The 57,440-nt window shown below is 44.8% G+C and overlaps 1 long non-coding RNA gene across 2 annotated transcripts; it reads right to left on the minus strand.

Annotated features, from left to right (window-relative positions):
* Nucleotides 1–13,554: 13,554 nt before the first annotated feature.
* On the minus strand, nt 13,555–23,042 carry LOC146079764 (uncharacterized). Of its 2 annotated transcripts, none has more exons than XR_014474737.1 (4): nt 22,922–23,042; nt 22,517–22,696; nt 17,760–17,814; nt 13,555–13,754 (listed from the first exon to the last, which is right to left on the minus strand). It is a non-coding gene; the product is annotated as an uncharacterized LOC146079764 (long non-coding RNA). The 2 variants fall into 2 exon arrangements; XR_014474738.1 differs by lacking the exon at nt 22,922–23,042 and adding an exon at nt 22,777–22,914.
* Between the last annotated feature and the right edge of the window lie 34,398 nt (nt 23,043–57,440).

A 57,440-nucleotide genomic window follows, 5' to 3' on the forward strand; every position in this document is an offset into this window, starting at 1 on the left:
CCTGACCCATGAATGCATTGTGACTACTTGCAATTTACCCATGGTAACGTCGTTCTCAGACACTGTGCCCAAGTATGTCTATTAATGCATTGTCCAAGACCTAAGTGGGAAGCTCAATTGTAACAACAGTGTTACCCTGAGAGAGTCTGATTAATCATCATACCCAATCTAGACATAAATGGAAATCAATATAATAAAGGAAACAAATCCAGTCACAGACAGAGATTCTTTTATCCCAACCTACATATCAAATAAATGAAATCCCCTACATTCCTAGTTACTAATAGCTACTCTCGTAGGATTTCCAGGAGACTCCAGAATGGGGAGTGAGACCCTTTCAGGATTAAGCAGGCCATTGTCCCCTAATACATAAAGTAGGGCTATTTTCAACACTACGGGGGCAAGTCCAGCACCCCCAGAGATGGGACTGCCTGCAGAGCTGGCTATATATCTGTGGTAGCCGAGTGCTGCAAAGACTATCACACCAGCTTCTGTCACTGCAGCCAGCACTTTGATGTCACCTTGGTGCAAGCTGCACCCCCTGTACCCGGATAGTAATGCCACAGCCAATTTTTGTAGGTGTGATTGACATCCTCACACTGCTGCCACTCTATCGGTAACTAGATGGTCTAGACTGAAAGTGAATATGTCGACAATCTATGGTCAACATACATATGTTCGGCATGGTCAGTTGGTTGACATCAACAAATGGTCGGCATGGCAATGGTCAATACGTGAAAAGGTTGACACCAGTTTTTCATGACTTAGATTTTTTTTTTTACTTTTTCATACATTACCCTCCACATGGGTGTGTCCATGCTCAGGTGTCGGCATTGACCCAAAAAAATGGTGAAAAACTCATGTTGACCTTTTCATGTGTCGACTTTTTCTGTGGCAATCTTTTTCCAGTGTCGACCTTGATTATGTCGAACATTTGGTGTTGACCTATATATAGTCGACAGACATTGTCAACATAATGAAGTGCTCCCCACTCTGTCAATTCTTCCAGGTGTAGCTCATTCAAATAATTAGCAAGATCGCTGTGTAATACACTGTAATGATTACTAGATGTCACTATGATTATTAAACAAATTATGGCTAAAATGAGACTAACAAGTGAATTAGTTTGAACTACTTTTGAAAATGAATATCTTCATTTCCCACATTTGTTTCTATTCACAATGTTGCAATATTCACTTGTGAAGGCGGAGAACTTCCCTGAGCAGAAGACCCTAATCTACAGATGGGACCAGAATCAATGTTTCTGCCAGACCGCCACACGCAGATTTCTGGCAGATGGCGATCTGGGGGATGGGACATGCATCTCGACGTGCACGCGCCCCAATCTGGTGAAGCATGGCGGATGGCGGGCGTTGCGATGGGAGCCGCTCAGATGAGAGCGGCCCCCATCTGTAGGTCATTACGTGTGATGGAAATTCATTATTCTAACTTGGGTGACTGGTCAGAAATAAGTAAGAGCCTTATTTCTGACCAATTACACAAGTTAGAATAATGATTTTCCATCACACGTGGAGGACACAGCTCTCCATCATTCTCACCCACCTCCGACTCTTTTTTTCTCCGATCTCTCCCCCCTACTTCCATATTTTTCTGTTCCCGTTTCTCCTATCTTTCTCCTTATCTGTCATCTTTTTGTATCTCCCTCTTACACCTATCACTCCCTCCTCTTCCTTTCTTTTTCTCTCCCCCTATTTTATCTCTCCTAATCTTACTATTATAATGTTCTATCTCCTTCTTATTCACATCTCTCTATTCCCCTCTTCTTGTCTCTTCATGTCCCCCATCTTCATATCACATCTTTCTATCCCCCTTCTCACATCTCTCACACTCTTTTTCCTAGATCTCCCTCTCAAAAACCTGTCATCTATCTATCTATCTATCTATCTATCTATCTATCTATCTATCTATCTATCTATCTATCTAATCTATCATATCTATCTCTCTTCATATTATGACTGCTTTCCTAATACTTCCAACCCTCTCTTCGTACATCTCTCTCTCTCCTTCTCACCCCTTCCCCTGCCTCCCTTATTTATTTATTAACAGTTTCTTATATAGCGCACACATATTCCGCAGCGCTTTACAGAGAATATTTGAACATTCACATCAGTCCCTGCCCCAGTGGAGCTTACAATCTATATTCCCTACCACATGTACTGGTTGGCTCCTACCACAGACATTCTAGGGTTGTCTGTGGTAGGGTCAACGAAAACGAGCCCGAAGCGTGGCGAGCGGACGCGAACTACATGTTAAGTAATCCGTGTGCGCTCGCCACGCTTCAGGCTCGGTGGCTCGCTGCGCTCGCCACACTTTATAACATCAGCTCCACGCCGACGTGGATAGTGGGGGTATGAAAAGGTCGGAGGACATGTACCACCGCCCCTCGCGGGCTCACTGCGCTCGCCACACTTCAGGTTGGCGTTGATGGTGGGGTGTCATTAACAATGAGGGGGCATACACCAAAATGGGGGGACCTGGGGAGCATTTAACATTGACCCTAATGGGAAATCAGGTCTCAGGGACCATTTGGGAACATTTAACATTGATTCCTATGGAAAAATCGCGTTAATCGCATCGCATGCTATTTGGTTGCATGCGATCGACGCGTTTTTTCCGCCCCGATGAAAAAATCCGGCGCCCAGATAATACACAAGTACCGAAATGTCTAAGTGCTAAAATAGGATCTAACAGAGCTTTTCAAGTAAATAAATGGTATGGTGCTTTACTGTGCTCACTCTTGCCATAAGACCTATTAAATTAAACTGTCTTCCATAACCTTTGTAGCAGCAGATTATGGCTGTTTCTCACCCAGTTTTAAGCCTGCCACACAGTTGTTTCTGTTTCAGTTAATTACTTATTTTACCTAATATGAAAATTATGATTATTATCACCTGTTTGGTGTGATTGGCTAATCAGAAACCTGGCTATAATGTTACAAAATAGTTGACTTTGTGCAAGTCTACCTAGAATCATTTATGCTGTTTTATAAGCAAAGGGTGGATTTAATTTTGATTAACCCACTGTTCATTCACCTTGCATTTTGTTAACTGCCAAAAATAAACTTTTACACTATGTGGGAAATGTAGTAAATAATTAAGAAATATGAATCAATTAACTATATATATATAATATATATAAATATATATATATATATATATATATATATATATATCCAGAGGTAGGGATCACACTCTCCTCCAACCACAGTCGACTGCCGGGGTGTCACCTCAGGAAATCCTGGACAGGTCCAGTTCACCAATATAGCCACATAGCCCTTGGCCCACTGTCATGCACTTTGCACTTTATCTTGGTGAGATGGACTAAATAAAGAAGGAACTGTCTATCTTTAAGAAGACCGGTGAGTGTCCTAATTTTTTGTGGCTATATATATATATATATATATATATATATATATATATATATCTGACTTAAAAACTATGTGTTTTTAACTGCACGACAGGTATCGGATGACCCGCATGCCGGTTCTCCGCTCACTAGTTGTGACGTCAGCTGTCAGCGTCAGTTGCCATGGTGTGGGAATCGCGTGTACATACGTGACCATGGCAACGGACGTGGCGTGTGCGCGCACTGGTGACGCGGGAGTCTGACAGCGGGAAATGTGCCGTGGCGTGCTGGATGTAGTGGGGGATATAAGGTGAGCACTTGTATTGTTGTATTATGCCTGATGACGATTTTGTAAATAAAATCGAAACGTTGCTTGAAGTTACCTGCTCATCCTTTTTCATTCCTGACCGTGTGCTGCCTTCACTGCTTGAACAGCGTGACGATACTATATTTGCCTGGAACCAGGCTATTGGTTTGCACCGGGATTCTTATACTTCCAGTGGATGTGCTTGGCCGTAGGACATTGTATGTGTATGTATATATATAAAAAAAGAGAGCGCCACACATCCGAGAAGTTGTTTCAAAAAATTCATACAAAGATTTATTATATTTAAAAAAAGAAAAACCATAAAAATGCATATAAAATGACAATACACAATATCCCAGTAAAGATTATCCCAAAAAAGGACACAATAAGGGCTTTAGCAAATGATTTCTCTTTAAAAATTAATGATAAACATCAAAAATGTAACCCAGCTCTGAATCAATGTTCCTGCACGATATTGATAGGAAACTCTTAATTGGCATGTAAAAGTCAGTCAGTATTGGCCCTGTATAATTCAGGGTAGATGAATTGGACTTGTTAAGCCGAATAGGAGGGAGATCCTTATGGCTCTTTAATTGAAAGATGTGGAAATATAAACATCCAATGCGTTAGAGTGTTCCTTATTTTTTAAAGGACTCCCTGGAGGTAATTGCACTAGTATGTTACGTGAGACCAGTACCTCTTTGGTGATGTAGTTAGCTTATGTGATCCCTGCGGTAGCCTTCAGTGTGGGTTTGCTTCAACCCGCTTGGCTCCAGCTGATGAAAGTGAGCCTTAGATGTTGCAGCGTGGCGGGGAGCAAGCCTCACTGACCTGTGTTAATGGACAGGTCCTCCGTGTCCGGCTTCACAATTTGGCAGGCACTTGATCGGCAGTTCGTCGCTTGTAGAGAGGAGGTGTCTCGTTCACTCGCGTACAGTCTCCGGGAGTAGCAAAGAGTCACAGCAGGTGGGAGCTGGGTTTAGAGTGTCCCAATAGGGAATCCTTGACGCGTTTCTCCGCTGGATATGAACGGCGGTTTCTTCAGAAGGAGTATGATAACGGAGAAAGGTCTCCAATATTTAAAAGGCTAAGTAGCCAATCAGGTCTCTTCATTTCAAAAGCTAATTAGTGCATTCAGATGTGTATTTAACTCGTCAAGAGCTATGGGTGATGAAAGTGGAGCATAAGTTTATGCAATATATTAGCAAAACAATTAACAACCTAGAGTAGGTACAGTGTACTTCAAACATATAATGTACAAAGATGAATACATAATAATAATAAAAACAAAGCATAAGAAAAACTCACTAACAAGGAATGGCATCGCTACATATATTTATAAAGAAACTCTTTTTGGAGGAATAAGTGTCGCAAATTTGACTGCCTTTGAGATTACATAGAGCTGTGGCTCAGATGGTAAGGCATCAGTCTATAGGAACGCTGGCTCAAGTCGAGAGAAAGTACGTAACTTAATTTAAGTTTTTATAGTTTCTAAATTCATTTTCTCTTAAGATAAGTCAGATATACTCATTTAGAATGTAAGTCTATACAGAGACCTTTTTAGTTTCGACTTATTCCTCCTCAGAGATTAGGAAATAAGGATAAAGAATGCAAATATAATATAGAAAGTATATATCCATGTGATACAGATTTTTTATAAAAATAAACATATATAATGCATAATAAAAAATTGTATATAATATAGAGGATATAAAGATAAAAAAAAATAAGAATAAAAAATAGAAGAATGAATTTAAAGATACATATACATAGATATCACAGCAAATGGAGGTCTTAGCTATTCAAAATCAATCTTCCACCCTCCTCTTCTATTTTTAGAAATAACAGCATGAGCCTATTAGCCCTCCCCACATACAACTACTACCCTCCCCTTTATATATCTTTTTATCTCTATACTTCCCCCCCCCCCCCCCCAGAAAAAGACAGAGTGGATCCCCAGAACAAGGAGAGATTCAAGAAAATGGAAATCAATAGACATTATTTAATCAATACATTCATTAAGACCGGCAGGGTGCAATGTGTTTAAGGCAAAGATCCAATATGCTTCCTTTTTACAAAGGTGGTTGAATCTATCTCCTCCTCTTGGGGTAATTTGTATTATCTCTATGCCTTGTACTTTTAAACACTTCATGTCTCCCTGGTGTTTAGATTTGACATGTCGAGACAAACTGTGTGTCAAAACTCCTTTCAACACGTTCCTCATGTGTTCCAGGAATCTCGTGTTCAGTGAGCAAATTGTCGGACCGACATACTGTGCTTCACTTATGCAGGTAACTAAATATATGACATAGGTTGATGAACAATCTATGTCAGGGGTTCCCAATCTTTTTCAAATCACGGCACCCTAGAGTATAAGAATTTTTCCATGGCACCCCTAGGCCCCCCAAAAATATATTTATATGTGGTTCTTAGGTACATTTATATGTTAAAGGGCATGATTTGCTTCAGATTATACACACATTTTATGACTGGCAGCCACCAGCACTGGTTTTGTCCATAAATAATTGATCATAAATAATTTGAATTGGTCCTGGACCACCAACCCGTGGCACCCCTGCAAGTGTCCTGAGGCACCCCAGGGAGCCACGGCACACAGTTTGGGAACCACTGATCTATGTGGTTATTAATGGTATAAGATGTTTCTGTGACTGTGGACACAAACTGAGTGCCAATTTTCAAAAATTTACAAGTGAGGCATTTAGGTCTCGAACAATGAAAATAACCTTTGTTTTTATTTGAAAGCATTGTAATGTCATTTTCAGTGTTTGTATTAGAAAAATGGCTCGGGGCAGGGGAGTTTTTTAGAGTAATGTTCTTCTTAAAGACTATTTTGGGATGTTTTTGTAATGTGTCTTTTAAGAATTTATCCTTTTTAAAAATTTCGTGATTTGTTGTGAAAATATTTCTAAGTTGTCTGGAATGAGTAATAAACTTTGAAACAAAAATGGGCGTAGAATTATCTGCAAAGACTAAATTCTTAGATTCACATTTGTCCCTCGTTTTGTTAAGAATGGAAGCTTGTGTATGGGCCATAGCTTCTTCTCTGGCTTCCCATAGAAGTTGGCTTGGATAACCTGACTCTAGAAATGCTGTAGTCAGGTCATCCGCTTGTCTAATAAAATCGAGTTCTTCAGAACAATTACGTCTAATCCTGATGTACTGGCTCTTAGGGATATTGGTAATCCAAGGACGATGATGGCCACTAGTAAAACTAAGAAAATTCTGACAATCAACCTCCTTTTTAAATGATGTTGTACGTATGGAGCTACCTTCAGCCGAGAGTGCAACATCCAAGAAGGTAATCTCCTTAGGATGTATGGTGCTCGTGAACGTTAGACCATAGTGATTGGTGTTGAGAAATGAGACAAAATTTTGTGCTGAAAATAGACCCCCTTTCCAAACAAAAAATAAATCGTCTATGTACCGCCCATAGTACACTAAGTTTGCCCCATAGGGACCACCCCAGATCATTTCATCCTCTAGGCGGCCCGTATATAGATTGGCAAAACTGGGGGCGAACTTCGTGCCCATGGCGGTACCCAGAATCTGTAAAGAATAACTACTATTAAATGTGAAATAATTATGTGAAAGAATAAAGTGCACTGAATTAATTAAAAAATCGCATGTGGTGTCACTGAGGCCACCATCCAGAGAAAGATGGTATCGCAGAGATTCGATACCACCCTCATAAGGAATGTTACTGTAAAGCGATTCAACATCGCAAGTCAAGAATAGATATTTTTTAATTTAGATCTTTGATTCGGTACTTGTTTCCTAGCACGGCGCCAGCGATTTTGGTCGGGTTGATCGGGTCTCTAAAAATCGCGTCGGTCGCGTCGTGTGCATACCAAATCGCACGCGATGCGACCGACGCGATTTTTACATAGGATCCTATGTGAAATGGTCCCTGGGACCCGATTTTACATAGGATTCAATGTAAAAATGTCCCCAGACCCCAATTTCAGCCCCCCTGATGGGTCAAATGCCCCCCCTATTGTTAACGCCACCCTGCTATTGACGTGAACCCGAAGCGTGGCGAGTGGCGGCGGTACGCGTCCTCCGACCTTTTCATACCCCTACTATCCACGTCGGTGTGGAGTTGAGAATAGATTAGTGTGGCGAGCGCAGCGAGCCACCGAGCCTGAAGCGTGGCGAGCGCAGCGAGCCCCGCGAGGGGACGCGCATACCTTTCACAGGTATACGCGTCCCCTCGCGGGGCTCGCTGCGTTCGCCACGCTTTGGGCTCGGTGGCTCGCTGCGACCTACGCGATTTTTACATAGGATCCTATGTGAAATGGTCCCTGGGACCCGATTTTACATAGGATTCAATGTAAAAATGTCCCCAGACCCCAATTTCAGCCCCCCTGATGGGTCAAATGCCCCCCCTATTGTTAACGCCACCCTGCTATTGACGTGAACCCGAAGCGTGGCGAGTGGCGGCGGTACGCGTCCTCCGACCTTTTCATACCCCTACTATCCACGTCGGTGTGGAGTTGAGAATAGATTAGTGTGGCGAGCGCAGCGAGCCACCGAGCCTGAAGCGTGGCGAGCGCAGCGAGCCCCGCGAGGGGACGCGCATACCTTTCACAGGTATACGCGTCCCCTCGCGGGGCTCGCTGCGTTCGCCACGCTTTGGGCTCGGTGGCTCGCTGCGCTCGCCACACTAATCTATTCTCAACTCCACGCCGACGTGGATAGTAGGGGTATGAAAAGGTCGGAGGACGCGTACCGCCGCCCCTCGCGGGCTCGCTGCGCTCGCCACGCTTCGGGTTCACAATGGGAGGCATTAATTAATACCGATAACGGGGGCATACACAATGAGAAATGGGCCATTTTATATGTAAAATCTGCCTAATCGCGTCCATCGCGTCCTGTGCCATTATAATGGCACACGACGGACGTGATCAACCCGATTTTCACATTTAACATTGAACCCATGGGAAAATCGCGTTGATCGCGTTGGTCGCGTCGTGTGCCATTTTAACGGCACACGACGGACCCGATCAACGCGATTTAGCCTTTGCCGGCTAAATGGACCCGATTTCAAAGGAAATTGGGTCCATTGCGTTGATCGTGTACCTTAACATAAGGTACACGATCAGTAACGACGGGCGCCGTGCTAGGAAACAAGTACCTTTGATTCTACTCAGGAACTGATGTATGACCTCAGCGACACCACATACTTCTGTAAATGTGTGTCAACAAATGCTTATAAATTAGATGTGAGGGACCCGACACCTGAAATGATAGGACGTCCAGGAGGTGAAGTGATGTATATGTGGATTTTTGGTAAATGATGATATGTGGGAGTGACTGGAAATGGGTTGTGTAAAAAAAGAAACTCCTTCTTGAATATTGCACCTCCGGCCAATGCGTTGTCCGGCATATGTTTAAGTTTTTTGAATAGTGGGGGGGTGGGGTCCCGTTTAAGGATTTGATCGAATTTTTTGTTATTGGGCTGTCGTTGCGCTTCTTCAAGATAATCCATTTTATGCTGTATTACAGTACCCCCCCCCCCCCCTTTGTCTGCTGTTTTAATTATAATGGAATCATCTTCCATCAGACTTTTCAACGCAGCTCTCTCATTAGGGTGAAGATTGTTTAAAGATTGTTTTATAAAAAATCTGTATCACATGGATATATACTTTCTATATTATATATGCATTCTTTATCCTCATTTCCTAATCTCTGAGGAGGAATGAGTCGAAACTAAAAAGGTCTCTGTATAGACTTACATTCTAAATGAGTATATCTGAGTTAACTTAAGAGAAAATGAATTTAGAAACTATAAAAACTTAAATTAAGTTCCGTACTTTCTCTGGACTTAAACCAGCGATGCTATTGGCTCATAAGACCTATAGACACCTTACCATCTGAGCCACAGCTCTATGTAATCTCAAAGGCAGTAAAATTTGCGACACTTATTCCTTCAAAAAGAGTTTCTGGTACTTATGTAGTATCTGGGCGTCCGATTTTGTGATTGTATGCCTTACCTTAAGGCATACAATCAGATGCGATGCGATTCGATGCGATTTTGCATAGGATTCAATGTTAAGAAGGTCATGTTCATTTCCCCACTATCCAAGTGGGCATAGAGTTGATTTTATATAGCGTGGCGAGCGCAGCGAGCCACCGAGCCTGAAGCGTGGTGAGCGGACGCATATTTCTTAAAAAGTATTCTGTGTCCCCTCGCGGGGCTCGCTACGCTCGCCACGCTTCGGGCTCGGTGGCTCGCTACGCTCGCCACAGGTTTATATCCAACTCCATGCCCACTTGGATAGTGGGGAAAGGAAAAGGACTCCTTTTTCCCATTGAATTCTATGTTAAAATGGACTCAGACCCTTTTAACATTGAATCCTATGGAAAAGTCTTGACCATCGCATCGCATACGATTTGGTCGCATGCGATGCGATGCGATCCGATTTCTAAATCGGACGCCCAGATACTACATAAGTACCGAGTTTCTTTATGAATATATGTAGCGATGCCATTCCTTGTTAGTGAGTTTTTCCTTTGCTTTGTTTCTATTATTATTATGTATTCATCTTTGTACATTATATGTTTGAAGTACACTGCACCTACTCTGTTTAGGTTGTTAATTGTTTTGCTAATATATTGCATAAACTTATGCTCCACTTTCATCACCCATAGCTCTTGACGAGTTAAATACACATCTGAATGCACTAATTAGCTTTTGAAATGAAGAGACCTGATTGGCTACTTAGCCTTTTAAATATTGGAGACCTTTCTCCGTTATCATACTCCTTCTGAAGAAACCGCCGTTCATATCCAGCGGAGAAACGCGTCAAGGATTCCCTATTGGGACACTCTAAACCCAGCTCCCACCTGCTGTGACTCTTCGCTACTCCCGGAGACTGCACGCGAGTTAACGAGACACCTCCTCTCTACAAGCGACGAACTGCCGATCAAGTGCCTGCCAAATTTGGAAGCCGGACACGGAGGACCTGTCCATTAACACAGGTCAGTGAGGCTTTCTCCCCACCACGCTGCAACATCTAAGGCTCGCTGTCATCAGCTGGAGACAAGCGGGTTGAAGCGAGCCCACACTGAAGGCTACCGCAGGGATCACATAAGCTAACTACATCACCAAAGAGGTACTGGTCTCACGTAACATACTAGTGCAATTACCTCCAGGGAGTCCTTTAAAAAATAAGGAACACTCTAACGCATTGGATGTTTATATTTCCACATCTTTCAATCAAAGAGCCATAAGGATCTCCCTCCTATTCGGTTTAACAAGTCCAATTCATCTACCCTGAATTATACAGGGCCAATACTGCCTGACTTTTACATGCCAATTAAGTGTTTCCTATTAATATCGTGCAGGAACATTGATTCAGAGCTGGGTTACATTTTTGATGTTTATCATTAATTTTTAAAGAGAAATCATTGGCTAGAGCCCTTATTGTGTCCCTTTTTGGGATAATCTATACTGGGATATTGTGTATTGTCATTTTATATGCATTTTTTTTTTGTTTTCTTTTTTTAAATATAATAAATGTTTGTATGAATTTTTTAAAACAACTTCTCAGATGTGTGGCGCTCTCTTTTGAGTCAGATACTGTATATTTAAGTATATATATATATATATATATATATATATATATATACAAGGTTAATTGATTCATATTTCTTAATTATTTACTATCTTTAGTGGCAATCTCCAGAATTGCATTTGGGAGCAGCCATAACGCATTTTTTCTAACCAATACAAATTGGTATAATATACATATTGATTAGTGGAGCATATATAGTATTATTGCGCCCGATGGTTTTTCTTACAATTTTATGTGGGAAATGTACTTACTTGTATACGCCTAAAATAGGTGTATTTATAGGCAGTCATCTAAAAATCCAACTGCCTATATGAATTTTTGGCATTTACTATGGCCGAAATACGTCAATTCATATTCTTTTGACAGGCATATTCGTATTCCTAATCAGGAAAATGAATGCATACACCATCGAAAGAATATGAGCAGGAATAACCATTCAGTTAAATGGTGATACCTGATTTACTAACCAGCCATATGTAATATACGTCCGGTAATTGCCGCAAATATACGCCTGGAAAATACTCTTAAATAATTTAAAACCTTTTTTTTTTTTTTTGCCAAGTACGTGGATGCCTACATGGAATGAAGAAGACCAATCCATGCCATAGGAGCTCGTAAGTATAATTTCCTTCTACAGGTACCCAGACTAGGATTCTACTGGACAAGGGGACCGATGCGTCGGGTGAAGATACTGTAGGTAAGTATGAGTATGTATGGGTTGTGTATGTAATAAATTTTTACTTGTGTATGTATGTTTTTATTTGGATATTAGTTCTGCTGTGAAACTAAGAGTCCCAGCATGGCCATTTATGCCCCGCATGCTGGGACTTGTGGTTCTCAAAGTCGCAGTATGCGGGGGAGGCTTGCTGGGACTCATAGTTCCATAGCAGAACCCAATAGTTAAATCTATTTATTACACAATTGCTATAAGCCAGGTGCCCACGAACCTGGGGCACCAGGGACCAGCCCTGGGCTTCAGCCCGGGCAGGGTTAATCCTGGAGGGGGGACCCCTTAATTGCCTGGACTGACCGGTCAGGGGGTGAATGCTTCAGTCGGGGGAACTAATATAAATAGTTTCCCCTGGGTGTGGCATTATCCTGCTAGCTAGTTGTGCCCGGTGCTGGTTCTCAAAATATGGGGAACCTCTATTCATTATGTTTCCTTTATTATGGGAACCAGAACCATCCCCTGAGCCTGGTGCTGGTTTTAAAAATTCTGGGGATCCCCTACTCAATTAAACCCGGGAATTTCTAAAACCAGGACCAGCTCTAAGTGCCTGGGGCTGGTTACTGCAGTGGGTCGGACTCGTATTTGTATTTAGCAGCTGTATATGCAGTCCCCACATACAAATACGGTGGTATACGCCATTTGGCAATTACGAATCCGTAAATAAGGCAGATTAGTAAGTCCGCTCTATTTCTGAATTGTATTTTCCTGAAAATATGGCAGATGCCGGTCATATGGAGTCATACCCGGCATCATCCATATTCTCCAGTCTTAGTAAATTTCCCCCTATATATATATATATATATATATATATCTACATAGGTGCATAGAGGCCCATTTCCAGAAACCATCACTCCAGTATTCTAATGGTACATTGTGTTTGCTAACCATTTTACAAGACTAATGGATGATTAGAAAACCCTTGAAAACCCTTGTAAAATTATGTAAGCACAGCTGAAAATGGGTGTGCTGGTTGGTGAAATTATAAAACTGAGTGACAAGAAGTGGTGGGTGGTGCTCAGTTCAGTTTTTGAATTTTCTTGTTTATAAAAAAAATAAAAAAAAATAACTGTTTTTACTAAGTTTTCTTTCTTTTATGACCCTCACGTACATCTATTGTGAGAAAAAAAGGGAAAAACGACAGCAAGGATGAGCATGCCTTGATAAAGCTGTGATTAAACACAGCGAAACGCGTCAGTTTCCACAATTATTCTTGAGGACTTCATCTGAACCATCTTGGACGTAAGCCCCCGATCAGTGCAGGTTACATCAACTCACCAGTGGTTATTATAATACTCCAATAGGTCCATTATTCTTTTATAGTATTTTTATTTATTATACATGTGTATTCTTAATGTGTTATTAAAATTGTTATATTTTCATTGATGCATATACTTCATGGTATTTGTTAGCGCTGCTTTCACTTGTCTTGCTTCCTTATTCCTAATTTACCCATTAAAATCATCCAATAACTTAAACCAAAATTAACCATAACTTATCTAAATGAAATACTTTAATTGATACACAGACAGCTTTGCTTAAAGCTTTTTATTCAGTTATAATTGAACCAGATAGGTCATGGTGGCTAATACAATCAATTTAAAGAAATTAATTCAAACTATTAGTTGTATACTGGATATAATATATTATACTTCATCTTCTGTTGTAGTGAGTAAGGTTTGTCCAAGGTAACAGTCGGGGGTTCTCTTTGCATCTTCTTTACTCATCTATTCCGCCCCATCCTCTTCAGAAGATTCTATGAAGAAAAGAGAATAGATTTGTAGTCAGACACAAGCACTATAAGCAGATATCAACACTTCAGTCTTTTGATCAACCAAATGTGAAAAAGCCACAAACAGAGAGCATCAGAACCATGTACTACATTTTGGTAAGATGTATCAAAGCTCAGGGAGAGATAAAGTGGAGAGAAGTAAAGGTGGAGATTTACTAAGCCTTCGAGAGTAAGATAAAATACCAAAACAATCAGCCCCTGTTCGATTTCAAACACAGCCTGTAGTATGGCAGTTACAAGCTGATTGGCTGGTATTGTACCTCATTCCACTTTGTCTCTCTCCAAGGCTTAGTCGATCTTATACAAAGTACCAACCAGTCAGCTCCTAACTGTCATGTCACAGACTGGGTTTGAAAAACCACAGCTCGGTACTGATTGGCTGATTGGTTGGTACTTATGGACCAATGTACTAAGCCTTGGGGACATATTTATCACAATCTGCATTTCAGTATCGCAAGGAGGGTGGGATGTGTCACCGTCCCTGGAAATCTGGTACTGAGACCTGGGATTCCCTCTACACATGTGCCGAGTGATGGCACCAGCTGCAGGGCATGCTGGGAGGTATCCATGACAGATCCCTCACACAGCGCTGCGGGGAGAAGCCAATAGGCTTCTATAGCGTATCACCAGCAAAAGCTGGAGATTCCCTCTGCAGCCACGCCTTGACGGAGGGGCTTTACTGAGTATGAAAATGTGTAAAATCCCCGCCTGGACTGGCCAAGCTATGATTTGTAGAAGCAAAATGCTTAGCAACTGGTTGGGCATTAGGTTTATTATTAAGTGCAGCTCTGATGGCGGACCGATGAAGAGCGATCCGCTTCTTAAACGCTTCTTAAACGATCTGATTGTTTTCCCTACACAGAGAATTTAGCTAAGTGCTATATTATTATTATTTTATTATTAACAATGTCTTATATAGCGCACACATATTCCGCAGCGTTTTACAAAGAATATTTGAACAGTCACATCAGTCCCTGCCCCAGAGGACCTTACAATCTATACTCCCTACCACATATACACGCACACAGACATTCTAGGGTTAATTTTTTGGGCGCCAATTAGCCTACCAGTATATTTTTGGAATGTGGGAGGAAACCGGAGTACCCGGAGGAAACCCACGCAAGTACGGGGAGAATATACAAACGCCGCACAGTTAGAGCCATGGTGGGAATCAAACCCCAGTGCTGTGAGGCAGTAATGCTAACCATTACACCATCCGTACTGCCCCTATATTCATTGCTGTTGTTCTTGCCTTAAAAACAGATTGAAATCCAAAATGTCGGCTGTACCTACTGTGTCCTCAGTCGTCTTTTGCAAGTCCGAGTGAGTGCCACGGATCTCTGTCTGTCTATAAAATATATATATATATATATATATATATATATATATCTCCACTGGTGGTCTGGCACTCCTAATGATGTAACTATATGTCCCGGTGCCCTCACAGTCAATGATGCGGCACTCGGAATAAAGACCATAGAGGCGGGATATAGCATGCTATATCCCACCTCTATGCTCTTTATTCCGAGTGCCGCACCTCAGACGATCGATATATATATATATATATATATATACACAGAAGTGAGAACCGGCACTGCAGGGCTTGGGTAAAGCCAGAGGAAGTAGCATGCCCCGGTGCCAGCTATAGGGACCTTGCAGCCCCTTGTAGATAAAGGCGAAAGAATGGGCACTCAGGGACTCTCGTCAGGGTGAAAGGTGGACTGGTTTATTCAGTCAGGTCGTCGACATTTCGGGGTCTCCCCCGTCGTCAGGACAAATACAGTGGTAATACAAAAGGTGGTACGGTGAGGTGCATTATAAGGACTCAGGTACTGCATTCAACGTTAACACACAGGTCCAACAAGACACAGTAATTAATTTGTCTCAAACACAATTGACTCAAGCTGAAATAAGCCTCTTGAGCAAAGGTTTATCATCCATACCAACTGTACCTTTTGATAATTTTCAGTGGACTGTAGATAAATATAAGATGAATCGCAAACTTCAATTAGCAAAGGAATTCAATACAACTAATACTACATCCTCTGTTAAATTTAAACGTAAAAGTACATACGATCCTCAATTAACAAATGCCAGTATTAGAACGTTTAACAGACTGCTGGAACTCGATATCCCTGGCCTTACAGCTCGCCCCCCCACAGCTAGGCACAACCTAATCCAAGCAGAAAAAATTGCCTTAAAAGATCTTCAAAATAACAATCTATTAACCATTAGACCAGCTGATCAGGGGGGAGCTGAGGTGGTCATGGATACCGCGGCATATCATAAAGAAGCATTGCGTCAACTCAATGACGCCCATACTTACAGATTACTTGATGGTGACCCCACAGCTGTTTTTCAAAAGAAAACTAAATTACTGCTGTCTGAAGGTCTTCTGAACCAGTGGATTGATCAAGATACAAGCCAGTTCTTAATGATTGAGCATCCTATTTGCCCAATTCTATATTTAACACCTAAAATTCATAAACGATTAGTAGACCCCCCAGGCCGCCCTATCATTTTGGCTAGGGGGTCGCTGTTTTCTAATATAGCGATCTATCTAGATAGCTTTCTCCAGCCACTGGTTCAGAAGACTGCAAGTTACCTCAAGGACACAACAGATTTTATAGACAAATTATCGAAAGTCCAATATAGTGACCAGAACCTGATGGTCACGATGGACGCATATATATATATATATATATATATATATATATACTCACATACATGCATACCTCTAAACTACTTTAGTAATTTTCAAATGGGTACCTGACATGTGTGGGTGGCCTGAAAAGGGGGTGGAACTAAGGAGTGGATGGGAGTGGCATTGAGTAGATGGGGCATAGCCTAGAGCAGTGACCCCCATTTTCATCATTTTGGTTGACGTGTCCAGTACACCTCTAGCACTTGGCCAGCCCCTGGGGGACAAGGCTGATGTCACAAAGCCCCACCCCCAATCCACACAAACTCAGCAAATCGTGGGTCCGTGGGAAGGGGCTGGGGCTAAAATTATGCAGTGATGGGATTCGCATCATTTTAGTCCCTCTCCGCAGACTCGTGAATTATGGAATTTGTTTCAGCAGCTCCAGGTGGTTTGGCAGCTTTGGGGAACATGTAGGAGACGCCCACCTTCACAATGGCCGGGTGGGGGACCCAATTTTCATGAGTCTCCCGTCCATTCCGGGACAGTAGTCAAGTATGTCACTGCCACATGGAGCATGGCCTGGGAGGAGCTGCATGCCAGCTCCCCCTACCTGCAGCCACCCCAGCAGCAGCCTGTGTCTCTGACAGGAGGCAGCTGCCAGCAGCCACAAAGCCAGTCTGTTGGTGGCAGTTTAGTATGACAGCTGGGCCATTGAATAGGCAGGCAGGGGGGTTCTAGGTACTAGAAACCCCCCCATGCATGAGTGTATGTACATATTCACTAGAAACTAGTGACATCACTGATAATCCAGTCTATCCATTCACTGGAAATCAGTGCAAGTGATTTGATAGGCTGCATTCACACGATTAATTAACGATTTCATTAGGTTCAAAATCCTAATTAAATATTTAACATATAACAATTTCATTTATTAATTACGGTTTGGCTGTTTAATTTGACTTTAATTTATTTGTAAAAAAAACACTGAATTTATAGTTATTTTGTAACCGTAAATAATCCCATCTTGTGCCATTACCATACACATTCACTGCTGCCTGGTACAGGAGAGATAGTAAAGGGAACCTAGCTAAACAGGTAGAGATCAGCGACGGGCAAAGGTCAGTGGGTGAAAAAGCTGCACTGCAATGGGGACACGTAAGGTGGGGGGTTGTGCTGCGAAGCCGATGCCACCAATAATCTGGCTAACCAGACTAACCATCATAGTGTCGGAACCAAGGGTGCCGAATTTTCGTTGGTGTACCTGTACATTATTATTATGCTTGTTAAAAAATGAGACAATAAATCCCACCACTGCAAAGACTTACCAATGTTCCGCTTTTGGCAATTCCCTTGTAACAAACATGCGGTCATAAAAACTCTCTGTACAAAAGAGACAAATATGATTATTACATCAGACAGATACAGACAGATACAAGCATTTTGCTTGGTTGGAATGTCTTCTACTGAACAGATGAAACTAGCAGAATATATTGTTTTCTGAGATAGTGACATAATTGAAACTCAAACACATATGGAAGTAGTGGTGGCTTCTACTTAGGTAAAGGCAGCTGCTTGTCCCCACCACTGACCAGGTGCCGGCATCTACACAATGTAGCTGACAGGTGATAGGACTGGCTAATGTGCAGTATTAGCAGCAATGGTAATATGCGTGTGCACTGGCTACAGCCCATAGAAGCCAGCTAGGGCTACCTGAAGGGGAAGGGGGGGGGGGGGTGAATCGCAACTGGAAGGCACCAATTATAGTATCACTAGTAGCAGTAGCCACATAAATAGTTAATATACTAATTGATGAATAGTCTCTCGGTTTGCTCTGGCTAAATGGGCTTCTTAGTGTTTCCTACTGAGAGATATGATGTGTATAGTCAATATATATGTTAGAGTGTAACCCTGTATACAATTACAGATAATTGCCTTGAAATTTATATACAGTTACTGTCCCACATTACTTACATTAAATGCATCAAACAGATCACATCACTTACTACTACATATATGTGATAATACATACAGAGCGCACCTTGTCAGGGTAAACATTACAAATAGTAACAAGATAATTTGACTAAAGCAATAAATCTGGCATTTGGAACAAGTCCTAATATGCCACTGAGTACAGCTAAGTGACATTTTCCAAATTAAATGAAATCTTGCACCTTTTCCCATTCAGCTGCCAATGTCACGCATTTCACCAGCAGAATTTGTTCTCTGATCAGTGAGAAATGGTAAAAAGTGAAAGCAGAACTTGAATATTGTGTTACTGTTGTGAAGATGTCTTTGATATTTCCCTTTGCAGAGACAAGTAGGATCACTCTGGATGTAAAACAATATTGTATCATTGTTGTAATGTTGTTGTTGTATCGTTATTGTAATGTTGTTTTAGTAACTTTAAATTAAACACTATTAATATTAGGGATGAGCAGGTTTGGATCTTCAATCAGATCCTGGCTTGGATTGTGAAGTTCAAGAACCTCTACAAACTTCACGATTCAAGCCGGGATCCAAGTCCGGCTCAGGCTTTCCAACCAGATTCCGATCACGGAAGGAGGTAAAATTTCATCATCGCGCTGTCGGATTCTTGTGGGATCCGGACTTTATATGAGTCCCTGCTGCTCGGTGCCATCTTCATTCCAGCATTAGAAAGGGAGCAAGACAGATGTACCTGTCTGAATGGAGGGTGGCATGGGGTATAGTCTTGTGTGGTGTAGGGAGGTATGGGGTTAATTGGGTTAATTGGGCGCTGCTTCCCTGTGTGTTTTCTCCAAATGAAAGGGTTCTTCCCGTGTTAATTGGGGCTGCCCTGTGTGCTCTGTGTACAAATGATGGAGTTCTGCCCAAATTTATTGGGCACTGATGCCATGTGTGTTTTTTCTCTGAACAAAGGGGTTCCACCCGTCTTAATTCGGCTGTGCTCTGTATTCGCACTCCATACAAATTAAGGAGTTCTCCCGTGTGCTACTGTATAAAGGTATGCTGCCTTGTGTTCGTTCCAAATAAAGGAGATTCACCCATGTTAATTGAGCACTGCTGCCTTGTGTGTTTGCTCTAAATAAAGGTGTTCCACCTGCGTTAATTGGGTGCTACTTACATGCCGCAAGACTGAGCCAGCTGATAGCATGGCATTCCCAAGAAACACTAGGCATTGGTTAGACTTAGAAACTGACCTAGACGGTATACCCTCGATCTCACACCTACCCTGGCTCCCTCGTAGACATTACCCACACATTTCTTATCCTTCACCCACTTTGTATTAACTCTTTGATTCTTGGAGATCCTTAACAAAAAACTGAAACTGTCTACAATTCCGTCTCCACTCACTCCTTTATGGAGTAATACAGCTTTTCCTCCTGGTCTCTCCCCCTCGACGGCATCCCCCTGGATACCCTAGGGCATAACTGGCCTCCACCATATATCAGACAAATTGGCACCAAAATCATTCACTGAGTTACAGGAAAAATATGTTATACCCAACTCCCTACACTATCAATACCTTCTCCTCTTCTTTACTCCCATTCTACCCCAGACCCCCTTTGCAATGGAGAGTTCCTGCATGTACAGATCCACTGACACAGGCGCCATTTCTCTACTGTATACTGTAATTTGATTTTGACGCAGACATCTCCAGACCTTGAACCCCATGTACAAGCATGGGAACGTGACCTGGAACAACATTTTAATGATGAGGGATGGGATGTAATTCGATCGGCAATATTGAAATGTTCCATAAGCATAACCATATGAAAAAACTCCTATGATATGACATCAACAGATGGCATCTAGTCCCTGACCACCTACACCGTATGGATCACGGCTCCTCCAATCTGTGCTGGAGAAACTGTGGACAGAGAGGTACATTCTACCACATATGGTGGCTCATGGTGTGTTCGCTCACACAACAAATCATATCTCTCCCTACACCCCCTACACCAGATAACCTCCTCTTGTGTGCCCCCTTAGATCACTTGCTGAAGGAATCCAACAAACTCCTTCTTCACATTTCATGCTCAGCTTAATATCAAATTGCCCATAACAGGAAGATCCCCACAGCCCTAAGTTGCAGAGAATTTTACAGTACAGATGTAGCATCTCTCATTCAGCCGGGGCCAGCCCCGGCCATTCTGCGGAAGGGAGCGCAAACACGAGACACTTGCGTGCCCCATTCTGACAGAGCTCTCTGCCGCCTCACGGTTGCTCCCCGCCGCCTCCTGCAATCCCCCCCTAACTCTGCCGGTCTCCCTGAAGCGGAGACGGGCAGGGATTCCGCCACCCAATGCCAAGTGACGAGGACGCGCGTGCGTGTGAGATGCTCGTGTGTCAGATGGAGCGCCTCTCTACCAGCTCTAGCCAGCAGAGGGGATCTGGCAAGGACTGGTGATGAGTGAGAGGCGCTCCATCTGTATATGGTTTGTGGGAAAAAATGGAGTATATCACTAACCTCCAGAACATAGTAAAACAATTCCATTCTATCTGGCTTCCGTGGTATTCTCACCATAATACCCCACTTCCTAGTCTCATGTAATATATCTCCCAAAAATCAATGTGTCTCCAATTAGTCTCTGACCGCTCTGGTTCACTATACCAGAACCCTGCCTCCCCTCTTACCCCCCCTTCCCCGAGATAATCTTCATGCTTAAGATACTTTTTCACTGTCATTTCAGTAATTCGTGTTGACTTTTACTTACTCTTCTACAGTCACTGGTAATTCTGTATATATATAATTATTTTGAAATTTAGTGAAATCAATCTGTTCCTGAGACGTGTGTACTTTACCTCAGTTCAAAAATGTTTGTAGACTACTTCAATCTATTTGTGACTTTACTGTTTTTGTAAAGTTTTTTAATAACTGAATCTTAACTCAACATAAAAATGTTGGAATATAAAATAATTCAGTTAGACCCACTGTCCACTTTACCACGGACATGTGGACAAGTGGTAAAGGGCAATTTAAGGACTATATTACTGTATTACTATATTACTGTGGCAGCCCACTGGGTATCGCCTTAAGCAGCAACAATAGCAGTGGCACCAGTTTTGGAGTGAAAACATTTTCAATTTTAAACTTGATGATGATTATATGCAGTGGCGTAACTATAGAGGGTGCAGGGGATGCAACTGCTATGGGGCCCGGGGGCTTGGGGGGCCCATGGACCCAGCAGTCTATCTCCTGCACCCTTTTGAATGTTGTTGCCTTTTTTTTAAAAATATGTAGTGCGGACTGCGGATCGGCACGGTGCTACGCTGAATAGGAGTTCGGCAGTTTGAGTTCCACTTCCTCCCTTCCTGGAGGAGGTGGGAGGTGGGGTCCTGTTAGGGCAGGCTGCATACACTGTCAGACTAGAGGGCGCTGCAGGCAGGTGCCTTTGTCCATTTGCCGGGCGCTCGCTGAGATACCAGTGGGCGCCCGGCAGCTCCTTCACATGAGGAGCAATTTTACACGCTGCAGGGACATCAGCAGAAGGAAAGAAAACATCTCCCAGTACCGTACACTGGCAGTGCAGCAGGGGGGGATGGCCGCTGACAGTTACACCCGAAAAAGAGCCCACAGAATTCAGGTAACTGGTTAGGGGGCAGTCTGGACAGGGAATGCTACTTCTATAACTTACACACACACCCACACCCTTCCTGCACACCACTTGTTTTGCCCTCACCCCCCCCCTCCCGGCACTCGTGTGTACCCTTACTCCTCCAGCTTTCTTGTATGTGCCTGTAAGCCCCCCTGCAGGTGACTTCCCCCCGGCTGTCTTGCTGTGTGTGCCTGCAACCTCCCCTCCCCCAAGCAAATGACAGCTTCCCCCCCCCCCCTTCATCAAGCTTTCTTGTGTGTTCCTGCGACACCCCCCCCCCCCCCCCTTGCAGGTAGCAGCCCCCCGGCTTTCTTGTGTGTGTACCTAAGATCCCCCCCTGCAAGTGACAGCTCTCCTGGCTCTTGTGTGCCTCTGACACCAGCCCCCCCCACCCCACCCCCAATCTCTAACAGCACGGGGGCCCCTATCAAAATTTTGCTATGGGGCCCACAAACTTGTAGTTACGCCCCTGATTATATGTATTGTGAATCTGAGGTTCTTACCTTGACAAGGCTCCTAGAAGAAAGCTCATTGTCACTGCTATGTCCCATTTCTGCAGCAGACACCAGACACAGCTGAGCAGACACCAGCATTAGGACAGCGAGAACTACAATGATTTTCATGACTCCTTTTTTCTAAAAAGAACCTCAAAGGCTGCAGCACTAGATGGGCTTTTACTGTCTCTGAGAAGATAAGAAGTGTCAGTCAGCAGGATCAGTAACACATAAACAGAGCATCCACAATTATGCATACACATACGTACATGACCGCCAAGAGGGGGGGCACATTTTACCCAGCCCGGGTCCGGAAACATAATTTTTTTAATTTGGCCGTGTTGGAAGGAGGGGGGTTAGCGGGGTCAGCCGTGTGTAGCGGCTGCGTGCGCGACAGCCAGAGTGTGTACTCACAAAGTTGTCACAAGACGTGTAGCACAGCCAGCAGTCAGGCCACCGCTGCGGAGATAATCTCATCAATTTGTGAGTCTGTGTCTGCAGGCAGCTGCAGCAGCCAGCTCCTGCCACGGGATGGGGATTCACATAGGGAGTGAGGAGCTCAGGGAGGCTGAGCTAGTCAGGACACTGATGGAGGGAGGGGAGAGAGTGAGTGGCAAGGCTGATGCTGGCTGTGCGTTCTACGGGCATGTGGCAGCTCTAGCATCAGCAGAAAACACCAGCAGGATCTGCGATCTGGCTGCTTGGCTGTAAGTAAATTTTTGTGACTAGTAAATGTAACAGATGAAGATAATTTATATATATATATATATATATATATATATATATATATATATATATATATATATATATAGTAGAGTCTGGCATTCTCCCTTGCTGTCACTGTGCCCTGGTGCCCTCTTGGAACAAATTGGTAGGTGCAAAGTAAAAAGCGGCACTCTGAGGAAACTCTCAAAACATGTATTTTGTTGAAAAGACAACCAACGTTTCAGGGGAGGTTATTCTGGTTGGTGCGGCTAAACGTACGTACGTTCCGTATCAGCGTACGTTTCCGGTACGCGGCCGTTGAGCGAAAGTCCACACAGAAAACAGCCGCGTACGGGCGGGGAGTGGCGTACACTTAAGCGTACGCCAACGTACACGGACGGATCACCGCTTAGACTCCAACAACTGGCGTACAACAGAGCGTACGCCACCGTTTACGATGTCTCTCGTCCGTCTTCCCACCGACTTCTTGCGGCTATCTGAGCGTACGCCACCGTGCACGGACGGGTCTCTATTGTTTTCAATGGAAAACTCAGCGTATGTCACCGCTCGTGAGAGTGAGCGTACGTCCGTGCACGCTGGCATACCCTTCACATATATGGCCCTCATAATCTAGCCTTTCAACTATGATTAAGACAATTACAATAATTATTCTATTTGTTAATCAATTATTGTTTTCTGTTACCTCAATTGTCTACCTTCATGAACAGCCTAATAAAAATACATTTTAACACTCCTTACATGTATATTTATTATGTTCTAATGTTGCATTTTAATCACTATCTATGTGACCCCACATTGCTTTTACTTTTAAATAAAGTCATGGTGGTGTTTCTGTGTATGTACTAAATTATGTCAATATTTAGTTTGATACGATTTTTTAACATGTATACCTACCCTGATGTTATGTGTGATGTTTTAATCTAACAACATTAAACATTCATGCATTTTCACTATGTGTTCTTTAACTAAAAAACACACACATTCACACATCAATCGTTACCCCTCACCTCAAATTAAAAATATAACTGACATTACACATCTGTATGTACCTGCCCTTACAAACCCTCTCACATATGTATGATTAAAAACACAGGCAACTTCTAAATGTACAAAAACTTTTATTATCACAAAACATTTAATTTAGGGGGAAAAAAAATTAAAGGAGGGCCTCCAGGCGCACAAAAAGTAAATTTAAATAAAAAAGGGTGAGGAAGATTTCCCGCAGAATCTGCTAAGCCTCATCCTGGTGCTCTTCAGTGTCTGTAGTGAAGGGAAAAAAGACATTATATTTCATATATAATATACACAAATGTTTGTTGAATTTTAACATAATAAGACGTTGTGAGTTAAGTGTGAAGGCCACATACATTTTTCTACTACATTGAAGAAGGGTATGCTGTAAACACGGTACTAAATCCTAATATGTTTACACACACATACTGTACATATTACATAACATTAAATAAATTCCTCCTTCTTGGATGAATGTATGCTGTATCCCAATTGGGAGGTTTGTGCTGGGGGACTCACCTCTAAATTCACAATTAACCTGTGCTATTTAAGGGTAATGACATTGTTGTTGCTTAACCACTCCTTACTTAGTAAAATGTTGCCCATTGCTGTACAAATTATAGGCCTACACCTAAGTTAGAAAAGCATGCATCCACATGGCCTCACACACTATCAACAAACCAATCTATAAATTAATATTGCACATCATGCTGGGAAGTGTAGTTACACAACACCTGGTCCCACATAACTTCAACAACACTACTGTAGGATATGTCATTGTATGTACTGTTATGTCAATTATTCAAGGGGTGAGGCATGGCCACACTCAAAAAATCCACCAAGGGGGCCCTTGTTCCTGGAGAAGGACAGGCCACACCTCATGGTCGGCCTGCAGTGATATGTTGCAACTAATGTTGATGTTGGATACACATATGTGGTTGTTGTGATTGTTTATGTGTAGAAATGTGTAGGTAAACATTAGGCACATTATTTACTTACAGCTAGTTGAGCCATCCTGCTCGCCGCTGTTTGGGTGTCTGGTGGTTGGGGGGGTCAGGAGCAAGGGGGATGGGATTGGAGTTGGGATAGAGGTAGTGGGTTGGAGTGGGGATTGGAGAGGGTTGGGGGTGGGTGGTGGGGAGGTGTAGGAGGGTTGGAAATGGGGTGGGGAGGGGGTGGGGGTAGGGGTGGGGGTGGGGGTAGGGGAGTGGCTGGTGGAAGGGGAGGTAGATATGGGGTGGGCTCCAGCAGGCCCCAATGTTTCCTCCTCCTCCTCCTCCTCCTCTTCCTCCTCCCGGCCTTCCTCCTCCTGGCCTTCCTCCTCCTCCTCTTCCTCCTCCCGGGCTGCCTCCTCCCGGGCTGCCTCCTCCTGGGCTTCCATGCATGCCCTGGTGCGTGCTGAAATGTTCATGTTGATGGCATAGAAATCGAAGGTTGGGTTTCATAAAAATGGGTGAAAGAAAAATTCACATTAGTCATGCTCATAACATTACAAATGATCATTTCAGTTATGTTTAATACATTTATCATGCTAAATAATTGATATGCTACACCCAAAAACAGAGGGACTACATATACCCCCCATATACCCCCCATATACACCCCCTATACACTCCCTATACCCCCCATATACACCCCCTATACACCCCATATACCCCCATTATACACCCCCTATACACCCCCTATACACCCCATATACCCCCCTATACACCCCCTATACACCCCATATACACCCCCACATACTCATGTACATGTTTTAAAAATACAGTACTCATTGCTACAAAACGCATAAATATTTGTAAATTATATACTTACATTGGGCAATATGGCGCCGTATGCTGCATAGCAGGTGTGGCTGCCTCCGCCGCAGGTTAGACCAGCGCCGCTCCACCTGCCCCAGGCTTCTGCGGACGCCGGTCCGGCGGTAGATTACGCAGCGGGCACCATTATACACCCGCCTCTTCTCCCTGTTGTTGACATATGGGCCCCTGGCCCCCAGACGCCGGTCCATTACTTCCACCAAGGCCACCAGCTCTTCATTAGAAAAGGGGTTAGCCCTGGTAGAAGACATATTGGCAATGGCGCAGTTATTAATTGCAGGTACAAATACTGTATAACTTTTGGTGGTTGCTGATTGGTCTAAAATCTAGTTTTTGTATTAACTTTATTAATCCATCTTACATTAACAATATGTATGCGAATAAAAACTTTTGCGGAGCGTTCTGATATGCACACCATAACATACATTATGCTTTCAATGTAGAGAGAGACGTACTGTATATACAGTGTGCGAAAAATTATACACGCAACCATCTACTAATACATACGCTGATAACAAGGCACATACAACATGTTGGTGTATGACAAATGTATCCTCAATGTATCCTAATTTATTCTCCCTCCAGGGGTGTCGTGGACACCCACGGAGGGAGAAAGTGTCGGGATTTCGGCAGACGGGATTCCGGCGTCGGGATTCTGAACGCCGGGATCCCGACCGCCGGGATTTTAACTGCATCTCGTTTAAAAAAGCATACATGTATTCCCAACAGAGACCACCTGAAAACACTCATCATTGGAATAACATGTGCACACATTTCACCATGTAGCACACAATGGTCAACAACCTGTGTATGTGCATGTACAGGTGAATGCTCAGGTGCGTTGAGAACTGCGTAATTTACGCGGTAATTATCGGCAAAGATTATTGGCGGGCATTATCGGCGGGAAATATCGGCTGGAAATATAGGCGAAAATTAGCTACTACATTGCAAACAAAAATATACGCCCCCTTGTTCAAGGCGGGAAATTACCATATAAATATCCAGTCAGATGCTGCCCATAATTGCTGCAATGTTTGCAGCAATTATGGGCAGCATCTGACTGGATATTTATATGGTAATGTTTGGCTCAGATGATTCCGCAGCTGAGGACGCCCTACAAAGAGCACAAGCAGAATCCATGCTTGAAATTTTGACGCAGAGGAAGCAGGAGCGGAGAAGGAGGACCCAAGACCAAGGGGGCCCCTCACTAACAACGCCACCAGCTCCACAAGGGCCAAGCAACCAGCCACAACAACAGGTTGCATCTCTCCAAACATGTGAGACCCAGCAGGTGCATGGTGAGAGAACTGGGGCCACCAGAAAACGAGCTGCACCATCTAGGCCGAGTACTGAGCAGGATACCACCACCAAAAAAAGGAACCCTGCATTTCTAGAGCCAGAATTGAGAATTTTAGTTCCCAGGGCACGAGAATGGATAGAATTGCCTACCAGGAAGCCGGGTGCCAGTGCAAGGAGAAACCTTTGGGAGAAGATAACAGAGGAAGTGAACCAGGTGTCAAGAGTGGAAAGAGATGTGTTTTCAGTGAAGAAAAGGCAAGTGTGTTTCTCCCCCTGATAATGTCATATGTGTGTACATATGTTACATGTATGTTGTGATAATAATAGAAAGGTGTGTTTGTAGATATTGCTACACTTCAATGTCACATGTGAACACAACCATGTCTAATAACCTACATTTATATATGAAACATGCACCATTGGTGTGATGTGAGGTTATGGGCACAGTTCTGCTCATGTGAAGTATGTGATGTGACAACAGAAAGTGCGTAGTTGTAAAAGAGTTGTAGTAACAAGTTTCAGATGATGCTACTGAAACAAGGATGTCAAAACTGTGCACATGTAGCTGGTGTGAAACTACACATCCCAGCATGTCTTCCCATAGTTAAATAACTCCATATTATCAACACTGTCAAGCTATGGTGGGATGTGTAGTTTCACAGCAGGTGGTGGTGCATAATTTGGCCATGGATGATGTCATTTCTGCATATGTATGTGCATTTAGTGGCCTAATGAATGAGATGAGACACATAAATGCATCATAATGGAGACATTAATGTGTGTGTGGGAAACATATGCATAAAAAACATAAGATCCCCCACACTAGGAAATGTAACGTAGTCATGATGTTCAATAGCACAGTGGTGCACATATGTCATGTTGATATTTTAATTTTTGATGTTGTAGGTGATCAGACTTCAAAACTGTACTGAAGAGGAAGATGACTGACCGGTACAACCACAGCATGTCCACTGGGAGGGGGCCTATGCCAGAGAATTTGGAATATACCCCCCTGGAGGAGGAGGCATTGGATGTGATTGATGTGGCCGAGGTCAGGGGGGTATCCAATATGGATAGTGAACTCCCGGTGGAGGTCTTTGCTGCTGCTTTTGATGGTAAGTCACAGTAATGCATTGTATTTGGTAAGATAGTTTTTTTGTGTATGTGATGGTGACATTGTTTTCAATTATTATCCTAGAAGAAGCAGAAACACAGGATGAACCGGCAGCATCTTCCTCTTCAGAGCCACAGGTGGAGCAAGTGGTCCAGCCTCCACCAACACGCCACCCCCAGCCACAGGCCACATATGATGGCAGGTGGATCGAGATGCTGGCCAGGATCCAGCAGCAAGGGGTGGAGGCTGCAGGCCGTCAGCAGCAGTTTGTGGATTTCATGGGGGATTGGAAGGAGACTAACAGGCAGCAGTTTGAGGCCTTCAACCGCCAGAATGACATTCTGGCGGCTGGCATGCAAAGCATTGCCTAACAACTCAGCCGCCAGAATGACATTCTGACGAAGCTGCTCACCACTGCCAGGTCCCTAAGGGACAATCCCCCATCTGCTGGGCCACCCCAAGCTGCTCCCCAACCTTCCACCTCTGCTGACCCTCCTGTGTCCACTAGGGCAAGAGGGCGCAAGCCTTCAGTGCCAAAGGCCCCTGTCCCCAAGGCCCCATCCAAAAAGGGGAAAAAAGGGCCAAAATAATGACACCTGGGTCACTTCCTCTGTTTTTGGACCCGAAATTTTTAAATTGCACTGGACATCCACTTCCTGAGTTGGCCATCTATCCATTTTCGTGCCATGGGCAGTAAAGTGCTTATTTTGAGCTCTAGAAATGCAGGATTAATTTTTGGTGGTGTGTATCATGCTTAGTATTATCCCTGGTTGTTGCAGTTCGTATTCTGGTGTCCACATTTCTTTCACCATTGCATTTGCAGGGTAACACATGTTTGGAGATATGCAACCTCTTGTTGTTGCTGATTGTTATTTTTGCCAATATTTTATATTTTATTTGTATTTATGATTTTAAATTGTGAACTAAGCTGTGATGCTGAACAGCAAATAAATTTATTTTCAGAATGAAAACACAATTGTTGTATGTGTAATTTCTTGTGTCAAACAAATAATACATTTATGTGTACTAACTGACCCGGGAATTTATGTGCATTTATTGAAGTGTTGTAGAAGTTTCCCATGTGTAACCCTCTCCATGGCCATTCACATGTTCATATCCAACTTTTCCCAGCTAATTAGTTTGTGTCAGCACATGTGCAGAGCAACTTAATAGGTGAGAAAGCAGTTTCTGTGCAGGTGAGGTAGCTCCTACATTAGTAGGTAAAAGCAGGTCCAGAACAATGAGCTCGTCATGGAGTGGGTGAGGTAGGCAAACAGGGATCAAAAGGTACATTTGTGTAGGAATGCATATGTGTCCTCCCTAAAAAAACAGTAATGTCTTGGTACAGGTATGTTAAAGATGTGTGAGTCGACCAAACATGATGAAATTGCTTGTGAACAAACATGTTTACACATTTTCATAAAAATGATTTCTCAGTGTCATAAGCATGTAGGAATCCTTTGTTATGCAGCCCACACACGCACCGATTCCAGCGTGCGTTGTGGGCTTAACTAGCACACACAGCATCGCATCGTATGCCTTGTGCATACGATGTGCATGCGATGCGATGCTGTGCTAGAAAAAGCTAGTACAAAAAGTATGTGCAGCACATACTTTTTGTACTGTACGATGAGGTGCTACGGGAGCGCGCACCCCATCGTACAGCATCGCACCGCCGGCATCGGCGCGTGTGTGGGCTGCATCAGAGAGATGTGATTGCAATACAGGTCGGGTATCCCGTATCCGGGCATCCCCTATCCAAATTATTCCAAAAACCGTGGTTTTTTGGAATAATTCAAATTTTTTTATTTTTTTTTTCCCCTCCCTAACCCTCTTTTAATACTTACCAAGTCCTCCGGCGTCCACGGCAGGCCTTCAGCATCCTCTCCGGCGTCTCCAGCGGTCCCAGGAGTGCTTTGCGCGAGTGTGCGCGCGCGCCAGTGACGTCACCGGCGCGCCTGGGAACTTGCGCAAAGCACTCCTGGGACCGCTGGAGACGCCGGAGATGGTGCTGGTGGCCTGCTGTGGACACCGGAGGACTCCATGGACGCCGTGGTTCATCGGGGACCCACCAGGGGCAGGTAAGTATGACAAAAAAAAAAATTATTCCAAAAACCGGAATATTCCATTATCCGGAATGCTCGTGGTCCCGAGCATTTCGGATAAGGGATACTCAACCTGTAATGTGATTGGTGACATTTTACATCCAGAGTGTAGTAAAATCCAATTCATAGCAGATCAGAAAGTGGTACAGTTCTGTATTTTGGGTACAATACAAAGATTGTGTGCAAAATAGTGGCCATGGGCTGAAAACATTGCTGAAACATCCTTTGTAGCTGTTAGATGTGGTTTATGTATTTGTATCATAAATACAAAACATATGTTTGTATTACAGTGAACACGTTGACACATGTCGACTTCTGTAGATTGAGTGTGCTACTGTGTAAAGTATATGAAAACACGTAGTGAATGTGTATAAATGTTTAACAAATACCTACCTTAGCATATATAAGCAGGTCTTAAAATGATTCTTACCTTAAATTTAACAAACCTTTAAATGTAGAGAAGTGTAGAAAGATATGCATCCAATGTGTTTGAGTGCTGTGTGTAGCTTGTAGGTAGTGAAATAATGGTTTTGACTTAATTACATTCAGGTGTATGTGTTTGAGTAGTAATCAGCGTTAATTAGCAGACCCAGGCGTACGCTGTCATGCGGTATCTGTAGGGGTGGTCTGAGGTGGCGGTGGCGGCCGCCTGTTTTGTGTCCAAAAATGCACGGTGCTTTCGCCGATCGAGCGGTAGTAGCACCGTACATTTTTTGTGCACACCCCCGTGTACGCCCATGTTTACGCCCAGTTTCCCTCATTATTTCGGCCGCTCCCCTCAACACGCCCCTATGCCGCCCACAATGACCGTACTCTTGCGGACAGGTTTTTTCGCACGGAAAGACCCGTCCCAGGGCGTTGTGGAGTCGTTGCGCCTGCGCATTGCGGATGGTACGCATGCGCAAGATCGAAAAAAAAACCCGGAACGTACGCATACGGCCCAGCCGCAAGAACCAGAATAATCCCTATGGTGCGTTAGCCCCTTTGTCAAGATGCTCAAGTGAGTCAAGCCAGGCTTGCTGATCCTGACCACCGCTGGGCTTCTCTTATGTCACTGATTGCAACTAACTTCTGATGGCTAAGCTCCTTCATAAAGGTCCATGATTTGGGACCGAAACGTCGGGGCAGACATACTTAAGTTCATTTCTAATGCTGGATATGTTGGCTATGAATAAATTATGGTACTTGTTTCCTAGCACGGCGCCCACGATTTTGATCTCATGGCATCTTATGCATCTTATCGCATTGTATGCCATATAGCTGCAAACGATGCAATGCGATTTTTAATTGTATAAGCACCCTGATGGGTGCTAACAATGTTAAATGCACCTCCACGCCACCCCCACTATCAACGCCAACCCGAAGCGTCATGCGATTTATCACATGCAGTCCCCGGGGAGCTGCAGGCGGAGGGATCCGGGAGCCGAGCGGGGCAAGGGGGCTGCAAGCAGGGAGCCAGGCTGGAGAGGCAGTGGGCGCACTGTCCTGGGCTGTGAATGACGCAAGCAGAGAGCCGGGCAGGGGAGGCAGTGGGCGCACTGGTCCGGGCGGTGAACGCCGCGAGCAGACCAGAGACCGGGTAGCTTAGGGGAAGCCGGGCAGCAGCTGGCAGATATAGAAATGAATGAAGAGTCAGTGATTGGCTGAGAGCTCTATCAGTGAGAGAGCTCTCAGCCAATTACTGGCTGTCCATTCATTTCTATGTGCCCGGCTTCCCCTACGCTACCCGGTCTCTGATCCCCTTCACCGCCCGGACCAGTGCGCCCACTGCTTCCCCTGCCTGGCTCTCTGCTTGCGGCATTCACCGCCCAGGACACTGCCTCTCCAGCCTGGCTCCCTGCTTGCAGCCCCCCGCCCCGCTCGGCTCCCTCCACCGCAGGTACCTACACGCTGCATCCCCTGCCTGCCTCAGGCTGCACATAAGATTTAACAGATCTTATGTGCAGCCTGTCCAACCTCCCGACTCCATGGGACTGCGCATCGGGTTGGATGGGACGTCTGCACATGCGATTTGGGCCGATTTCACAGCCCGATTCCTCAGAATTGGGCCGTGAAATCGTCCCAAATCGCATATTGTATGGGGGCCTTAAGACAATGCTAAATACTGCAGAGCAGGATAATTACTTACTGTAATAGAAGGCTCTGCAGGAACGGTCTCTCCAAGCGTGGTATACTTCACTCCTAGGAGTTCTGCACTATATATAAGAGGAGATGGGCAGGACCGGAGAATGTTCCTGTTTGCTAATCTAATACCCCAACTCTATTTACCATATGGGCCTGTGTGACACCCCTACAGCAGTGTACATTATCAATATGAGACTGTGTGACACCCCTACAGCAGTGTACATTATCAATATGGGACTGTGTGACACCCCTACAGCAGTGTACATTATCAATATGGGACTGTGTGACACCCCTACAGCAGTGTACCATATCAATATTAAATTAGACTTGGAGGCTTTCTCATGCCTAATATTTTTCAAGTCTCCCTCTTTTCTTCTTAACATGGAACATACATCCTGGTGACCTGCGGTGGGGGTTCCGGCAGTCAAAAAACTGATGCCGGCATCCCCACTAGGATTGCAGGAAATCATGAAAGGAGTCCGTTAAGTATAGTTATCTTTCCCTGCCCTCCCCTAATCCTCCCCCCCCCCCCCCCCCCCAACACACAGCATAACCAAGTCCCTGCTAGCACCTAAACCTAACCCTCCTTTCCCCTGGTCTACCGCTAACCTGCCCGACATACATATGATCTTGATGCAGCAGTCAGGATTCTGGCATTGGCATCCTCATTGGTAACTTCCGGCATGTTGTCTTATGGGATAATAACCGCACCCCCTTTATACTTCAGGGATAAAATGACAGCGCTCCAACACCTGACCCATGAATGCATTGTGACTACTTGCTATTTACCCATGGTAACGTCGTTCTCAGACACTGTGCCCAAGTATGTCTATTAATGCATGGTCTAAGACCTAATTGGGAAGCTCTATTGTGACAACAGTGTTACCCTGAGAGAGTCTGACTAATCATCATACCCAATCTAGACATAAATGGAAATCAATATAATAAAGGAAATAAATCCGGTCACAGACAGAGATTCTTTTATCCCAACCTACATATCAAATAAATGAAATCCCCTTAATTCCTATTTACTCATAGCTACTCTCGTAGGATTTCCAGGAGACTCCAGAATGGGGAGTGAGACCCTTTCAGGATTAAGCAGGCCATTCTCCCCTAATACATAAAGTAGGGCTATTTTCAACACTACGGGGGCAAGTCCAGCACCCCCAGAGATGGGACTGCCTGCAGAGCTGGCTATATATCTGTGGTAGCCGAGTGCTGCAAAGAGTATTGCACCAGCTTCTGTCACTGCAGCCAGCACTTTGATGTCACCTTGGTGCAAGCTGCACCCCCTGTACCCGGATAGTAATGCCACAGCCAATTTTTGTAGGTGTGATTGACATCCTCACACTGCTGCCACTCTATCGGTAACTAGATGGTCTAGACTGAAAGTGAATATGTCAACCATCTATGGTCAACATACATATGTTCGGCATGGTCAGTTGGTTGACATCAACAAATGGTCGGCATGGCAATGGTCAATACGTGAAAAGGTTGACACCAGTTTTTCATGACTTAGATTTTTTTTTTACTTTTTCATACATTACCCTCCACATGGGTGTGTCCATGCTCAGGTGTCGGCATTGACCCCAAAAATGGTGAAAAACTCATGTTGACCTTTTCATGTGTCGACTTTTTCTGTGGCAATCTTTTTCCAGTGTCGACCTTGATTATGTCGAACATTTGGTGTTGACCTATATATAGTCGACAGACATTGTCAACATAATGAAGTACTCCCCACTCTGTCAATTCTTCCAGGTGTAGCTCATTCAAATAATTAGCAAGATCGCTGTGTAATACACTGTAATGATTACTAGATGTCACTATGATTATTAACCCCTTACCGCCGCAGCCTGTTTTTGCCTTCCTGACAGAGCCCTTTTTTTTCAAATCTGACATGTATCACTTTATGTGGGGATAACTTTTTATTGCTTCTACTTATCCCAGTGATTTTTAGATTGTTTTCTCGTGACACATTGTACTTTAAGTTAGTGGTAAATTTTGGTCGATACAGTCTGTGTTTATTTGTAAAAAATACCAAAATGTCGTAAAAAAATTGAAAATTTTGCAATTTGCAAAATGTTAAATTTTCTGCTTGTGAGACAAATAATCATACCACTCGAAATAGTTAATAACTAACAAAGACCATATGTCTACTTTATGTTGCCATCATTATTTCAACCTCCTTTTAATTTTTTTGGACACTAGGAGGCTTAAAATATGAATAGCTAATTTTTTATATATTTTCAAGAAAATTTCAAACACTGATTTTTTTAGGGACCAGTTCAGTTCTAATGTGACTTTGAGGGACTTGAATGTGAGACACCCCCATAAATGATGCCATTTCAAAAACTGCACCCCTCACAGTATTCAAAACAGCATTTTGGAAGTTTGTTAACCCTTTAGGTGTTTCACAGGAATTAAAACAAAGTGTAGGTGAAATTTCAAAATTTCATTTTTTTAGCAGATTTTCAATTTTAATACATTTTTCTAAGGAACACAGTAGATTTTACTATAGAAATGTGACTAAAAATTGATTCCCCCAATTCTTTTGTTTTCATAAATATCCTATATGTGGCCCTAGTGTGCACGTTGACCAAACCACAGGCTTCATAATAGAAGGAGCACCTACTTGATTTTGGAGCCTCCTTTTTATGAGATTATTTTTTAGGCACCATGTAGGTTTCTAGGCACCATAAGATGCTAAAAGTTAGGAACCTCTCCCACAAGTGACCCCATTTTGCAAACTACACCCCTCAGGGAATTCATCTAGGGGTATAGTGTACATTTCAAACCCCCAGGGGTTTCACCAATTTTGGTACAACTGGGCTGTGAAAATGAAAAATTACATTTTTTTACACAAAAATGCAGTTCTGGCTCAAAATTTTTCATTTTCACAAGGAATGAAGGAGACAAAGCACCCCAAAATCTGTGCCGAAATTTCTCCCGAGTACGGCAATGCCTCATATGTGACCAAAAAATACCATTTGGGTGCATGGCAGGACTCAGAAGGGAAGGAGTGATAGTTGGAGTTTGCAGCACAGATTCTGGTGGAATGAATGGTGGGTGCTATGTCGCATTAGCAAGACCCCCGAAGCACCAATACAGTGGAACCCCCCCACAAGTGACCCCATTTTGCAAACTACACCCCTCAGGGAATTCATCTAGGGGTATAGTGTACATTTCAAACCCCCAGGGGTTTCACAAATTTTGGTACAACTGGGCTGTGAAAATGAAAAATTACATTTTTTTACACAAAAATGCAGTTCTGGCTCAAAATTTTTCATTTTCACAAGGAATGAAGGAGACAAAGCACCCCAAAATCTGTGCCGCAATTTCTCCCGAGTACGGCAATGCCTCATATGTGACCAAAAAATACCATTTGGGTGCATGGCAGGACTCAGAAGGGAAGGAGTGATATTTGGATTTTGCAGCACAGATTCTGGTGGAACGAATGGTGGGTGCTATGTCGCATTAGCAAGACCCCCGAAGCACGGTGAAATGATGAACCTAATAATCCATAGATGTGTGGTATATTTTAAAACACTCCTTCATACATAGGCCGGGTTTGTCGGGGCAAGTTTCACAGTGGAAAATAGTTTGCTTTCTTATTCCCTTTTTATAGCAAACTTTGCACCTTTTTTGTGTCCTGCCCTTTTTTCCAGTGGAGGGGATTTCGTTAGGAAAATGCTGCCCTGATACAATACGGGGGCCAGTACTAGAAGTACTGGGGCCCTCTGCCTGCTGGTTCCCAAATATTAGGCCCTTTATGACTTCCTCTTGAAAGTGCATAAATGTCCCCGTCTGGCTGGTAGAACGGAATAGTACGTAAGCGTTATACAGTGCCATCTGGATGATATACACGGCCAGCTTCTTGTACCAGAATTTTGTTTTCCGCAGGGCACTGTACGGCTTCAGTACCTGATCTGAAAGATCCACTCCGCCCATGTACTTATTGTAATCTAGGATACAAATAGGTTTTGAGGTGTGGGTACTGGTACCTCGTACAGGGATGGAGGTGGTACTGTCTCCATGAATTGTTGTCAGTATAAGGACATCCCTCTTGTCCTTATATTTGACCAACAACATATTTTCGGTGGATTGTGCCCTGCTTTGACCCCTTCTCAGTACTTGGGCAATGTGCGTTTTTGGGAGGCCTCTTTGGTTCTTGTGCACAGTACCGCAAGCTGCTGTACCTCTTGAACCAAGGGCCTTAAACAGTGGGATGCTGGTGTAAAAGTTATCCACATAGAGGTGATAACCCTTATCCAGGAAGGGGTGCACTAAATCCCAGACAATCTTTCCACTAACACCTACGAGGGAGGGGGGGCATTCTGGCGGTTCAATTCTTGTGTCCTTCCCTTCATATACCCTAAACCTGTGGGTGTACCCTGAGGTACTTTCGCACAGCTTATACATTTTTATGCCATACCTTGCCCTCTTATTGGGAAGGTACTGGCGGAATTTAACCCTTCCTTTAAAATGTATAAGTGACTCGTCTACACAAATGAATTTTTCGGGGATGTACATCTCAGCAAATTTGGCGCTGAAATGATCAATGACTGGCCTGACTTTGAATAGCCGGTCAAAGGTGGGATCATCTCTGGGTGGGCACTGTGCATTATCGTTGTAATGCAAAAATTTAAGGATCGTCTCAAAACGAGTCCGGGTCATGGCCATACGATAAAGTGGGGTGCTGTACAGAACATCTGTACTCCAATATTGTCTAATTTCTGGCTTTTTAACTATGCCCATATGTAACACCAGACCCCAAAACGTCATCATCTCTACTGCATCTACAGGGGTCCACCTAGCAAATGATGACGTTGGGTTTTGGGCAATAAACTGCTGGGCATATAAATTACTTTGGTCCACCATTAAATTTATAAAATCATCAGAGAAAAAGACTTTGAAAAAGTCAATTTCTTTGAGGCCTGTAGTATCAAATTGGATTCCTGGGTTGGCCAAAAACTCAGGAACCTGGGGCTCAAAATTGTCTGGTGGTGGGGTCCATACGAGATCAATCATTGGGGGGGGGTCTCAGCTGCTCTACGGGGGCGTCTTTGAGGGGGTCCCTCATCACTAGAGGAGGAAGAGGAGGTTAAGACCAATGCGATAAATTCATCGCTTTCATCACTGGCTGTGTCAGTGTCAGAGGCAATAAGGGCATATGCCTCCTCCGCTGAAAACAGTCTTTGGGATGATTAGGACATTTTTATTATTTTTGTGTTTGTGTAAGTGTAGTGTTTCAACACGTGTATAGTGTAGGGGGGGGTACAAACTTTATTTCAACACGGGGGTATGTAGTGTGTATGTAGTGCTTTAACACGTGTAAGTGCACTTAAGGGGCAGCAGCTTCAAGGCAGCTTTTGGTACAACCTTGAAGGGGTTAAAATAAAAAAAAAAAACGCTCCTGCGCCAAAAATTGAGCACAGATGTTGGTCAGTAACGTCCGTCACTGATCAGCGCTCAGCGGCCACAGGACACCCACAAAATCACCGTGGGTGTAAAAAAAATAAAAAAAGACCCCACAGCACCCTCAAAAAAAAAAAATGTAAAAAACTGCTGATCAGTCAAAGGCAACAGGAATTTGATCCAAAAAAAAAAAATTAGATCAACCCTGTGCCAAAAATGCTGATCAGTGATGTACGTCACTGATCAGCGCTCAGCGGCCACAGGACACCCACAAAATCACCGTGGGTGTAAAAAAAATTTAAAAAAAGACCCCACAGCACCCTCAAAAAAAATAAAATAAAAAAAAAACTGCTGATCAGTCAAAGGCAACAGGAATTTGATCCCCAAAAAAAAATTAGATCAACCCTGTGCCAAAAATGCTGATCAGTGATGTACGTCACTGATCAGCGCTCAGCGGCCACAGGACACCCACAAAATCACCGTGGGTGTAAAAAATTTTTTAAAAAAAGACCCCACAGCACCCTCAAAAAAATAAAAAAACTGCTGATCAGTGATGCAACACTGATTAGCAGTGAGGGGCAGCAAGCGCGCAACTTTTGGCGCAACCTGACGGGGTATATATATAAAAAAAAAAACCTGCACCCCAAAAAAGTTGCTGATCAGTTAATTTATACTGATCAGCACAAATGGGGGGCAGGAAAAAAAGCAGTGCAGAGGGTTAAGCCCGTCTGCACTGCAATCAGCCACAGGGGGCAGGAGAGACAAAATTATATTTTACTATGATGCTGCAGCAGCAGCAGCAGCAGAAGCAGGCAGCACGGATGCCACCACACCACCAACGCTGATCGAGGTCAGATAGGGGGACAGATGGGCACGGAGACCGCTCTGCACGCTGTTCCTGACCGGAATGGCAGCGGCAGGGCGGTCTCCGTTACTTTCACTGAGGTGCAATGGCTGTGATTGGTCCGTCGGTCCGACGGACCAATCACAGCCTTGGGGGCAGGTGGGACCACCACCAAAGACCCCTTTACACTCGGTGGTGATTGGTGCTGTACCAATCACCACCGATCAAGTACCAATCACCACCGATCCCTGTGTTACCGAGCGCCGATATTGGCCGGAACACAGAAAACGCTGCAATTGGCTGTTCACATTTGAACAGCCAATCGCAGCGATCGCCGATGGGGGGGGCATCGCTGCCCCCCCTGGGCCACGAGGGAAGATATCTGCTGTCAGGGACAGCAGCCATCTTCCCTCTGTCACCGCGTCTATAGACGCGGTGACACTTTAAAGTCATGGCATACATTTATTCCCTGAGCAGAAGACCCTAATCTACAGATGGGACCAGAATCAATGTTTCTGCCAGACCGCCACACGCAGATTTCTGGCAGATGGCGATCTGGGGGATGGGACATGCATCTCGACGTGCACGCGCCCCAATCTGGTGAAGCATGGCGGATGGCGGGCGTTGTTATGGGAGCCGCTCAGATGAGAGCGGCCCCCATCTGTAGGTCATTACGTGTGATAGAAATTCATTATTCTAACTTGGGTGACTGGTCAGAAATAAGTAAAAGCCTTATTTCTGACAAATTACACAAGTTAGAATAATGATTTTCCATCACACGTGGAGGACACAGCTCTCCATCATTCTCACCCACCTCCGACTCTTTTTCCCATCTCTTCCATTTTCCTCTTTTTTTTCTCCGATCTCTCCCTCCTACTTCCATATTTTTCTGTTCCCGTTTCTCCTATCTCTCTCCTTATCTGTCATCTTTTTGTATCTCCCTCTTACACCTATCACTCCCTCTTCCTTTCTTTCTTTTTCTCTCCCCCTATTTTATCTCTCCTAATCTTACTATTATAATGTTCTATCTCCTTCTTATTCACATCTCTCTATTCCCCTCTTCATGTCTCTTCATGTCCCCCTCTTCATATCACATCTTTCTATCCCCCTTCTCACATCTCTCTCACACTCTTTTTCCTAGATCTCCCTCTCTATACCTGTCATCTATCTATCTATCTAATCAAAATTTACCTCCGTGACACAGGTCATTTTTTGGATGATATTAAACAACTTTCAAATATTCCTGCTACGTGTAAATTGGCATCATTGGATGTGTCGTCCTTATACACGGTAATACCCCATGACTTGAGGATATGTGCTGTGGAGGACAAGATGCTGATAGGCCCCTATAGCTGTCCCCCGATTGGTTTCATGATGAAACTACTAGGAATGGTGCTTCGTAGTAACCATTTCCTATACCAAGGCGATTATTATATCCAACTATCGGGGACCGCTATGGGGTCCAATTTAGCTCCAGCATACTCGAATATTTTTATGCAAAAGTATATGGATGAACACATTTTATCAAAATATGGTACTCAGATTTTATATTACAAACGGTTTATTGATGACGTGATTCTGCTGTGGTTGGACTCTGAACAATCATTCCATGAAATGGTAGAACACCTAAACACTTTGGACCACCCCATCAGATTCACGTCTGAAATTAGTGATCAGTCCATCAACTTTTTTGGATGTGACGATATTCAAGAATGATGATAAGTTGGGCTATACTTTATTTTACAAGCCCACTGATCGAAATACAATGTTATGGGCTACGAGTCATCATCCAGACTCACTGAAAACTAAATTGCCCATTTCACAATTCTTACGAATTCTACGTAACAACTCAAATGCTGGGAAAGCCGAGGAGCAACTACAAGAGTGTTGCCAGAGATTTGGAGAACGTGGGTACAGGAGGCAGGACATTGAAAATTGTTTAAACAAGGCCAGAAAGAAACATCAAGTGCAAAGAAGTGATGGTATACAAAAAAGTAAAGTACCAACTATGGTATTAGGCACTGAGTGCAATACAGGCCTAAGAAGAGTCCAACAAGGCATCAAAAGAAATTGGCATATCTTCTCTTCTGACCCCTCGTTCTCCAAGATGGAGAAAAATCCACCATTATTGAGTGTAAGACGTGGCCGCAACCTCAAAGATTTTTTGCTGAGACCCAACATGCCCATCTCTACAGCTAAACCCAAACCAACATGGCTCTCCCAACAAATCGGTTGCTACAAATGTCTTGGATGTACAACATGTCAAGCATTAATAACTGGCCGGACATTTAATCATCCACAGACTGGTAAGAATATTTGGTTGAATTGCCATTCACTAGATGTATAATAAGGTAATTAATGTTGTAACCACCAGGGGGCGCGTGTTTAGAATAATAACCATGCCATAGAACTAACAGAGGTATATATGCGGTCCAAGTGATGTAACACGCACGTTGGATGATGCGTAATACGCATCCAACCACATTGTAGTTAGAGCATGCTGACAGAGACGGGACACGTGATGCGCATAGTGCGCTCACGTGACCAGGAACGAACAGCTCCGTATGCGGTCCAGATGACACTGTTGTGCGTTCCAACTGGACGTTTTTCGCGCCCTCTGACGGGATAAATAATGGACAGCCTGAGACAGAGGCACACACCGTTGACACGTGCAACAGGTCGTGTTGCCGGGCTTATACACCGTGAGGTATGTTTTATGGACTGCTTGATACTTGACTTATGGTATAGTAATCTTACTGTGGTTGTGTCTATATGCCCTTCGTGGAAAGGAGGTGATCCTTATGGTGAAGGGAAAATAGCTAAATCACTACAGAGCAGGCTTATTCCCCTTCACCGTAAGGACTTTTATGCCCCTAGTGGTCAGATCCTGCATACGAAGGGAAATTAGCCAGCTCTATAAAGATAATGCTATATTCCCTTTGCCATAAGGATATTATGGACCAAAGGATGTTAAGACTTTATGGTGAAGGGCATATAGCCAGCTTTCCAGTGATAATGCTATATTCCCTTCGCCATTAGGATATTATGGACCAAAAGATGTTAAGACCTTATGGTGAAGGGCATATAGCCAGCTTTACAGTGATAATGCTATATTCCCTTCGCCATAAGGATATTATGGACCAAAGGATGTTAAGACCTTATGGTGAAGGGCATATAGCCAGCTTTACAGTGATAATGCTATATTCCCTTCGCCATAAGGATATTATGGACCAAAGGATGTTAAGACCTTATGGTGAAGGGCATATAGCCAGCTTTACAGTGATAATGCTATATTCCCTTCGCCATAAGGATATTATGGACCAAAAGATGTTAAGACCTTATGGTGAAGGTCATATAGCCAGCTTTACAGTGATAATGCTATATTCCCTTCGCCATAAGGATATTATGAACCAAAGGATGTTAAAACCTTATGGTGAAGGGCATATAGCCAGCTTTACAGTGATAATGCTATATTCCCTTCGCCGTAAGGATATTATGGACCAAAAGATGTTAAGACCTTATGGTGAAGGATATATAGCCAGCATTACAGTGATAATGCTATATTCCCTTCGCCATAAGGATATTATGGACCAAAAGATGTTAAGACCTTATGGTGAAGGGCATATAGCCAGCTTTACAGTGATAATGCTATATTCCCTTCGCCATAAGAACATTATGGACCAAAGGATGTTAAGTCCTTATGGTGAAGCAGAATACGCCAGCTTTACAGTGATAATGCTATTTTTCCTTCACCGTAAGGACCTTTATGGTCCCATAGATGTAATGTGGTTATGGTGAAGGGGAATAGGCCAGCTTTCTAGTAATAATGCTATTTTATGGTGAAGGGTATTTAGCCAGCCTTACTTTGTGTATGCTATTTCCCTTCACCATAAGGACCCATAGATGTTAGGTCGTTATGGTGATGGGGAATAGGCCAGCTTTATAGTGATACTGCTATTTTCCCTACACCATAAGGCAGGGCTCGACAAATTTCTCTAAAATCTAGGAGCCAGCATGAAAGTGTAGGAGCCAGACACACTAAAACACTAAATCACCCCCCCCCCCCCCCCAAAAAAAAAATGTGCTTCATTCTAGAAATCATTTATAGCTTATCTCAATAATTTAGTTGACATTGCCTATCCTGTTACCGACATTAATAATTGCTTGTTTGACTACTAGGGAGTATTGGCCAGGGGAGGATTTAAAAAGGCAGACCGCCATACAGTGTACTCATGGAGGCTGTTGTGATGGCGCTGGGTTCCACAGCTGTGACTGCCGCACTGTGAGGGTGGCATATGAGGGCTGGTAGTGGCCGCAGACAGGAGAATGACAGCAGCAGCGCATGATGGACTCCGGCTACTAACAGCGGCTGTGCACAGGGCGCTCACCCCGACTCCGGCGGCAGACAGGGCGCAGCTACAGATGACCCACTGCCAGGTAACCAGCCACGGTGGGACCAAATCTCCCGAACTATACATCACTTCCCCATCACTGCATTGCTGACATCCAGTTGTGCCAGAGGGACGCTGCCACACTGCATCCATTGCCCAAATAACTTTCCTTACTTTCTGGACTCTCTCCTGCACCTGATCCCTCTTTCTGTGTTCCCTGCATACATTGTTAAATGATTGTCCCTACTTTTTGGATACTCTGGTCGGTCTTCCCTAATGGTTATCCCTACTTTCTGGGTACCCTTCTACAACCTGATCCCTTTCTCACATTGTCCCTAAATAATTATCCCCTTTCTGGGCACCCTCCTTCCACCCTGCCCCCTGTGGGCAGCTTCTGCCTGGTCACCCCTTGCCCTCCAGGGTCTCATTGGCCGATGCATTGTGCACAGAGCAGGGGCACCATCTGCCATGACACAAGCAGATAAAAGCCAGGGATGGGACAACCTCAACGGCACGCATTGTGTCTCTCCCAGCTCACCTTCTCCAGTAGGGGTGCAGGAGGAGAGAGCCTCCCACCGCCGATGCCCGGCACGCATTCATCTTCTGCAACCTTATCTGGCAAGCTCCCTGGGATTACTGGGCTACCCGGCCCCTCCGTCTATGGTGCTCATCTTCCATGCAGAGCACCAGCCTTCCATACTGCGAGACGAGCGCTACCTCTACTGCCCGGCCCCTCCGCCAGCACGGTCACCCTTGCACCTCGTCATCATCCTCCGGGTGCTTCTGCAGGCGAGTGTGCTGGCTGGAGGTTCAGAAGAGCCGCGCCAAGACATCATCGGCTTACGGAAATTGGGGGGGGGGGGGTGGCTTCACAGCGTGTGGCAGACCCCAGCATCTGAGTGCAGAATGTTGCTCAGAAGGATCTCCTACCCACATGCCACGAGGAGTTCACCTACGAAGGGGCTACTATTGTCCGCTGGACCAGTAACAATGAGTATGTGGTCTACAATGTTATAAAAGGAGCATAGAGGCACTGCCACGTCCTATGACCTATCTCATCAGCAGGCCACAGCACCCACAGGATCTGGTCGCCGGGAAGGAAAATCTGGTCACCATGGCGACCTGGCTCCCGGAGTTTGTCGAGCCCAGCCTTAAGGACCTTTACGGTCTCATAGATGTTAGGTCCTTATGGATGGGCCCAGGAAATGCAGACAGGCACTTGCCTTCTGGGGGTGGGCAGCTGATGTCACAGTACATTAGCCACCTCCCCATTCTCGGACCCAAATGCCGCAAGTCTAGGTCAGTCCAGATTGACTTTGGTTTTCGAGCAGGGGAAAAAGTAATTAGATGGTTGGCAACCATAGTAGTTAAGCTACCCTACGTATGGATGTTAATGGAAAACATCCATTCGCAAAGCTGCAGGGATGTGTGGATTGTGGCAGTCAGCGTTGGAAGACTCGACATGCAGCGAATTCTCACTGCTTAGCGAGTCAATCAGAATCATTTCATTTTAAAAGTTACATTTTATTTAGTATTACAGGACTTTCAGTGCACCCATATCTCTACTTACTATTCTTGTATGGGTATTTTAGGACAGTGGGTAGCACTTTCAAATTTAATTATAAGGCATTGCTCCTTCGAATATATATTGCGCAACGGAATATGCTGCACTATATAAGAAACTGTAAATAAATTATATATATATATATAATGTGGAGTGAAGAGGGTCTCTTGTATGATAAATTTTAAACTTTAAAACTGGAGCAGGATTCATTCTTGTATCGGTGTCTTTTGCAGCCTGCCTGTAGACCCAGCACCATGCACCAATACATCTGCTGCCTGTACACCCAGCACCAATACATAGGCTGCCTGTACACCCAGCACCATGCGCCAATACATCTGCAGATGGGAGTCCTATGATTTAGCGCCCTTCAAGATGCCTGTTATCAATTTAAAGACAACAGCATTCCGGCCAGCAGAATTCCGGCATCATGCAAGCGCAGCAAAATACGGGAGCTGGAATCCACGGCTGGCGGAAGGCAACAGCTGAAGCAGCCGCATGCTACCAATGCTCGTAGCCAACAGCAATATGCACGGCCTCCGTGATCCCCCCCTCTGCATCTGTACAATTGGCAAGTAATTGTAAAGTTTTCATCCCAGACTTACGTGCTGAGACCAATCACCCCAAAGCCTGTGCACATGTGGGTTCTACCAGAGCAGGGCCATGGCCAAGTCCCTTAATGCAACACAAGACCTGGTGTGACAGTCCAAGCACAATGACCCAGTATCAAACTGTCCACAATAACTTTCTATTACATTGGCCACATGTAGAAAAACCCATCATACTATCCCAGAGTTCTCTCTAAAGGGCCCTACACACGGAGAGATTTGTGCCAGAGATTCATAATGGGAGAGTCTGTGAGAGATTTAAAACCTGTCACAGAAAGTGTTTAGGCAACATCAGGGGAATAAACAAAGTCTTCAAATTTAAATGGGTTTGAATAATGCATGGGGGATGTCTATAATACAAAAATAAATAATGTAAAAAAAATTGGTGTGGGGTCCCCCTCATGTGCATTACCGCTCTGAGCCAGACCTGGATTCTCTAATACCAAAGTCCTATACTCAAGAAACCGACTCTTGAGCCGGCCCTGGTTCCCAAAATATGGGGACAAAATGAGTGAGGGTCACACATATTTTGGGGACTAGCATCCGGCTCCACAAGCAGGTGTAATGCCATAGCCAGGAGATAAGTTTGATGGGGTCCCCTGGCACAAAACATTACCCACCCTAACTAGTCAGCCCAGGCCAGGAGTTTTGGGGGAGGTGGAGTCCCCTTCTCCAGGGCACCCCAGACCTGAAGCCTGGGACTATCCCTCGCAGGGTTGATAGCTGGTTTTTTTACAGTAGGACTACAGGTCCCAGCAAGCCTGCCCCACATGCTGGTACTTGGGAGAACCACAGGTACCAGCATGTGGGGCATTAAAGGCCCACCAGCACCTATAGCCCCCTGTAAAGGAAATATTCAAATAAAAACACAAACACAGGTTTTAAAATATTTTATGAAACTGCACATTGTCTACACCCAGGGGAACCTATGCCCCCCAGGTCTTCTGCAGAGTCTTCACCTGGGGCAGCAGCCTTTTAAGCTCTTTTGCATGGCCGCTGCTTCCCAGGGCTTCAGCTTCTTCATCTGTGTTCTTCACCTGGGTGCTGCGGCCTTTTGAGCTCTTTTGCATGGCTGCCACCTCCCAGGGCTTGTTCTTCTGAAGCTCTTCTCTGCTCCTCCGCTGTCGGACTGGCTGCCTCCTGTCTGGGGCAGGCTAATACAGCCAGCTCTAGGGGGCGTGGCAATGACACAGCAAGCTGTGATTGGCTAGCCACAGCCACAACCAGGGTGAGTTTAATGAGGGTAAGGGATCTGGGTGCCGCGAGTGGGGGAGGGGGGTCGACACGAAGCGATTTACATGCATTTTCTGAGTGATTTAGTAAAATTGCTCAGAAAATGCCTGAATGTCTCCCGGTGTGTGGGGCCCATTAGACATTATCACAGACTGCTGTGGTGCAGATTATAGTTTACTAGCCAAGACCAAGCAGCCCTGTACACACGCTTAGATTTTTCCCAGTTTTTGATCAATTCGATGCACGCTCCCGTTTTCTCAAAATCGAATAGAAAAATCTACTGTGCAGCCAAGGAAATCTCAAATTTGATCCAGTAAATCAAATGAGTACATTGTGCCTACATTGTGAAATCGAATCGAATGCAAAAGTACAGATCTAATGCCAAATCGAATGGGATGATCTAATGCCAGATCCAGGGGCGGATTGGCCTGGCGGGAAACCGGGGTATTTCCCGGTGGGCCGGCCGATAATAGTGATAAAGTGGCCGCTTACCTGCCTGGCTGGGCCGCGGACCGCGCAGCCGCCATCTCTGCTAGCGGCCGCAGCACTTTGCCCCATAGAAATATGGCTGCGGCCAGCACTGACTCTTACAGAAGTAAAAATGGCCGCGGGAGAGCTGGTGCGCATGTGCGGCCGCACGCAGCTGCTCCCGCGGTTCCAACTTCTGTCTGTGCACTGCCACCTCTGTGTGAGCCTGATGATAGTTGCTTGCAGGGAGGCGCTGGCAATGAGATGCGCTCTCCCTGCTATAAATCCCCGCTGCTGTCCTCACTCTGTGGCTGCCGGCTGCCTGCCAGTACACTGTCACACTAACAGCAGCCCCGGCAGCACAGCCACAGAGCTGCAGTTCCTCCTGGCTCCCATCCCCCTTTGATTGTCATCAGTAATCATGACATTAGGTCCTGGAAAGGGGGCGGGGCTACACGAAGTGGAGGGGCGGAGCTACATGCGTGGAATTTGATGGGGGCGGAGCTACACCGGAGCTGCACAGATAATGGAAGAAAGAAGTAGATGATCCACTGCCAGCCAGCCAGCCAGCTTTTAAGGTAAATAAAGTTGTGGTGCTGGCATCATGCAGCTATTACTGTAGGCAACTGGTGAGGGCATTATGCAGTGTCACTGCTGTCGGCAACCTGTGCAGGTGTTAAGCAGTGCTACTACTGTCAGCATCTGGCATCGGCATTACGCAGCGCTACTACTGTCGGCAACTGGCGCGGGTGCTACACAGCACTACTACTGTCAGCAACTGGTGTGGGCATTACACAGCGCTACTACTGTTGGTAAATGGTGCGGGCGTTAGGCAGTGTCACTTCTGTCGCAACTGGTGCGGGCATTACGCAGCACTACTGTCGGCAACTGGCGCGGGCGCTACACAGCACTACTACTGTCGGCAACTGGTGCGTGCATTACGCAGCACTACTACTGTCGGCAACTGGTGCTTGCATTATGCAGCACTACTATTGTTGGCAACTGGTGAGGGTATTAAGCAGTGCTACTACTGTCGGCAACTGGTGAGGGCAGGGGCGGATTTAAGTGTCTGTCTGCCCCTAGGCACCACTTTTTTTGCCGCCCCCCCCCCCCCCAACAGAGGGGCAGAGCATTACTGCCAGTCATTGCCTGCCCTTGAGCCATCGCCCCCCTCCCCCGTGTAATGTGTATGGAAAGCTGTGCGTGGCGGCGGCAGCAGCAGCTCTGCATCACTATCAGCGGGGCCGGGGAGTACCTGCCAGTGTTCCACCTGCGTCAGGTCACTGCGCCGTGACTAGCCACTGAGCAAGAGAGGTCCAGACTCCAGGAGGGATGAGTAGAAGGCTGAATGCCATTGGGGGTGCCAGGCCCTGCCTTTCCCTCCCTTCTGTTATTTGGGACCCCTTCCCCCTTCTGGCTATTCTCCACCAGTGAGGGGGGATGTCATGCCGCCCCCAGAAGGTGCCGCCCATAGGCCCGTGCCTCATGGGCCTAATGAAATATCCGGCCCTGGTTGAGGGTCTTAAGCAGCGCTACTACTGTCAGCAACTGTTGAGGGTATTAAGCAGCGATACTACTGTCGACAACTGATGAGTGTGTTTCACAGTGCAACTACTGCCAGCAAATGGTGCGTGCATTATGCAGCACTACTACTGTCGGCAACTGGTGCATGCATTATGCAGCACTACTACTGTTGGCAACTGGTGCAGGTGTTACCCAGCACTACTACTGTTGGCAACTGGTGTGTACATTATGCAGCGCTACTACTGTTGCCAACTGGTGCGGGCGTTACCCAGCACTACTACTGTCGGCAACTGGTGAGGGTATTAAGCAGCGCTACTACTGTCGGCAACTGGTGAGGGCATTACGCAGTGTCACTACTGTCGGCAACTGCTGCAGGTGTTACGCAGTGCTACTGCTGTCAGCAACTGGTATCAGCATTACGCAGTGCTACTACTGTTAACAACTGGTGCAGGTTTTACGCAGCGCTACTACTGTCAGCAACTGGTGTGGGCATTATGCAGCGCTACTACTGTCGGCAACTGGTGTGGGTGTTACCCAGGGCTAGTACTGTCAGCAACGGGTGTGGTCATTACGCAGCGCTACTACTGTTGGCAACTGGTGCAGGCATTATCCAGCATTACTACTGCCAGCAACTGGTGAGGGTATTAAGCAGCGCTACTACTGTCGGCAACTAGTGAGTGTGTTACAAAGCGCCACTACTGTCGGCAACTGGTGTGGGTGTTACCCAGCGCTAGTAATGTCGCTAGTAATGTCAGCAACTGGTGTGGGCATTACGCAGCGCAACTACTGTTGGCAACTGGTGCAAGCGTTACCCAGCACTACTACTGTCGGCAACTGGTGAGGGTATTAAGCAGCGTTACTACTGTTGGCAACTAGTGAGTGTGTTACGCAGTGCTACTACTGTCGACAACTGGTGAGTGTGTTATGCAGTGCTACTATTGTCATCAACTGGTGCGGGTGTTACACAGCGCTGTTACTGTCTACTACTGTGGCCAACAGTGGTCATTATGTATAAGCAATGCTGCTACTGTGGCCAACAGTAGGCATTATGTGTAAAACGTGCCACTACTGTGGACATTATGTGTGTGTAAGGTTTCTACTACTGTGGGCATTATATGTATAAGCAGCGCTACTACTGTGGATATTATGTGTGTGGAAGGGTTCTACTGTGGGCATTATATGTATAAGCAGCACTACTACTGTGGATATTTTGTGTAAGGGGCACTACTGTGAAGCATAATGTGAACATGGGGCACTAGGTGATGTGCAGGACCGTAACTAGCTGTGTGCCTGTGGTGCCTTGCCCATTTGCACTGTGGGTGCACCACCTACACCACCACTCACTGCTAATTGCCAGCAGCCACTGCTCTCAGAGCTTGTGGTCCAGCAGCTGCAGTTATTGATTGGCTGTCGAACCACGAGCTTCAATTGGCTCACGAGCCGGCACCATATTTAAAATCAATTCAGCGCCTCTGCAGGCTGTGCTCTTCTCTCTGTTTTCAGTAGCAGCAGCTGCGGCGGTGGCGGGATGCCAGATGCTCGGCTCCGGGCTGGACTAGACTAGATTACACAGTTTGCAGTAATGGGGGCATACTGCAATGGGCACTACTCCAGGCATTGTGTAAGGGTCACTACTGTTGGCATTATGTGTAATAGGCACTACTGGGTGTAATACGTAAGGGGCACTAATGGGGCATTGTGTAAGGGGCACTACTGTTGGCATTATGTGTATAAAAAGTACTTGGGGCATTACACATAGCATAATGTGTGGCATAACGTCATATGGGCATTAAAGTGTGCAGCTTATTGTGCAATGGGCATTACGTTGTGGCTTAATGTGTAATGGGCATTACAGTGTTCTGCATATTGGCCCTCATTCTTGTTGACTCGGTAAACTGCAAAGCTTTCAGCTTTATCGGTGTCTTTTAAATGGAATACATGTTTTTGAAAAAGCGTTATTGCACTAAGGAGCACCTGTTCTTGTTATATATATATATATCTATATATCTATATAGATATATATATATCTATATAGATATATAGATATATATATATATCTATATCTATATATATATATCTATATATATATAGATATCTATATATATATATATATATATATATATATATATTGATATTGATATTGGTATACTATTTGTTTTAGAGCCAAGCATATGACCAGGGAGGTTCTGTAATGAGCATATATATATATATATATATATATATATATATATATATATATATATTTAAGCCCACAGCACATGCTTGGGATAGGCATATGAATATCCTTACAAAGAAATAAGGATCAAAAAGGGTTGAGATTACCTGAAGGATAAGAAAGGGGCAGACTAGATGGGCCAAATGGTTCTTATCTGCCGTCAAATTCTATGTTTCTATTTTTCTATGCCTTCTCCCCAAGTATGAGAAAGGCACTCCCTTAATGAGTGGAGGAGCGGCATGCGGTGAGAGCTGCAGTGCTGCCCGCTGTGTAATGTAATGGTGGTGCCGGACACACTGCTCGCTTTTAATACAAAGTACAGCGGGAAGCACTGAAGCTGCCTGCCCCAAATGGTCCGCCCACACCTCTCCTTCCTGTGGGGGCTAGCATTTAATGTTTTTTTTTTTGTTTGGTGCATTGTTTTCTGTTTGGGCCAATGTTTGTTTTTTTGGGGGTCAGTGTTTTTTTTTCGTGTAAGGGAATATGTTTTTGTTTTCTTTGGGCTTTTTCCCCCCTATTGGGGATCAGTATGTTTGTTACCTGTTGGGGGTCAGGTTTTTTTTCCTGTGGGTTTAATGCTTTTTATTTATTTATTTGGGGGCCAATGTAATGGTGTTCGTACAGAGTTGCTGATGCGCAAGCACCACCAAATCTGTTATAAATGTGTTATGTTTTCCTTGGGGATACAGGGTGTCAGCTATTCACAGTATGGGCGTGTTATGGGAGTAATATGGGCGAGTTGCTGATAGTGGTTGCATACAGAGAAGCGGATTTGCTCGCTTTGGAGGCCATACTGAGACAGATGGACTGCACCTATTATAGGGCTGGTGAAAGTTTCAATAATGTAGCTAATGGTGGAACAGCATTAGCATAAAGTTGCATATGCAACTACATAAAAAAATAAAAGGAAGGCTGCAACTGCATGCAACTCTGAATCAGATTCTAGATCCGCCCCCCTCTTGACAGACTCCACCCCCTCCGCAGACCCCGCCCCCAGGGCTGCTTCCATAAATTTCCCGGGCTGGTTTTACATCCCAATCCGCCCCTGGCCAGATCTTATAGGAAATCGAATCTAACATCAAATCTAAGCGTGTGTACAGGGCTTGAGACTGAGGACTGTTTCTGCGCATTATAGCAACTTACACATAAGCCAGGGCTTGACAAATTTTTCTAAAATTTAGGATCCAGGACAAAAATTTAGGAGCCAAAGTAAATAATATGCAGATGGAGAGGCGGGGGCACTTGAATAAAGACACAGCAGGCAGATTTACCAACGTTTCGAGACAGCTAGGTCCCTTTATCAAGGTGCATGTTTCACAATCGAGTGCCGCCGCCTCCCCATCTGTGTATATTTCTGGCTGCTAGCATAGCTAGCACGGAGCGCACTGGCTCCCGTCTTACTCCCTAGGGGGGAGAGCTTGCCTGCATTCATCTGGGGAGTGCCGTCCCAGGACATTATATATAGTAAAAAGTATTTAAAACCCGGCGACTATAGTAATAAATATAAAAAGAGTAGTATAAATATATACAGATTAAAAAATATTTATTTTATATAAATGGACACTATAAAAATACAATACAATAAATGGGGATCAATTTTCTTAAGTATTAAAGTTGGAATTGTTGTACAAAGGAGGAGGAAGGAAGGAAAGGAAAAAAAATTCAGATATTTGCAGCAAAGAGGATATAAAAAGATTGCTCGTAAATGCAGAAGAGATACAAACATGTACAGTTAAAAGCAAGGTATTGGTGACATATAAAATGATGAATATGAAGAATAAATGGAGTGGCTTAGCATTTATTCTTCATATTCGTTGTTTTACCTCAGAGGCAGACACCCAGAGCCAGCAGCCACCGATGTGCAGGAGGAAGCGCACATAGCTGCAGCAAATAGTGGAGCAGCCGCTGTACATATAACTTCCCACGGCGTCCCCACCGCCGGGTAGAGCAAAGGATCTCAGGCAGGTGCGGGAAGGGAGGAAGCGGCAAGGAGCTGGGCTTACCTCACGCGGCTGCAGTGTCAAGTCTCACTGTCGAGACCCGGGCACAGCGAAGCCGCACACAGCGACAGCTCCATAAGACAGGTCAGCGGTGGATCCCCAGCAACCGGTCCGCAGGTGAAGGGGGGAGGGAGAAAGATATCTCTGATATATATGCTGAGAGGAGGTGGCTTAGGCAGGCAAGAGACGAGCTAGGACACGCCGCTGTGTCCTATCTCCCTCCTGAGCAGACGGCAGGTCAGAATTTAGTCACCAGACAGGAAAGACCTATTTGAGCAATTTCATAACTTATCCTGAGAGGAAGCTTGTCAATCAGCCATCATTAATTCATTTCATGTGTATGTTTTAAACAATTTTTCTTACATAAAATTTTCATTATACTTGTTGTGTAGTTTGTATGCATTGTAGCTAAGCGCTGCTATCATTATATATTTTTCCATGTTTTATCTCAGAGGGATTGACTATCCCCATAACCTAGCAGCTGCTTTTGAGGACCAACCTATATCACAGGCGCCGTTATCTTTTTCTTTAATAGATTAAGATCCTTTTTCCTTGTGCTCATTACAAACATGGGGTCCTAGTCCACTCGTTCTGGATTGTAACATATTATGCTTCTGATAAGATTGAGAGACAAAGAGGGTGTCGGGGAAAGAGAGTTAGAGGGGTGGTTAGAGAGGGCTTCCAGTGATCGTGAAAACCCCAAAAAATAGTGGGTCCCTGGGAACCCTCACTTAGAAAAATTGGGGTCCTACCTGACCTTTTCTGAGTCCCAATGGAATAAAACCTCCTCTCCCATTATCCCCAGCATGGCACATGTGGGTCTGGGAAGGAAGGGGGGGGAGGGAAGGAGTATCAATTGGCCCACTCACAAAGAAAGGTACATATAATTTAGGGCATGGCTTTGTGGGGAAGGGGTGTGGCCACATAATAGTACCAATTCACTTTACACCACACACCGTAGTGCCCAATACATATCATACCACACACCATAATGCCTATTATATTATGCTACACAAGTGCTCCTTACCTACAGTGCTATAGCAGCCTATTCTCTTTCATCTCCTGCATGGCACATCCGCCTCCTCTCCCCTTCCCTGCCAGCATGGCACATACCTTACACCAGCTGCCTTCCCTCCTCAGACATTAGAAGTCCCGGAGAGTGAGCCTCAGTGACCCCCCCCCCCCCCACCCCCACAGCACTGCATTCTGTACCACAGGGATCCTCTTTAGATGTAGTAGGCATCGAGCACCCCTAGATTGGCCAGCCCGCACCAGGCCTCCAGGAAGTGGGGCCTATTCTACAGAAGCAGCTCTGCTGTGTACACGGGGCTGAGTCCGGCTGGGGAGAGCGCAGGGCGGCTGCGGGGTTGCAGTGTGCAAGGAGAGGCAGGTCAAGATTTAGAGGTCAGGCCATCCCTAGGCACAATATTTTTGCCCCCTCCCTCCTCCCTTTTCAGAGTCAGTTATAGGGCACATTGAGTAATAGAGAGCGAAGGAGGAGTGAAAGAGTTGGCCCGAGGAGACAGTCAGAAGAAAAGTTTTTTTTGTAAAAACTTACCATTCAAATCCGTTTCTCTGATATTGTCCTGGTGACATAGCTCACATTGGGATGTAGGAGGGTCCATCGGAGCCAGGCACCCACGCTTAAACTTTGAGAGGTAGGCTCCTCCCATCGGAATCCCACAATGCTCAACTTCAAGAGCACACTAGGATACATAAACTCAGTACAATGCCTGAACATCTTATATGCACAATAACATTTTAAACATAACCAATATAACGTGACAACACATGAAATGGTCTTACGTACTGAGCGTAAGGGAGGGATCGCGGTGTCACCAGGACAATATCAGAGAAAAGGATTCGAACAGTAAGTTCTTACAAAAATCCCTTTTTTCTCTTCAATTGTCCTGGTGACAGCTCACATTGGGACGTTCAAGAGCAGGTCCTTTGGGAGGGTACGCTCAGGTTTGCAGTTCTCATCACTGCGTGATGAGACGCGAACTCATGGAACCTGTAGAATTTGGTAAAAGTGTGAAGAGATGACCAAGTGGCCACCCTGCATACTTGCTCCGCTGTAGCTCCATGGTGCACCGCCCAAGAGGCTGCAACCGACCTGGTGGTATGAGTGTTTATCCTAGGAGGAACTGGTCTTCCAACTTTAATGTATGCAAATGCAATAACTGACCTCAACCACGTAGCAATGGTCTGTTTCGAAGCAGGCCAGCCTCTTTTGTGTACATCAAACAAGACCAACAAAGAATCCATCTAACGGAAATCCTTCACCCTGTCCACATAAATGCGCAAAGTGTGAACATCCAAATTTCTTCGTTTGTCCCTTTTCCTAGAATCCTCCGGAGGACTGAATACCGGAAGGACAATTTCTTGGTTTAAATGAAGAGAGACAACTTTAGGCAAAAATTTAGGGACTGTACTCAATACAACCCTATCCGCATGAAAAATAAAAAATTGAGTCTTACAAGATGATGCTCCCAACTCTGAAACTAGCCTAGCCGAGGTGAAAGCCAGTAAGAAAACTAATTTCCACGTGAGAAATTTTTAAATCAGCCGACCTCAACAGTTCAAAAGGATGTTTTTGAAAAACCGCCAGCACCAGAGACAAATCCCATGGAGCCACCGGCTGTTTATAAGGGGGTTTTAATCTCATGACCCCTTGAAGAAAAGTCAGTAATGCCACCTTTTGAAAGAAAATGGACAATGCCGAACTCTGCACTTTCAACAACTGTAGACTCAGTCCAGAAGAAAATCCATCCTGCAAAAATTACAGTAACCTGGAAATCTTAAACCTGGAAGTGTGAGCTCTTTGTCTCTCACACCACCTAATGTATGTTTTCCATACCCTATAGTAATTGGCCAAAGACACCGGCTTCCTTGCCTTAATCATAGTTTTAATAACGGCATCCGAAAACCCCTTCTTCCTTTTTTTTTTATTATTAAAGTTTGTTATTGAGGACTGAACATAACATGGATATTGACAGTTTACAAAATAGTCATGCAGAGATGGAAACAAAAGTATTGAAAATCAATTTGGCTAAAGAACAATTGAATATGGTTTTAACAGGTATTTGACCTGTTGCTTTTGTCTACAGGTCTTTTTGGATGGATGCAACTGGAGGACCGTGCACAATCGGTTCTAGAGTCAGTTAACTTGAAGAGCAATTGGTGGATTACCTGAAAAAATTTGGGTCTCATACCATTGCGTTGAACTAAAACATTTCAATATTTGTGCCTTGAGCACAGTTGATAGTCAATAAATCCCTCCCAAATCTGAAAGAATTGTTCCGTGCGTTCTTCCTTCTGCAGAGAGGCCTCCACCCACTCCATGTGGAACATGTGGAAAAGCTTCACCCTAAACAACTGAACCTTGGGGGGCTCTGTTTGGATCCATTGGTGGAGGATACATTTACCCCTTCTTCCTTAAGATGGAGGTTTCAAAAGCCAAGCCGTCAAATTCAGCCGACCTAGGTCCTGATGAAAGAACGGGCCTTGTCTAACAGATCTGGACGTAGAGGAAGACACAATGATGTTATCGACAACCTCAGAATGCTGGAGTACCAGGATCTCCTTGGCCAATCTGGAGCTATCATGATGACCTGAGTCCCCCGGGCAATCATTTGGAATGGCGGAAAGCCAACTGGACATTCCAAGGCACTGTCGCATCCACCGCCCACGATAGTGGATCCCTGGTCCTGGAATAGAACCTGGGTACCTGGCAATTGAACCGTGATGCCATCAAATCCACCTCTGGCAGGCCCCAGGGGTCCACAATCGCCTGGAATATTTGAGGATGCAGCACCTATTCGCCTTCTAGCAGCTCCTCCCTGCTCAGGAAGTCCGCTTCCACATTCTTTACTCCCGGGATAAACACTGCTGACAGGATCCGAGTCACTTCCAACATCGCCATCTTGCTGTGTGTGCCTCCCTGATGATTCAAATATGCCACCGCCGTGGCATTGTCTGACTTAATATGGATGGGAGAACCCTTCAACTTCTCCTCCGCCTGTGACAAGGTCTTCCATACTGCCCTTAACGCCAAGATAGTTATTGGAAGTACAGACTCCTCTCTGGACCACAGACCCTGTAATCTCAAATCCAGAGCCACCGCACCCCAGCCCCTGAGACTGGCATCGGTGGTAACCACCAGCCACTCCCAAGTCCGTAGGGATCGGCCCCACTGGAGAGAATCCACATCCATCCACCACCTCAGAGCAGATCGTGTTTCCGGTGTCAAAACTACTTTTTCTGTCTTCATGGTTTGGTGTTTCCTGACTAAACTGCCAGAATGTTCCACTGAAACGTTCGAGAATGAAACCTGGCATATTGCAGGGTCTCGAATGTGGCCACCATCTTTTCTAATAACTTTAGGCAACCTCAAACAGAAGGATCTGGCGGCCCCAGAATTTGCCACACCAGTTGACAAATGTCCCTTGCCTTAGACTCTGGCAGAAATACCC

This window comes from Crinia signifera, chromosome 5 (genome assembly GCF_055691185.1).
Source record: "Crinia signifera chromosome 5, ASM5569118v1, whole genome shotgun sequence".
NCBI classification, from domain to species: domain Eukaryota; kingdom Metazoa; phylum Chordata; class Amphibia; order Anura; family Myobatrachidae; genus Crinia; species Crinia signifera.